Source organism: Cygnus atratus, chromosome 1, assembly GCF_013377495.2.
Source record: "Cygnus atratus isolate AKBS03 ecotype Queensland, Australia chromosome 1, CAtr_DNAZoo_HiC_assembly, whole genome shotgun sequence".
In the NCBI taxonomy this organism is placed as follows: domain Eukaryota; kingdom Metazoa; phylum Chordata; class Aves; order Anseriformes; family Anatidae; genus Cygnus; species Cygnus atratus.
In genome coordinates this window covers 190,660,864-190,732,952 of record NC_066362.1, presented here as the reverse complement: position 1 = coordinate 190,732,952, position 72,089 = coordinate 190,660,864, and the positions used below count along the sequence as shown (strand labels likewise).

Sequence of the window (72,089 nt, the reverse complement as noted above, 5' to 3'; positions counted from 1 at the left end):
ACAAGTCCTTCTAATCTATCAAAACTTTTTGTACATATGCAAGCTTGAAAAAAACAAAATGGTAGAATTTAGAAAGGCAGATGCACGACATTTCATGCTTATGCCAGTTCACATTTGCTCCTGACTATACAGTTTCTCACTGTTTTTCTCTATTCTCTAATTCCTAAGAGATGTTTTTTCTATGGCTAATATATCTCATGTCATTTCCCAGAGGTTGTGTCACTGTAATTTTCAGTCTCTACACATGGCAAAGACATCTGTGAGAATTTTAAACACCCACCCTGAAATTGCAATATTAACTTAGGCAAAATTTCCTTTTGAATAAATGTGAACGTCCCTTTTTGAAAAAAAGCCAGAGGCCTGTAGCTGTAAGCACAGAAAGAACTCAAATTGCTTTAGAAATAATGAAGTAAGAGCAAGTGTTTTTCAGCACACTGTGTACTAGGTTGCAATCTGATCATTACATCCACTCAGTCCCCTCGTAACACAGAATATTCTATTATTTCACAAATAATCAGGTGGTCTTATTCTGAACAGCATGATTTCTCCTCGATACAGTTGAACTGTTTCAAAACGAACTGTGTGATTTTCTCTTGTTTCTCTCTACAGCAAAGCAGTATCCCAATTTGACACTTAGGGATGTCACAAGTTAAACTCAATCGAAAGATGCAAGAATAGGCATTGACTAAATACATCTCGCCTTTACCTCCAAATAAGCACACAAAAATCTGCTTCATATAGACGCATTTTACAGGTTTCTAGGACCTCAACTAAACAAGAAGACGCTCCCATTACCGTACCTCAATGTTTTATTACCAAAAAACACAGATCTTCAGCAATCTGACTTTTCTGACAATAGCTAATTGAAACAAGAAGCTGAAGTAATAGGTGTTAGAGAAACACAGAGCAGATTCCACACCATCTGAAATCCCTTGCACAGTTCCTTGTCCTTTACTTTGGACATTTTTCCCCATTATGGACTGCATTTCTGTCTTTAGGGGGTTGACAGGTAATACATATTTTCAGCGTGTGCCAATGGTAACATTTATTTCATTAAAACACAGTGCACATGCCACACTGGCAACAAATTGACAGTATCAAAACTAATTCCAAAAATAATAATTACACTTTTCCACACTGTCAACACAGAGATTGCTAGCAACATCCCCAGTCTCAAATACTTACTCAATCCACTCCTGAACTTGATTTCTATTTAAAAGTATCCTCTTCTAGGAAATATCTGAGTGACTGTATAAGCCTTGTATTGCTAAGGAGCTACCAAAATAAGTTTGTAGTGAAGACAGACATGAAGTGACTATCAGACCAGAGAACTCTCTACCAAGAATCTCAGATTCACATTTCAAAAACAGCATCAAGTGTCTTTTAACAAAGGCAGAGTGTCTGAGTTCAGCCTTCTCACACATTTATATAGTTGGAATAAGTTGCCTGTTCAGTGCTTTACAGATTAATATTTACTTTCTTGGGCTATTTCTATACCAGTGGGATTTATGATTCCTCCAGCAATCGCTTCATTCTTATCTGAATGAAGCATAATTGCATACGATGATGGCAGAGTGTGTTTTTTTAATTTACTGCCTTACATTTTGGATCCTTCTTAAACCTTGTATGGCCTAATGCTCCCCTCCAGGTTAATGCCTGAAGAGGATTCTCTTAGAATCATAGAATCACAGGATTCTGGGTTGGAAGGGACCTTAAAGGTTATCTAATTTCAACTTCGCTGACATGGGCAGGGACACCTTCCACTAGAATTTGTACGCAATATACACAGTACTCTTGTACACAATATATACAGTAGTACTGCTAAAGCTTGTAAGTCCTGCCAAAATGCACTTTGTCTTCCACGTTCCTATTGGAACTTCCACATTCTGCTTCTCTTTCAGGTAAGCATCCAGCACAGTTTCCAGCAGCAGAGTGGCTTCCTTGCCAGGTTAGGACAAAGTTAATATTCTTTGGAAAATTCAGTACAAATTAGCAGATCATTATCAGAACACTTCAAAGAAAATTAATTCTTTCAGGTCCTGCTGTAAGTGGACATCATTGTCAGTGGCTTCTAAAACTGGAAAGAACTCTAGAGAATATTTGGGACAGCACAACCCTCCATGCTCACAGAAAACTTGAAAACCTACTAAACATATCATGTCTGTGTTAGATTTCAGCACCTGTGGCCTCCCAGTCATTAGGCCAGGTTGAAAGGTGTCTACCATCATCTTAAAAAGCATATTAATCTCTACTTGGATATTAATGAGGTTGTAGAGGTCTGATGTATAATTCCAGTTCATGCCTCCAAGGTAAATGTATGTGAAGCAGTTCAGTCATCCAGAAGAGATGATTAAGGTTGCTGACTAATTATATGTGCCTGACACCCATCGAACAAGCCCCATTCCCTATGCTTTATTAATGAATGCACTATCGGAAAATCCATGATCAATGTTCTTATTATGCAAAGGTCACAGACTGCATTAGTATTTGCAATACAGCAGTTTTTCTATAGGTTGTGCAAGTCAGTCACTTGTCAGATATGCAGCCATATAAAGTGCCCATAATCTTTCTCACATTCACCCTCACCTAGGCTCAGAGCATAATCTCTCAGAAGTCAAGAGTTTCATAAGCACCAAGAAGGCAGTTTTATCCATATTGCTCGTATCTCCTCCATGACACCCATTTTCTACAAAATATCTGCCTACAGGGATCTTCTGAAAAGAAGAACAGTTGAAAGTATCTAGGTCCCAGCATGTCTCAGTAAGTTTCTACATTTTTTTTTCCAGGATAAGAATTTTGTCTGCCACTAATTTCTGTGTCAGTGTTGTTCCCAAAGCAGCAGAAACTCTACTCAGAAGACAAATGGGGAAGAAAAACACAACAGTTTTTTTCTTATACAGTTAACAATCCTTACAGAATTCTGAGGTCAAAGGATGTTGACATTCAGATCTTGATAATGAACATGACATTTTCACAGCTACATTATCTTCTCCAAATGTCAGAACAGAGTACTCCAGTCACAACACATTACTGCAAAACAATCAGGGCACTCAGAGGGATCTGATGTTCCATTCTCTCACACCAGCTTTATATCTGTTTGACTTCACTTATATTAATGAAAATGTTAAAAAAAAAAAAAAGGAACATAGTGGAGGATTGGACTCAGTAATGATTTCTGAATTTCTGTGGGGAACATTTCCGTCTGTAAGATGTCTCGGGTATTGTAAGAGTTGTAAAGATGATTATAATTTAGGAAGAAATCAACTCAGCCATTCTCTAATATTTTAGACAGTACAATGTCTGGAGCTTTTTTTCTGATCTAAACCAAAACTGACATTTTCTCTGGTGTTTGGTATCTCTGCAAATGACCCTGAAAATTTGAACTAGACTTGCAGAAAGACATTTGCAAATCGGTAAGCAGAAACTGAAAAGAGCAAGCAGAAAAGAAAGAACCAAACCCACAAACAGTAGAGCATGTCCTTCAGGACAACCACCCCAAAAATTTAGCCTTTTTGGTCAGAATGCTTGGGAGAAAATATGAGATGGATATGGGCACATAAATAGTTAGAGGAGCTATAGTGCTGAAACCATCTACCGTATCACCTTTTGCTGCATATACAAAACATCTTAGTGAAGCTAAAACAATCTCTGGCTCCTTATCTCTATTTATTTGTCTGGCACATCAAATTACTAGATTCAGAACTTGTAGTATGAAAAGAAGGAATAATAAGGAAGCACTTAATTTTTAGATCTCTACTTTATGCACCCCATACTCTCATAATATTTTTCCTTTGAGTACCTTTTCAAAGGTATAGTTAAATAAATACATATGCACGTAAATACATAAATAGCTTTGATAACTTGTGTTTGCAACCTTGAGTTAAAAAAAAAAAAAGTATAATTTGGAAAATGAGAAAGTACCTTAGAAAGCAGAGAAAATGACAACGGTATGATAGCAGAACCAGCTGAATGCAAGCTCAGAGTGATTTAATTCTAGATGAGAGCAAAAATGCAACCTTACAGTGCATTAACAGACGCTTTCAGTAAAAGTGGTGAACTGGTAATTATTCTGTACATAGTTTTTTGTCCAGTCCTCATGTCACACTGACAAGGGTTCAGAATGCAGTTAAAACAATAGTTGCATATCCAGAAAGAGCTTTGTTACCAAGGAATTAAAAGCTTTGTCTATGCAGTTTATCTAATGCAAGGTGAACAGAGCTTGATCAGTCTCTAGATATCTACACAGAAGAGGAATTTCTAAAAGCAGATGGATCATTGCTAGCAGAGGAAAGACATTATGAGATTCAACATGTAGATATGGACACTGGAGACTGTCCTAAAAGTAGGTGGAAGCAGCTAATAGTGAATTTAACAACTTGCTTATAAATGTGATGAGTTTTCTCCAATTTACAGTCTTTAAAGCAAAACTAGATCAAGGTTCTAAAGGCTATTAACAATCATGGCAGTTAACAGTTAACACAAAAGATAGTGAAGAATAGTAATAGTGATTTTTCATGACCAGTATCTTTACTTCAGTCCATGTTTACACATGGACATCATAACTACTAACAACATTTACAAGATACAGATATTATTGCAAGAACTTTCAAAACCAAAGTATTACGGTTAAATGTGTTGACTTATTTGGGACAGTCTGACTTCCAGTTGACTCCTCTCCCCAGGTCACTGGTTTGGCATCATTTAAAGAAGATCACACACTACATTTTTTTTTCGCATATGCAACTGTTTAAAAGTGTTTTCTTTGTTGTTGTTAACTACTAGCAATAGAATATAAGAAATCACACTATATAGAGAGAACAGGAAGATGGCCATCTGCAGATGAATCAAAGGAGGAAATAGAAAGAGGAAGAAATTGCAAGCAAGTTAATTCTGGTTTGATGCAGCACCTTGCCTATCCAATGGCTGGACACAGACCAGCAGGATGCACAAATACCACAGTTCAGGCAGACTGGCAGACCGAGATCTAGCCTTCAGAAAAGCATGAACTGTGGGCAGTAGCTTCTCCTTGCTTCCTTAAATAAAGTGCATTTCTCTTGTACAGTGAGCCTGATCTGTTCAAATCACTCCTGTGTGGAACAAACAGTAGTTCTGATAAATTATGCTTTACATTAGTATATCAAGGTGTAAGCATCACTTGTTCTTTATCATGTGTAATATCATAATCTTTGATATAAAAATTACTTTCTTTGAAAAGATTAAGTTATTTATATCTGTGATTCAATATAGTAATGAACACGGAAATAATAATTCAAAGAGACCAATAACTATAATATTTATTTAAAGGCTTTAATAAATCATATCTTAACATAGCAGCCATTTGCTGAGGCATTTGGATCACTGGTAGGTGTGTTACCTCATACATTTCTAGCATGCTCTTTAGAAACCCCTTCTTCATCACTCGTTAGTAAAAAGAGACAGAAATATACAATGTCCTCCAAGTGAAGTTTTTTAAGTATTTTAGATGATGAAGTAAATAATTCTGTATAAAGATTTTGTTTTTTGTTGTTTTTTTTTTCCTCAATCATTTCTTTTCCCACACTTTTCTTCACTCTCATTATTTTTAAAATATCCATTCCAGCACTGTCTCTCACACCAAATGGCAAAATTGCAGATCCAGTGTTGTGTTTGACCACTGCTCAATCAACAGTGAGATCTTGCTAACAAGTACATACATCATTGCTTAGCTTTGTGTACTAGTGCATGTATTCAGCAAATTTTACGTGTTACACTGTCTTGGTCTTGGATGTGGACACTCAATCAACTGATTACCAAATTTATCAGTTTGGTAAAAGACTTCGTTCTAAATTCTCAGTGTATGGAGAACACATTAGAAAATTTAACTCTTAAGATCTCTAGAGTACTGAGACCACAGACAGCAGCCCACTGAAAATGGTGTCATAAGATATCAAAATATGGACTTGAATCCAGTCATCTTCCACCTGGTGGAGACGGCTATAGTTAAACTGCTAGAGACAAATCCCCTGCTAGCTTATAAAGACTCAAATTTGCATCACTAGCACTAGTCCAGGAATGATCTGCTCCCAGTGGATTGTCTTCTGCACAGCCTTGAGCTGACAATATTTTGTATATCTTTGTGCACTACACACTTTCCTGAAGGGCAGTTGTTAGCTCCTGAGTGGTTGGTTGGTAGCCTCTGGCAGACCCAACGTTCTGAGAACTTTTTCATCTTGAAACGATAAAAAGTAAGATATTCCATTTGTAATTAATTTATTTATGCTGCTATAGTTATTACTTGATGTTGCCTGCCTGACATTACATTATTTACTTTTCTTGCAGAACCTTTTCTGTCTCAGAGCTGTATTCGTTTTTTATCATGACTAAAACAGTTTCACATGAGCTACATGAGTTGACAAAAGATATTACAGAGAATAAAATACAGGAAATCTCTTAGCAGAACAAGCAAAATTAATCCAAAACTTTTTTTTTTAGGGGGGTGGGGAGGCAATAACAAGGTCATTCCCTTACCCAGTCCATCACTGCGTGCTTGACATTGCCATGTAAAGGTATTTTTCTTCTTCCCACTTCTTTAGTGGAATATTCATGTTAAAAACTAGGTTGGATTGGATTGGATTGGATTGGATTAGATTAGATTAGATTTTGCTAGCATTTGATATATGTGAGAGAATGCATTTATGAAAGTCCATCTCCTTGTGTGTTGGTTCCCCCTCCTGCAATGAGCTGTGAGTGCTCAAAGCACTCTGCCACAGAGACATAACAGAGTTTAAACCAGCTCCCAGAGGAAAGGCTATCAAAAGAGTAATCATTCAAAAGCCTCTGACTTGCTTCTCCACAGAGACATTGTGGAATGCCTTCTTTACACAGCTTTTTAAAATCAAGCTCTTGGAGAAAAATAAAAAAAGAGAAAAAAAAAAGAAAAAGAAAAAAGGAAAGAAAGAAAGTAGGTTAGTTCTCAGTGCTGATCCCTCCTAACTTATTCTACCTCCCAGTTAGCCTAAAAACTTTTGTCTTCACGAGGGTCTTCACCAGGGCCTTGTGCACATTAGTATTCTTAGGGAATGTGCTTCACCTTTCTGAACTACGAGAGTATAGCAAGTAGCCCCTAGCAAGCTCTGATGTGGGTGCTTACATGATTTCTGACCTGTGCATGCTCTCCCCTCCCTCCCAGGACAGCAGGCAAGCCTTCGTGCTCAGTGCCAGCAGCAGAGCTCCCAAGGGGAAGGCTGCCACAGTGGAGATGCTGAAGGATGCTTTCTGACCTCCATATGGATCCAGCAGTATAGTTATTCCAGACCTACCATGTTCCTTGTGAAGGAAAGTTCCTTCTGCTTGATCTCCATAACACATGGGAAAGCCATGCTCCCTGTGCACCCTTCATCTTTCTAACTTACAACTCAGCAGACTCATGAAGGGCCAAGGGAAGCATAAAGAGGAGAAGTAACTCTGTTAATGCTCTGTTGCTCAGCAAGACATCAGGTTACCACCTCCGTGTCTGGTTTTGTCTGTTGTATATGTACCTCACCACTTTGTCAATGCAATGCAGGGAAACCTTTCCTCAGGAAACATTCCTAATCCCAGTTCCTTCGATTTTGTGGTTTACACTAGTTAAACCTTCTCCATAGTTGCCCTACGCACAAAAGGCCTTTGGCCTTTCTTACCATTGGCTTCAAAGAGCAGAATTAGCAGGTCTGCATGTAACAAGAAGGGAGGTGAAGCAGGTCTAGTATCACACCTGCTGCACAACCTGTGGCACCATAAACAGCCAGCTGAGGTGGTAACGTGGGGACAGATGGAGAAAGCTACAATTTCATACAGAGTAAACAGGCCTGCACTACTCAGGCCCATGAGATCTGCGGCTATAGAACTGTGCCCAAGCCAAAGGCCAAGTGAGCAGATTTAACTTCCACAGCCAGCCATGCACCTCCCACATCATGAATCAGACTCATCCAGAGTCCAGCCTTTCCAGCATCATTTCTCTGTCTTGCTCTATTTCACACCTTTGTTTCTTAATTTTCTAAAGCTTTTATAAATTCAGGTAATTTCAAAATTGCCTGAAAAGAACTGGAGTATTTCCTAATTCATTAAAACAAAACAGTGCTGAAGAAATGTTTGTCCCAAAATGTTCTTTGAAAAATAAGTTAAGATTCATATTTTAAGTAGTCCAACACTGTAATGTTCTGTACTAGGCAAGAAAAAAGCAAGAAATAAAGTTCATAATGGTATCTTATTTTAAAAAAGAAATATGGATGGCATCCAATATAACTCAAGTTAATCCTCAACCAGGTTTTCTCTTACACATAAAAACAATCTTTACTTCAACTGGATCAGGACCAGTTACAAAGCTTTGTTATTTTTGGTAATGGTAGCAGTAACCATAGCAGTGAAAAAATAGCTTTAGTAATTTAAATGGTATTTCAAGCATTTTTAAAAACAAAAGTTATTTATTACATTATTGAAAATTCATTAGTCATTCATTTTGTACTGTTTGGGGAAAATTTTACAGGATTGTAATTGAGTGTATGACTTAGTGTTGTCAAGCTATAAAAAAATATTTTAATATTACTCTTTATATTGTATTGTGTCAAATTCATATGAATTTTCAGAAAGACTTTTCAATGTGCTCGATACATTTACATAATCATAGAAACGTATCATAAAGATCTCTAGAAATCCATCTATCACCTTTTTTAACATGTTCGTCTCTCCCATGGTCACAGAGACCCTTACAAACAAGAGACAAGTTCATCCAACAACATCTACCTAAGTACACAGCTGTAAGTCCCCCTTTGATGGACTATCTGCCTTAAAGCACATAAAAGGCATCTGGAATCAAAACTACCTAATCAAGAACCAATCATAATACTGGCTCGGGTGGGGTAGGCACTGAAGTGAAAATACTTGTGTTAGTGCTTGAGAGTTGGGTCATGTACAAAAATAAGAGAGAAGCCTTTCAAGGACAGGAAAGGGAAAGAAACCTTAAGTAGCCAGGCAGTTGGACCTGATGATCATTGGAGGTCCTTTCCAATCAAACTATTCTACATTGCTACCCTGGCCTGCATCAGAAGGAGCTGAGAGACAAAGTGAACAAAACACAATACAGCCTAAATAAAATAAATAAATAAAATACAGCCTAAAGTGGACCAGATTTTCTTAGTGAATTGCAAATGTAAAAAGGCACTGAATATATCATAAGGACATAGGTGTTCAGATACCACAGAAAATCACCTTCACCCTCTGATCCGTATGCAACCTTCCTACTGATATCAATGTCTAAGAGCTTTGTGCTTTGGGTAATTCACTGTCCTGATGTTATAGTCCTGGCTGCAATAACTATGTTACGCCTAATAGAATTCTGGAATTCATCACCACAACATGCCAGAGAGATTCTATGCATAAATAGGTTTAAAATAATTAAACAGATTTAAGGAGAGAAGATCTATCAATAACTATTAAACATGATTAATATTTAACTTACTCACTGCAGAAGCTAGAAGGACAAACCAGGGGAAGAAGCAATCTGTACCCATACTGTTTCTCTATGCACCCACTGTTTACCACTGCTTGATAGAATCCCAGATTCATTGAAGTTGAAAGGGACCTCTGGAGATCATCTACTCTAACAGCCCTGCTCAAAGCAGAGTCACCTAGTACAGGTTGTTCACAGCCATGTTCAGTCAGGTTCTGAATATCTTCAAGGAGAAAGACTTCACCACCTCTCTGGGCAACTTGTTCCAGTGTTTGACCACCTTCCCCATAAGAAAGCTTTTTCTTATGTTCAAACAGAATTCCCTTTTACTCCATTTGTGCCCATTGCCTCTTGTCCTGTCACTGGATACCACTGAGGAGTCTCTGGCTCCATCCTCTTTACACACTCTTACTTACATGCACTGATAAGGACCCCTGACTCTTCTCATCTCCAGGATAAATAGTTCCAGCTCTCTAAACCTCTCCTCGCTATGGAAGATGCTTCGAGCCCTTAATCACCTTCATGCCCTTTCATTGGACTTGCTCCAGTATGTCTACCACTCCCTTGTACTCCCTTCTTCGTCTTCCCAGCTTGTCTCTCACATTCATTGCAGCTATCCTACCACACTGCTGTGATCACGGTGTGTCTGTAGCCCTACAGCTGCACGCAAACCTGTAACTCCTGCTGTTCGCTCCCAACGCTGCACGCACTAGCATACAGGCACTTCAGAAAGGTACTTGATGATGCTATCTAGCGCCTCAGTTCAATCTTTGGTCTGATCTTATAAGGCCACTCTAATAAACCGGTGTTTTTCTGAGTTTTTACCTTTTCAGCATCAATATTATAGGTAATAACCATAAATTCATGGGCAATAGGTAGAGAAGGAACATTAAAAGGTCATCTGATATAACACCTAACAGTAAGGCAGAGTCAAAAATTGTTCCCAAGAGTTGTTTGCCTAATACATGCTTACGGTCCCCGGTAATTTTCAAATATCAGTAATTTCCCTAAGTGCAAAGTTCCCAGAAGGAACCTCTGTTCTTTTTTCAGTGAACATATAGTACAGCCTGCAGACATTTTCCTTTTTGATACGTGTTATATACTTCGAGGCATCCCATCTCACCCGTTATTCACATACCTGGACAAGCCCCATTCCTTCAATTTTCTTTTCATTGGCTGTGCTCTCCTGTTCCCTGACAAACCCATCTGCTTTCCTTGGGACTCTCTCCGACCAGTCCACTTTTTTCTTGGCATGCTTCCCCAAAATTGGTGTAATAGAGCAGTCAAGCCTGACAAACAGAAAAAGTATGATAACTATTTTTCAGATGATACTTGTCTTGTTCACAAAAGCATATCATTATGGACTCACATTTAGTTCGTGACTTCTGAAGTATATAATTTCAAAATCCTTTCATAGAATACATACAGGCTCAGTTTACATCTTGGCTGAGGACTCCACGATACAATGTCTGATGTAAGAAAGTGGCACTTAATGGTCTTGGGACAAAACCTTCTCTCCTAACAACAGCTGAAAAAGGCTGCCACTACAGACAACAGGTGCAATAGCAGTCACAGAGGAGAACAGTAAAGGCAAGTGAAGATATGCTGCTTCTATTCAGCAAAGCATTTGTCTTTCCCAGAAGCCTATAACACAGTTAAGTGCCCCACTCAGATGACTCCTTGCTTTTCTTTGAAGGGTATCAAACTGCATCACCTTGCATGAACGTATAGTAGCTATTAACTTCTATGTTACTATTGAAGACAAAGCATGCAAGAGCCACTATATTTGGTTTACATGGCAAGGTTCTGGTAGCGGGGGACTGCAGGGGTGGCCTCTGTGAGCAGAGCCCAGGAGCTGCCCCAGGTCAGATCAGAGCCAGCTCCAGATGGCTCCAAAGCTGGCCAAAGCCGAGCCATGAGCAACACTGGTTGGGGCCTCTGGGAGAGCACATTGAAGAAAGGGAAAATCTGCTGTGCTACAGCAGCTGGGAGAGAGGGGTGAGGGCTGAGAGAGAAGCAGCCCTGCAGCCCCCAAGGTGAGTGCAGCAGGAGGGCAGGAGGTGCTCCAGGCACGCAGCACAAGTTCCCCTGCAGCCCGTGGAGGAGCCCCCGGTGGAGCAGGTGGATGTGGCCTGGAGGAGGCTGCGGCCCATGGAGAGCCCCCGCAGGAGCAGGCCCCGGGCCGGAGCTGCAGCCCGTGGAGAGGAGCCCACGCAGGAGCAGGGGGTCTGGGGGGAGCTGCCGCCCGTGGGGGACCCGTGCTGGAGCAGTTTGCTCCTGGGGGATGGACCCCGTGGTACGGAGCCGTGTGGGAGCAGTTCGTGAAGAGCTGCAGCCTGTGGGCAGCCCCCGCAGGCTCAGTTCGGGAAGGACGGCATCCCGTGGGAGGGACCCCACGGGGAGCAGGGGCAGGGAGGGACCGTCAAGGAGCGGCGGAGACGAAGCGTCAGGGACTGACCGCAGCCCCCATTCCCCGTTCACCTGCGCTGCTCGGGGGGACGAGGTAGGAGAGGGTGGATGTGGAGAAGGTGGTTTTAGTTTGCTTTTGTTTTCTCACTGCTTTAGTCTACTAGTAATAGGCAATAAATTATTTGAATCTCCCTATGTTGAGCTTGTTTTGCCCATGACAATAATCACTGAGTGATCTCCTTGTCCCTATCTCAACCCTTGAGCCCTTCTCATCAATTTTTCTTCCCCTTTCCCTTTGAGGAGGAGGAGTGAGAGAGTGGTTGTGGCGGAGTTCAGGTGCCCAGCTGGGTAAAACCACCACAGCCACTCCTGTGAAATAAAAGCTCTATGTCTTCAATGTATTTGTTGCAAATTAGTGCAAATACGTAATTATGAATTAACTCTTTTTTTCGCATAACTCTGTACTGATGAGGCAGCTCCTCTGTTTCTTTGAAGGACAAAATTAGTTCAGTGTCATTCTACTTTGTACCAAACTTCCATTAATTCAGGCTAAGATCAGTGTGAAACACAGACCTTGCATCACTCATTCAATAGTACGCAGAGCTCACACAGCTTCCCAAGAGGGAGAGGCCTGGGGAACACCTTTACCACAACAACAGGTTCACACAGAAGATCCACTGAAGTGACACACTCCTTCCTTCAAGGGTTTCAAGCACAAGAGCTGACAGAAAACAAGGCTGTAACAACTTCTCTTGAACTTTGTTTAAAAAGGTCTTCAAGTTTCTTTGTTTTTTTCTTGAGTAGAGCCAGCTTACGAGATCACAGGGCAAGCTAAATATTTAAAAATACAGAAACCAGTAAACTTCCATATGACCCATCAAAAGCTTATGTTCCCATGCATATATGGGCATAGGAATTGTTTTGTGAAAGTGCTAGTGCCTTGTGGAAATATGGCACTTCTGAAAATCAGAAATATCTAAACCATTTTTAACATAGTAGATTAATTACATTAAATGAGGTCATCTTGCAGTTTAATGATTATTTTCACTTCCTCCTTTGATGCAGTGTATAACTCAACCGTTCCTTCTGGGCAGAAGTTCAAACCAGTATTAGCGTTGTAGTCAGAGCAAGGATAAAAGAAATAAGTAAAGGGGCAATAAAAGCTGCATTTGGATTCTGACGGGAATTATGAATATTACAGACACCATATTATTCAAGCTTAGAACCTGGAGCCTGGAACGTGGAACTGAGTAGCTCTCTTCCTCCTCATAATAATTATGCAGGTGTTTGAGGTACCATGTTTACAAATCCAGGTGATCTCGGAGGGAAATCCTTCTATGAAACTAGGTTTTCTGGTCCCTCTAGATTACTCTTCCCAATATCTGCTATTACAGATTGCCAAAGTCTTATTAGTTATTGCCAGCCACCTGCAGATTTCTGTTGTGGAGAGAAAAAAAATGTAATTTTAAAGTATTACAGTTGATACTTTATCCTAGGGAAAGAATAGAGCAATATCCATCAGCCTTTAAATCCCTTTGTTTACTGTACCACTAGACTTTGTGTAATGTTGTTTTTCTTCCTGAAATACATCTGCCAGTGATATGAAATGATCACAATGTAATATCCTAAATGTTTTCATCATGTGTAATTATTTATTTTCATGCCATTCTGAAATCCTAGGCAGATTGCCGACTTGATGATCATGTTTTCCCCTGCAAAACACTTAATAGTCAAAGACAAAAGCCTTAAAAGGATCAGAAATAGAAATGTTTATGTAACCTGCCACTTGAATCATCAGAAAGTAAATGCTGTATTTTATTAGAAAAACACAAACAAGCTTTTCTTATCAACGGCTTTTTATTTATTGTTTGCCTTAAACCTTTATCAACTAATTATAGCAATAACTACAAACAGAAAATAAATAATAAAATAAAATAAAATAAAATAAGGAAAAGCCAAGCTGACTGCTCTCATTTGTATAATCTTGGAAAAAGGCTGTCATGTAATTTCAGTTAATATTATTAATCTAATTGAATGCTTCTAGAACTGCAGTTATATTAATTCAATTTACAGAAATTTGCAAATACATTTTACAGTGTAGGCTGTAGTTGTTAACCCGAATGAAGAGAAACCAGTAATGGAATCACAATCCCTTTTATTTGTGAAAAAAAAAAGTTTCAGTAAATTTTTACTCCTGATCAACCATATCTGAAGCCTGCCACCAGGGTGGATAAAAATGTGACTTTGGGAGCATGGGGATGGTCTCTAATGCAGCAGCATGAAAAATGCACTTTTAGTTGCTAAAAGAAAGACACACTAACAAGTGTGTTCTCTGTGGTCAGATTTTTTTGTACTGTTTGGGTTGAATTAACTTGACCTCAAAAAGTCAGTTGCTGGGTGAGAATAAAATGAAGCCTTCTCTTTTTTATTCCCTAGGGACTGAGATTTTGGGCACCATGGGCACTTCTGCACACTTCTTCAAACCTTCGCATGTAGTAAACAGTTACACTTTGGTCTTCCCTCAGTCAAGCAGCAAGCGTTAATAAATCCTAAATCTAGTACATGGCTAATGTGCACGGACAGAATGCCTGAGAATGTATACAGGTTGGACTGAAGAGAAAACTTTTTTAGGCGCATTAATAGACAGAACCATTTGGGTGGGATTCAGCTAAAGTTTGTAACGTAGATGTCGCTATCTCAGCTAGTCTCTGCAAGTTCCCATTATGGTCAACAGAGAAGGATAGGCAGTGTGACTCATCTGTTTTGCTTTAAACATCTCCTTGAGAAGTCAAAGACCAGTATTCTAAAAATGCCTGTTCCTCTTCATTAATTACAAGAGGATGGTCCAATGAATCATGTCCACATTGCAAACGTCTAGGAATCCATGTGCTTATAAACATGACAGACATGATCACAAGTAGCAGAGAGACGGTAATCTGCTCTTCGCTGGTCCTATGTCATTCTTGTCAGTTTATTTACAAGTAGGGCTTGTAAATGTTTTCAAAACATTTCTTGTGATGTCACTGTGAATCTTCCAGGAGGAATCTGATGAAGCCATGCTGTTGTTTTGCCATCTTCACTTCTTCCCAGCCTGAGGTATAATGCAGAGCGACATAGTTTAACTGGATTATCTATAAAAGTTGGTACTCCTTTTGAAGCCAAACCTTTTCATATTACTACAGGGAACCCAGAAAATACAATGTTCTTACTGGCCTCAAGTCTTAACAAAATTTACAAGGTCTTACCAGTTCTAAGAAGAGCTTCTACTGCTATGTTAACAGAAAACAATAAACAAGGTAAATAAAACCAGGTAAAATTTTCAACAGAGTACTTTGGGCAGGGATTAATACATTTTTTTATCAGATTTTCTCTCCTTAGTCTTTTCTTTCATATCTCCTTTCTTTCACTTTGGCAATAATCTTCCTTCAAGTCCACATCCAGAAACTGCTGAACCAACCTGTCCTACTTAATGAGATGCCGCAACTGAACAGTCCACACAGAACTCCATCTAGGAAGGATGGTTTTTAAGAGCTCTTGACTGAAAAAAAAAGTAAAAATAAAATAAATTTAAGTAAAATAAATAAATAAATAAAACCCATAAGCTTTCAAGCCAAACGTTTGGCTCTTTCTTGGATTCATTAGCAACTCCAGGATAAGAACAACTTGACTTGGGGTTCTAAACGTATCCAGAACTGTTGGTGACCTGTTTGGGAAGACTGAAAAAAACTGGCCAGGGATGAACTGATCAGCTTTGCCTGGAATGTGACTGAGCCCCTTTGTAAATACATGGAAATGTACTCAGAGGAATTTCTAGCATTTCTGATTTCCTGGTATTTTCCATTATTTTAATCAAGGCCTGCTTGAAAAGTTTGGATTTGCTTTTCTCTTTGTTCCAGCCACTTCTCTGTGCTCCAATCTGGCTGTGTATGTGGTTCAGTTTGGAAGAACAGGTTTTGTATTTTCCATTTAGAAATCCAGTGAGCCCTGGAATATATGTGATTTAGAGGGAAGAGCTTCCACATATTATTTCAGCCTGACAAGTGTGACTGTAGAAATGGAGAAAGCAACATGGAGAGAAAATCCAGCAAAGCCTTTCCTTCACACAAGACAGACACTGGAAAATCTTGAGGTTTTTGTCTCGTGATTAATGTATGTCATAAATTCTCATTAAATATTCTCTGGAATGGTACAAATCTGAGACACATGATAAGTATTCACAAACAAGCTCTTGTCTGAATTAAGGTGCCAGAATGCCTGTTATAGGAAGTGTAGGCCTGTTCTTTTAATTGCTCTTCAAAATTTCTCACTGCTCTCCATCAGACTACAGTGGAAGGATTGTATCTTCATGTAAAGGAAAGTTTTTCCCATTCTCAGCTCAAACAGTGTCATCGCTGCTAAAGTTAAGATATCAACGAAAATTTTAATTGGGATTTTTTCACTCAAAATGTATTTTACTCATGCTATCAAATAGATTATGTATAACTACTTAAACACTGTTATCATAAATGGATTTAAAACATACATCTAAAACTAATCACATATCTGAAATAAGCATGTATAGATTTTATGGTATGTATGCTGAATCATCTTGCCATGGTTGAATTTAGTTCTCCAGAAAGACAGGCACTGTATGCCATTATTACTCTACAATATTAAATTTTAATTATTAATTATTATATTATTTAATATTTTATTATTATTTATATTATTTTTATTTGATCCTCAGGGTTAGAATTGATTAGTATGGAAATAAAAGCAAAGATATACTGGTCCATACCAAAAGACAATTTGTTAAAGTGGCCTTATGTCTTGCTTTGGCCATAAATGGTTGGTTAGAGCACAAACATAAAAATGGGCAACGGTAGAATAATGCTTCTTTTAGTAGACTCTCTAGCTATCAGGACTTAGAGACTAAAAGAGCTATGACAGATTACGTCTGTATCATCCTTTCTAATAGTTCTTCTGGTCTAATTTGTGGACCATAAAATTGACTGATTGTATTTTAATACATTTATCCATCTGTAGGAACTAATTTTTATTGTTAACTTACGGATTGTTTTCAGAAGTACTTCTTCTTGCTTAATGTAAGTCTGTCACTTGATCATTTCATCACGTCCCTTCTGGTTCTTACGTTACTTAGAAGGAATGAGCAATCATGCCTTCTTACAAAAAACTATCATAGGTTCTGTTCCTTCAGCGACATCCATCCTAAGCTGCAGAGTTACAGCCCATGTAAGCTTTTCCCAATGGAAATCTCTGTATATTTCTAATCATTCACAGTGATCCTTATCTTTGCCTTCAACTGCAAAGAACAAGAGTATGTTCCTGCAAGTGGTTTGGAGTCATTTTTCCTTTTATGTTCCGTATTGCAATTATGAACCTCAATTTCATGCTCAGCATCATATGAATGTACTAAATAATAGTTTTCTTCACCAATCAAAGTTATTAACCATATATTTCAATTATTATTCCAGAAAAAAAAAACAAAGACAGCTACATGAAAGAGGAAGCAGCCACCAGTACCAGCCAAGGTAAATGAAAAGAATTTCTGTTCATGTTCTCTTCTTGTATTTCAAAAGTGAAACTTAAAATACAGATCTTTTTTTTTTTTTAGATTCAACAAAAGCTCTCGGTGTGTTAATTCCCATATGCTATATACACAGTAGCAACACTCAAACAGCAGATGTGCACCCAAAAAAAGAACAATACAACGATAATTTCTGGGAACAGTAGGTACAAGAGGCATACACTCATTGCTTTCTCTGGGTCCACAAACATAGCGTTCATTGTGTTTTTAATACACTTTATGTAGGGAGTGACAGATGTAAAATTAAAATGCTCTCAGTCCTGAGAATATGCCTCACTTGCCTAGCAGTCTTTTTAAATTCTCATTTTCCTTTTGTCACTGATTTCATTACTCTTTTTTTTTCCTTTACATATGAATAACACAAAAACCTTAAGACATTTACCTTCTAGTAAAACACATAAATACCTTTCCTAGCATAGGCAGAATTGATAGTAGGTACAATGCAAAGGATTGGAATGGGTGTGGAACAGGGAAGTAATCCTGTTCCAGTTAAGCAACATCACTTCTATTGGTAAAGCAACAGAATTTAGAACCAAACATATGTGATATTTCCCATGGGTATTACCACTCCTACTAACCATCCAACTCCTTTGTCTACAGTTTTGGACAAAACATCACAAAACAACCGAAATACACAAGGGGAGTTGATGACAGAATAACTAACTTGTTCGAGGTCATACAAGAAGTTACTGGAGGATTACTTTACTGAACTCTCATTTCATGAGTTTCAATATCCAAGCTCAAAACCATCAGACATGACTTTATTAACCATTGGTATAGTCCTTACCCTCCCTTCATCAATCCCCAATTTTCAATGCATTATGGAGAATCCTAACTAGTAAATCCTCTAAAGGCCTTATTAAGAAATCAACTATTTTATATGCGTTGGTTATAAAAGACAAGGAAGCTAGTGGTTTTGACTTCCAGAGAATTCCAGTAGGAGAGGCCAAAACTGAGCAGCCCACTGTGATGGCTGAGAGGCTTATTTATACATGTGGTAAATCATATTTTGAAAAATCTGCTATGAAGGGAGCCTCATTGCATATTTGCATCTTGAACTGCTGTAACTCTGTTTCTGTACAGATACTAAAAGAGTACTGCTGAGGCTTTCACTTTTATCTTGCATAGGTGTGATTCTTATAATCTTCTCACAATTTAGTCCTCTACAAAAGCAAATTCACACATGCATAAATACACAATTATATTTGTTGAAGAAATCGAGAATTAATTAATAATGCAAAAGCATTTGTCCAAGTGAATCCTCATTTCAGAATCTGAAAAATACAGGACAATTTTAACTTCAAGAATTTTTAATTTTCTGGTTGCTTCAAGAGATGAAAACATTTATCATCACGTGTTCAGATTGTTCTTAGAGATGTTCTTCCTATTAAGGAAAGGTTCCTTTTATGCTCTCACATTGATTTTACAATGGTCAGTCTCCCACAAATTAAAACAAATGAAAATTTGACACAGTTTCTGTTTGAAAACTAGGTATGTAAGAGAGTATACAGCACCGGCTCTAGCACCATTGACTATTGAAATAAGAACTACTAAAATCCAAAAGGGAAATAAGGGGAGCTGACAGATTTGATGTCACATGTAGTATCTGATAAGTCTCATCCCCAATGGATAGAGCTAAATGCACTGAGACTAACAGAATTTCAGCTTCTCCATGGTATTTGACCTACTCTCACATTTCAGGTCTTTCATCTAGCATCTCCTCTGATGTGCCTGCCCTCAGCCTTTGCAACATGAAAATCAAAATGTGGAAATGCCCAGAAACTGATTAAAAACAAAAGTGAGATTCACAAATTTATAATCACAGTTCCAGATCCTGAATGTGCCTTTACAGACAAACTAGCTAATGAAATGAAAATCAGGTACACTATACAAAAATCATAGCTTCCAGTTAAACGAGATATTTAAACATGAATACCTAACCTAGAGGTATGAATGGCCCTTTTAGCTTCAAAGATGCAAACTGATTGAAGAAAATTTTTCATAGTCCTAAAGTTAGGCATATGACAATATAGCTTACTTGATGAAGGTCATGGCAGAACCATGTGTCTCTAGGGTAATTCCATCTACAAAGGGGTATCAACTGTCTCTCTAAGAAGCCTGTTCCAGTGTCTGACAACCCTCACGGTAAAGAAATTTTTCCTAATGTCCAGTGTGGACCTCCCCTGGCACAGCTTTGTATCTCACATTCTTCCCAGTTCAACAAATAAAATCAGTATTACTATCCCAGTGAATGTTTGTTCTCTTAATCATAGGACCAGATCACTGCATTTATCTCAGCAACCATCATGATGTAAAATGCATAGATGTTGACTAGAAAGACCCTGAAGAAAAATAGAGAGAATAAATATTTTCTCTGCCCATTTCAGGTGAGTCATTCTGGCTACTCATAGCCTTAGCACACAAAGTTGCAGTGCAGGTCATGACCAAATGTCCCTCTTAGCATATTTTTCATTCATGATCTCTACTGATAGAAGAAGAGACCACACAGACATAACAGAGTGGTTATGTTTCTCTTAAGCCTTTGCCTCCAAGGCCTCTGATTTTGACTAGCTAATAATTTTCATCTTTGAAAAACAAACATGCTACAGTGTGGCATGTGGTTACAATATGCGTGTAACTACCCTGGATCCAGTTAGTTTGGACAGTAATACACAAAAGGACAACACTGCAAACTTCGCTGTGGACTGTAAACCAGACCATCTGGTTGCCCAGGTTACTATGTCTTCACTGTCTTACAAACAAGCTCTGTAAAACATGGCTGGAGTTGTTCCTCCATGAATGAGCAGATATATGGCAGTCAAAACTACATGCAGTCTTCTCAGCATGGTGCATTATAATATTTTCTGCAATATTATATTCCACAGACTATGGAAACACCATTAATATAGTCTCTCATCCCACTTGGTTTCTGGAAGCAGCTGCACAGAGCCATGCTCTGTTGTTTGGTGTTATTTTTTTCTTTCCTGGAGAGCTTCTAGTTGTTCTGGAATACACATGCATGTATGCAGTTGAAATATTTGTTTCCAAAAAGCGTTGCTTAGCATTCGTCAGTGTTGGGTTCACATTATTCAAATACTGCTATCCCTTAGGCTCTAGTAAAGTTTCCTGAAGGCTCCATGTACCTTTAGTATTTTTAGAGCTATATTTTAAAATCATATAAACGATAAAGGAGCAGCTTAAAGATACATTATATGACTGAGTAAAAACAAATTACAAGCCTACTCACCAGTATGTTCCTCTCAGCTATGTGTTTAGAACCTAAGAACGTACACATTTTATTCTGTACTAACTAAACAGGAATTTATATTCCAAAGATTTTGACTAAAAAGAATATTTCATGAAGAAGAATCTCAGATAAAAAATTTTACTGGGAAACCAAGTTTCTTTAAGATTTTAAAATCAAAGAGAAAACTTGGTTTGCCTAGAGACAGAATTTCATTTTCAGTGAGCGTAAAAGTGGCTGATCTATAACATGCATTTCAGAAAGATGTCAACATCTTTTAGACATCTACATATACATAAATATAATTGAAAAGCCCCCAGACAAAGCTCAGTGCCTACAAAAAGCCTTTAGTCAGACCTCACAGAATACAGCAGTCGCTCTCTGTGATACTCAGTTCTATATTATGGCCCAACTCTGTGTCTTGCTAAAAAATGCTGTGTTTCAGAAGTTGAAAGCTGAAGTCAGAAAAACGTCTTCTACTTGTTTAGGGAGTCTTTAGTTCCAGCTATCTTTTCTCTATTCATACTCCGTGGTCATAGTCTTTTCAATAAAAAGTCTTTTTAATAAAAGTAAATAAAATTGGGAATACGTGCTCAGCCTTGCTGGTGGCTGAATATGGAGATACAGAGCTGCAACAGCCTCACCTCTGCTGAGCTGCCGAAGTCTTAACCAAGCACAACGGGCAAAGCTAACTCGCAGTCCAACCTCTGGCTGCCACTTCCCTGCACAGCAAAGCAGCTGGAACAAAAAGGACGACAAAAAAGGACAGTGGCATGGTTGCACTAAAAAGCTTGAAAGATGAATTTTAAAGGATGAAAGCTTGCTTCAAATGTAGAAGGTGTGTTATAAAAATCACAGTAATACTTCTAGTCAAGATCTTTGATACCTATGAATTTTCATGTAATATTTTATCTATTAATATATCTGAAGACAGATTTGGCAAATTTCTTACAAGTTGCAAGACAGAACAAAAAAAATGTAATGAAAGCAGCGTAACTTCAGTACTGATGCAACACAAGTACCTCTGACCAAACTGTCCACCATTACATTTACAGATGGTTTGTTGGTTTTAACCATCAGGGTGGGTGAGAAAAAGGCACCTGGCACACTCCACAATTAAATTCATGAGTAGAAAACTAGATAAATAATGGCTGCTGAATTTAAGCAATGGATAACAGTTACTATGAGGAAATGCCCATGTAAGAACAGCCACTGACTGCATTGTTAAATGCAAGGATGTGTGCATGAATTGTGAAACACCTGAAGGTTATGCAACTGCAACATACGGATCCAGCTCACTGCACGGCTCCAGAAACACTAGTGGTGACACAGGGGAATGGTAAAAACATACCTGGGACCAGAAAAAGGCAAGACGCCCCTTTTCAGAAGCAGCATAGGTTTCAATCAACCATAACTAGTCATAAAAAGTCATTTTAGGCACAGTGATGAGAGCAACACATTAGCTGAAGATGAGTGAACATAAACTTTTACTAGAATGATAGTAGCCAGCTAATACTGTTGTAAAAAATTAACTACTAACAATGATAGAAGAAGATTCACAGAAGAAAATACTAAACAGCATTAGAGCAGAAATTATGCAAATTGGGTCATTTTATAAATCACTAATATGTACATACTGGCTAAGAAAATACCTGATGCTCTTGAAAAGCCGGATGGCTTTTGTAGTATAAATAACCTAAACCCGGGATACTTCAGAAAAATATTATGAGCCAGAAACTGTGGGTGAGGAGCTGAGAGCAAGTACAGTGCACTCCCTTGTGTACCAGTGTCTTTCTGTTAGACCACAATGTTTTGAGATTATTTGTCTAGCTTGTGTAAACCTTAGAAACTGGACAATTCAATTGTTAATCCTATGAAATCACTGATGAAATTATACTTCCAATAAACCTGCACATTCACTATCTACAAACATTGGTTTTGGCCCTTTCTAGTGTAACATAGAGGGTCCCCTTTCTTCTTTAAACACAAGTGCAGCCCCTCACACAACATTTAGGGGAAAAATGTTTTTCTACTTACCATGTAATCACATGGCTGTACTACAGAAAAAAAAATCCAACAATGATTACATACCAATTAACTCAGACATATTTGCAGAATTTGTCATTTAAATGACAAAAAAAAAAAAGAGTCTAAAGAGTCCATTTTTAGTGCATTTAATGGTTAAATTTTGAAAGCAGAAATTCTTTCTGAGAAAGGGGAAGAAAGAGAGGATGAGAAAAAAGGATGCATTTGAAGAAATAAAAACTGCTGCTACATGTTCCTGGCTGGGAAGATGATCTACAGAATATATATGCATTTTCAACCTACATTTGGCGATGATTTTTAAATATAACTATGCTGTTCACACCGAAGACAGTCTATTCAGTATTGTCTTCCCAGTACAGTATCCTTTCTGCTACAGACAAAGCTACAGAAGCGGCTGAGATCACACAAGTGAAAGGCAACAGGACCGGTGAGCCCACCCATGGTTAATCCATGCTGCCATCTCGTGGTTCCCAAATAGAAGCACTGACGTTTTACACCGAATTTTAACTACTATCTTGTAAAATCAAGAAACCATGGTAATGTTCTCTCAATAGCTAGTGGCACAGACAGAAAATGTTCATTCTTTTCTGTACATTTACTGTGGTCTTTTCTGAAATATTAAACCAAGTCGCCATTTTTGTGATCAGATTCTCGGAGTGGTATGAACCTAAAACTAAAGGGGTGCAGCTTATGTTCATCATATATATATTTTGACAAAGATACAAACAATATATGTATGATAGATAGAATAACATGTACGTATATATTTTATAATTCCTTGTAATTTGTGGGAGAGGTGTAGAGAATAATAAGCATAGCTGTATTTTTATGAGTTTCAGCTATCAGCAGAAAATAATAAAAATATACTAAATTTAATTAGCAGAAAAATCTTAACTATCGTGAGCATTTGTTGCTATTGTTCATTCATTTGTTAAATGCAACTAAAAATAAAAGCAAGGATGAGCTATCATCTCACCAAAGAGCTAATTAGGACTAATTAGGTTTCTCATCAAAGAGAAGGTTAGGCTACTTTCTAGACAATCTTAGACACTGCTGGTTTAAAATTGCATTTAGACCTTTACCTCAGATAATCTTTCCTATAAATTCCTTTTCTTGGCTACATTCAAAACAAGTCTGCCATCACCTACCCTACATTTTACACCTCAGTCATTATTCACTATGTCCTTAGGTAACATAAATACAGGTGACTTTTTTAAGCAGGAATTAGCTTAGAGTATGGAACAGAAGAACAAAATTTTGTGTGCATAAGCCTTTTGTCACCTTTGAAACAGAGGATGCAATTTTCAAAGCTAAATTGAAGCTGAGAAAACTCCTAAGATTTTTACTTCATTGAGATAATTGGTTGGACAATCCAAGGGAAAACACAACTGGTATTTACAATGCACGAGAAGGGGGATTAGAACCTGTGGGACAGAGAGGGCTAATTGTCATCTGTCAAACATGAATTAACTGAAGATGCAAAAATGATGAAGTGCCATGGAACCAGTATCTAAATCGAGTCTATGAATTTTGATGTCAAGGAGAAATATGAATTTCAGTTCTCATCCCTGTCTTTTGATAATATTTTGTAGAATCATTTGGAGATTGACTCTGAAAAACATTGGTAACAGGGAATTTGTGTAACGTGCAACTTCAGCCTGGTACATACTGATTTGCAGTCTCACAGACAGAGGACATGCTAGGGATGAGTATTTTAGGTGAGACACATCTGCCAGGTCTGTAGAATCTGTAGAGTTGACACTGGTTCAGCTGTGGTATGACAGTCATTGTAGTAGCTATGGAAATCCATCAGTGGCTGTCATTTGTTGTTCAGTCCTGATTACTGCCATTAAACATGCCAATCCATTAGAGCTCTTCTAATAGAGACTGGAGGCCTCATCAAAGTCTGCAATGTGGGTTGTGGGGCAATTTTGAAATGGACTTCTCTCAGTACTGGTTGTAATTGAGTTTCATAACACCATCCTGATAAGAATGGTAAATGGCAAGTGGGACTGCACAATCAGCAGGGGGTGGGTCTTTTTGTATTAAAGAAAGTTTGAACCTAATTTGTTCAATGGTGTCATCTACCTCCCTGGGAAGCATCCTCACTGGGCAAAGGCCCTTTTCAACTGAGCAGCACCATACTTTTCTTGACAGATCTGACAGTATCTGAGGGCCCATTTCTGCATCACAGCCTTTTTGATGTAATATGGGTGGGTTTGTTTTTGCAGTGATGCATCTTTATTTTTTATATTGCACTTTGCTATTTACAAAGGGTAGAAAAATCTGGATGAAAAGGTGGTGGCTACCTAACCAGGGTCAAAATCATTAAAAGAGTCCACTTTTTGAGTCTAGGTGTAGAAGATGCCATCTCCGAGTTAGAGATGCAGGACTGGTTAATGCAAGGACAACTAGGTTCCCTGGCCAGCTGATCTGGGGGAGCACACAGAAAATCCCAGGGTAGAACAGCAAGGCAGCGGTTTGTGATGTTGCTGGAGCTGTCCAGAAAGGGAATGTACTTGGAAATCTGTATTCAAAATTGAAATATAGACTGGTTTTGGTGTCTTTGTAGCAGGTGATAAATGTTAGCCTCGTGTATGCACTGTCTGCAGTTCAAATTTACTATAAACTGCTGGATCAGTCACTACTTGGAGGACCTAGACTTGAAGATCTTTTCACAAACATCCCTCCCAGCCTCCTAGAAGCCTTCAGCCTTACTAAATCTACAAGAAGCAAATTTTCTGTAGGCCAAACCACACCAAAGAGATGCAGACTGGACACGAGGCACTGCTATAAAATTTTACAAGTCTCTAAGAGAATTTTACACAAAGTTGAGTTTAATCAGGTCCTGGTTAACAAAGAGGGCTTCTGGGGGAAAGTGCTGAATCAGCTTAAGGATAACTCCTAGAAATTTCTGTTCTTCACAACCAAGTCATGCCACAGAGCACATTCAAGAGTAACTAAAGCATTCAAGTATGCCTGATTTTATTTTACTAAAAGCAGGTGAGGAGCTAGATTGGCTAATTTTGAACTTTACTGATCCTTTCTTCATGCCTTTTTTTTTCATTGAATTATTCTCAATTGTAATTACTCTCAATTGCACTCTCAATTGACTTTGCATGACCTTTTGAATTCTGCCTTATTATCTGAGTCAAAACCCCAACCTAACACTTATTTAGCACTTTTAAGGTGAAGGCCTTAAGGTAGAACCTAGATTTACTGTGCAAATGGTGCAAAGATTTGAATAACCTAGGGCTTGTTAGGACACCTGCCCCTTTGAAAGCTGGCTTGGTTCATGATTTAGCAATTAAAGCGCCTAAAAGTTGTGAGAGAACATCAGTGTGTTAAACTGTATTTTACTATAGGTGAATTAAACAGAAATATGGAATAAAGTAATCCCAAAGCATGAACTAACAGCTTCTAGCCAAGGAGACGCCGTTTTCAAAATCAGTCTCCGGTCCCGCAGCGCCTTTGGGACGCCATTTCGCCACAACCCCGCCGCCTCTCAGAACAGGAACATGGCGGCGGAGCCCGCCCGCCCGGGCCGCAGCAAGCACTGCCCTCCCCCTCCCGCCTCGCTGTGATTGGCTGCAAGGGGCAGGAGGGCGGACGGGGCGCTCGCTGATTGGCGGGGAGGGGAGCTATCTTGGCGCGCGAAGGGGAGCGCGTGGCAGTGTTTCCTCGGCGCTGCGAGGAAGCAGTGGTTGGTGCGTGGTGGCCTCGGGGCGTCCCAGTTATAAAGCGGGTGGGACGCCGCGGTCTGCAGGGCAGGCAGTCGCGTTGGGGCTGTGTCAGCAAGAAGGGGTCGTGAAACCGGTACTGGTAAGGGTTGGGGTGTATCGAGTGGGGTATCTGGGCAGCACAAGGCAGGCAGACCAGCCTTCTCTTAAATTCAAGATTTCTAAAGAAAAATATACGTTAAAAGAATTCCGCATCTCTTTATTTTCCTTTCAATCCTTACAAAGGGATGTAATCTACCATATTTGCTTAAGTGAAGAAATGTACACGTTGAAGTAACCTTGTCACTTCTTTTTTTCCTTCTAATGTCAGGGACACAATGAGTAGAAAGAAGGACTCGGTGGATGGCAGTAGTGAAGAGCTTACAAGAAGAAAACTGAAAGCTATAAGGCATGTAAATACTGAGCTTACTCCAGTGACTTACATGTTTTTTTCAGTTTTGTCTCTGTAATTATTAGGAAGTAACATTGAGAAGCATATAAGTAATGTTTGTATCATGCAGTGTTGCAAATGAGTATTTTTACAGATTCGCATATGAAGATGTGCAGTGATGGCATGCATAAAGCTTTAGAATTTAAATAAAGGTCGAATTCAGAATTTCAGAATTTTTAGAATTTTAGAATAAACTTTAGAATTTAGGAAAGGTTTCAAGGAAAGACTTTTCAAAAGCTTCTTGGGATGTTCCTAAATACTGGGTTATTAGGCTACCAATATCTTGTATTGATCTGGTTATTTCACAAGTAAATAAGATACATTGATACATCCAACATACTTTCAGTTAAATAACTATATAAAACAACTGTGATTTAAACCCTTATATAGTTAGTTACTGGTGGTTCTAGTGACTTTGGAAACTGGTTCTGGTTGCTTAAAAACTCCAGTATCGCCTTTATGGGCAGTGAATTCAGTATCATGGAGCTAATGAATTGCTTTTAGTTAGAAGAAAATTATTCTGTGCATGTGTTCTATGTGTCATTAACTCAACCTTTTTTCTGCATAATGTCATTTGGTAAAAAGCAGGTGAGCTAAGTTTTAAGAGCTAGGAGTGAGAATTCATGTTTGGTTGATGTCCCTAAAGATTTTTAACCTTTGCTTTTATTTCTGAAGGCAGTGTCTTAAGATACTAGAAGAGGACTTAACAGAACAAAGTCACAGAAGAAGTGATTTGTGTGATACATTAAACGATATGGGTGTGAAAGGTAAGATTTTTGGTTCTTGACTTCTATTGCTAGCAATTTTGTGTTGTGCAATATTCACTGTTTCAGGTGGTCTCCCAAAGACAAACAGGCTGCAAATCTGATTAATCTCTTTTTGCTTGGTTGTCTGTAAGATTTGTAAAATTTTGAGTATCTAGGATGTATGGAGGCTTTATGAAAACTGTTTTTTCCTGTAATATAGCTACACATTTTGAATGTGTTTTCGTTGCCTTTTTGCCTTCCCTTTCACGGGGTTTTCTTGTCCCTCATGTAGCAGCAGTATAACATACATATCATGCAGATAATGCCCTAAATCATTAAAGGTAAGCTTTTTTTGGTAATTCTTTATAAACTTTCATATCTATATATCTGGACTTAGAGCTTTTGAAGTATGTCATCGTAAAGGTCAGTGTTCAAATTCCTGTTGACTTAATGTCTTTGTAGAAAACTACTGTAGTGATCATGTATTCCTGTTTGTGTCACTAGTTATATGTTCCAGTTTAAACACTCATAGTCAAGTATTTACCTGTTCTTTTGTAGAGATCAGTGATGGGGTGAAGGATGAAGAGACTGATTTTTCTGGTTCCTCTTCTACAGAAGTAGGTTGATGTAAAGCTTTCTGTTCTGAAATCACTGCAATGCTCTGAAATAGTGATATTACAGGATCTTACACATTTTCGTGAGAAGTGGCTTAAGTAAGCCTGGCTCCAGTCAGAGAAATGTGTGCCCTTTGTAGACTTGAATCCTGCCAGCAAGTCTTTGCTAGCACTTCCCGTGGTGCAGTATTGCTATGAAGTGCTCATCTGTTGTCCAAAGTCTGGTTTTAGAAAAGTTTGTTTTACAATTATTGTCCCATGCTGCCAACTCCATTCTAGCTTCTCATCTGCATGTAAATGTGCAAAAAAGAACTGGTGCAAATGTTTTAAGTCTCCCCATCAGTTCCCAAATAAAGAGAAGATTTCTTTAAAAAAAAAAAGTTTCCCTTTGAACAGTACCATGCGCCTTACAAATGTTTTTCAGTTTTAACACTTAAAAAAATAAATGCTCTGCTTGTGAATGCTTTCTGTGTTAAAACATCCTAATGCCAATAGAGTTTAATGACTTGACTTAATTACTGGGAGGATTTATTTCAGTAAAATTTTTGAAAAATAAATCAAGGTCACTGTTGCAGTATGCTGGAAGCACGTACTAGTTTTGCGTAACAGTGGGGAAAAGTACTAAGAGCAAACAGGAAATTGCCATTTCATTTACTAGAAACACTACTGCAAGGATATAATGACTACAAACTTCAGCTTGGAATCTGTTTTCTTGCACAACTGGTTGCTCAATCAACAGCGCTTGCTTTGGAGCTTGGCTTCCTTGGAATATGTGGGGTGGGAGGTGGCTTGCTGAAGGTGAGAAGAGGCTTGTAGGCTGTTTACAGTGGGAGTTCAATTTCACCCTGTATTTGAACTTGTTCTACTTTTCCCTCTGAGTTCAGACCAAAATGGATGTTAAACTTGGATTGAGTGGTAGCAGCTCAGAAGACCTAGCAAGGTAAACCTTCAAAACCCAACTTTTTAATGTGGTTAGATGCCACACTGGGGTGGGGATTGACTAAGAAATTCTGAAAATATTTCTCCAGCTGACTTTTTTTGCTTTTATTTTTTAATGTGACTTAAACTTTACTAATGTGTTCTCAGGATGGCTGCCTGGTGCAGCTGAAACAACTTAATTGAGGGCATCAGACAAGCACTGAGGGCTTCCTGTGTTTCTAAAATCTAAATACAAGTAATATTTCATTAAAAGGGAGAAACAGATTTGGTTTGGCTTGAAATTCTTGGAACTGAAGGTTTTAAATGCTGTTCATGGTAAGTCTGATAAGGGGTCAGAGAAACACCCTGTTGTAGGAAGGACTGCCTCACTAAAGTGCATCTTCAGCCCCTCCTGGCACTATTGCACCTTCTGCTTAGGTATCCAATTACTAGAACTATTAAGATTAGATGCTGGCAAAGTTCCTTGGTATCGTCATACTTAAATTACATAGCCTAGGTAGCTAAGTAAGTGTGAACTTGAAGGAAGTCCTAAAGAGGGTGCGTTCCCCTTACGGCTGTTGCCATGGAGAGTCATCTTCATTATAAATAAGAATAGGCCCAGGTAATTCTTAGGATTTTGTTAGATGAGTGTAAGGGATGTATGGGAATTAATCTTTTGAGAGAGGTGCAGGTAAGATGTGTCAAAACTTGACCAAAATAAGATAAAACTTAAGATTTTGTGTATGGGTGTCAGCCTGTGCAGCAGGGTTTGCCAAGTCTTCTCACAGTCCATCAAACAGGAAATGGAGTGTAGAAGAAACAATGCTGCTTCCTCGCTGCAGTTAAGTTGTCTTTTTGGAGGCTGTTTTTGTGAGGGTCTTGGCAGCTGTTTACCAGTACATACACTTCGCAGGAGAGCTGGATTGTGTGATCAGACAACAGAAGTTAAGAGCCTTCCTATATTGTTTAGGTATAATCTGCCTTGTATTAGAAGAACTTCAACAGCCTAATACCTGATGGGATAGCTAAAAAAATATATGGGCAACAAAAGTGAATTCTGGAATATTAATAGGTATGCATTTAAGTTCCATCAAGGGTGAAAATCACTACTGCCTTGTAAGCTTTTGTTCCTGCCTTTTTTGTAAGATAAAATAGATGCTACAGTTGAATTTTAAGGTGATGCTGCTAGGAAGGAACCTTAACCAAAAAATCAGGTATGTCTAGAATGTGACCATGTAAATTGAACTGTTTTAAGAATAGTTGTGCACATGTGTTTAATGACAAATCTTGAAATATTCAAATTGTGTATTAAAATATTTCAGGGAAGTTCGTTTTTATTTGATGTGAGTAGGCTTTTCCTTAAAGTTCTGTTTGCAGGCCCTCCAGTTCCAACACGGAAGAGAAAAATGTTCAGTGCCTGATTTCCTCAAATAGTGGGCTGAATTGTAAACCAGGTGTAGCTCCATCAGCAGACACGGTGTGTTAATGTTGAATTTCTTTATATTGTCACTTTTTTGTAAGCATAGTTAATACTGCACTTACAAAAACACACAAACCTGCAACCTTAACTATTGAGTGCTATTGTTCCATCCTGTCATGGGTTTGATGTACAACTATGGTGTTAACAAAATAATTTGACTGAAGTTCATTCATTTTATTTAAAAATGAATGCTGTTCACACCAAACCAGGTTGTAGCTGAGGAAGACTGTGTTCAGCTGGCTGTGCTATTAGGTATTTTGAACTTAATTTAAAAAAAGGCTTCACAGTATTTGACTCTGGGGCTTTCTTTTCAAATAGAAGACAATTGCAGGGCATCCTTAAAGCAGTCTAGTGGTTTATCAAGGCAACATGATGGGACAAATGGATATCTGAAAACATTCTGTTAGGTTTTCTAACATGATCTTCCTGAAAGAGGTTTGTGAAGTTCCAGGCAAAAAATAAGCTAACTTGTTGCGTATTTTAAAGTGACAAAAAGTGACAAAGAATGGAAATTAATGGTACATCCTCTGCCAGTCCCATGTTCTTGCATGGAGACTGTCCTGTATGGTTACCTTGAAAGTACCCTACTTAATTGCATATGCTAGTCTTGTTTCCTAATACAGTTTTTGTTACAGTGCCTGTTCAAGTTTGGAAGTGGTTCTTTTCTGAACATTTTCAGGAAAAGTATTAGAAGTAAACCTGAATCATGTTATCTTAAACTTCAATATATTATGTTAACAAAATAAATACTAAAGCAAATCATCTGGAGTCAACTTCAGAGTATATCAAGTTTGAGGTCATAAGCAGTCTTTTGATGGTAGTTGAACTTCTGTGAAAAGAAGTTGTCTGTTTGCAGAAGTTGAGAATGGTGTCCACATCATGAGTTCAAAGGACAGAAAAATAACTTCCACTGAGATCAGTCTAACCTTGATGAGCTGCTGCTTCCTTTTCTCTTTCCACTTTTTTCTCCAGAGTACTTTATTTGTGGCTGGTGATTTTGAAGTCTGGCAGGATCACTGAATCATTGATCATGTAGATCACTGAATGAGAATATCTATGTTTTGAAAGGATATTTATTGTCATTGACCATAATGATAACCATGAAGTAGATAGGGTTACATGTTGCTCCATGTCGTTTTAACCTGTATCTCCTTGTATCTTACCAAAATGGAGTGAGATTGGGTGGTGTAGGAACTTGTGACTTGGAGGTTAACTGTGCTAGGAATAGCTCTTGGAGGGTTTTCTGATCTTTATCTTCTCTTGAAGAGGAGACATTGATCTGAGGTGACCAGCTCCATTAGCAGTGTATCTCTTCCAGAGATGAAGGTAGCAACAAGCATCTTCAATAAACTCCAGATCATGCTGAGACAGCACTTTCATCCACCTGTAATTGTTTGATCAGAGACAGAACAGTTTCAGGTTTTCAAACTTGAGCTCTAACTCTTCTCTAGTTTGTATTTGTTCTCCTTAACTGATGAGGAACCCTTTAGAAATGGAAGGTATTGGCCAAAAGGCAACTTAACAGATGTCCAATGGAAATGGGTTTCCCAATAGTCACAGACTTCACCAGCACCAGCCCTGACTCTTTGAGGTGTCCTCAACTGATGATCAGTTAGCGAAATGCCAGCACTCTTAACCGGTAATCTTAACACGAGCTTTAGTAATACCAGTGGTGGAAGAACATACTTCTATGTTCTACTTGCTTCTATTTCAGTTCATACCAGAGTATTTCACTGTCTCTTGCATCAGCATTACACTGTGAGCTTATTATAGTTTCCTGCTGTTCTCATTTTTTTTCTGAAGTAAAATTCCTAGATGTAGCACTTCTCTCTAAGCTGCAATATTTCCTTTCTTCTGTCCTGCATGCTTTCTTTGCTTTTTATTTGGAACTTTGTCTTGGTTTTCCATCTTAATGCTTTCTTTGATTCTCTTATTTTTTTTTTGTGTATGCATGCAAATATCTTGTATGTATTTAGCAAAATACAATGCAGAATCAGTCAAATACTATGTAATGTAGTAGGCTTACCTGAATTAGGCTTACAAGCTACTTCATGCCCATTTGCAGCTGTAGAGCTAGTCAGAGCCATGCAAAGTTCACCAGGGTCACCTACCTCAAATCTGTGAAAATCAACTGAGTATAGCCTATGTTCTAGTCATTCAATCAACTTAATTTTCATTTCCCTAGGAAAACAAAACTCTGGAAGGCATTGATGAAGCTTTGTGGATAGGTATTTGTAATCTCAGCCACTTACAAGATGCAGACGAGGTGGGTGAAAATATATTGAAATTCTGAAATGTTATATGCTAGCCTTGATTAAAGCTTTCTGTCTTGAGTACTCAAACAAATGTACTGTTAAAGGCACTAAGAGCATGTTTAAACATGTCTTCTGTACTTCAGCTGTTTGGACTACTACTGTGAATATGTAGCACTAAACTGTGGACTGCGTGGAGTATCCGAACCTGTTCATAACTTGAAGTTACTAGGTCCATCTGTATATTAGGCATAACCATATATAAGCAGAACTTTGAGTACTGAGCTTGTGTTCCCTCAGACCAAGGTGAAATTTACACTTGCTTTTGCTCTGGCAGTTAAGTTAATTTTTTTTCTTGTGCTTCTTCTTGGATTTAAAGGTAGAAAAGAACAGGTGTTACTGAAATGCTTATATTTGCCTACCACTTCACATTCTGTATGTATTCTAAGATAAACAGGCATAGAGGTGTTCAGTGATCCAAAAGCTTAAAGTAAAATCACTGTGTGTGGTGTGGAGAGGTACTAAAACCTGTTTTCCATTCCCCCTCTAACTTGTTGCAGTGGCTGATCTGTCAGCTAAGCAAAATTATGTTAAGTACCTGCTTCAGATACTAACTGCATCTTGTAAAAGCCTTGCATTTCAGCAGCTCTAACAATTCATGCACTTACAACTGGGGTCTTCCAACAGCTTTTCAGCAAAGGCTGAGTATTGCCAAAGCAGTTGTGTTAATGAGATTTTTTTCTCCATAATATCTTCATTAGATGTAGCTATAGCAACAGAAAGCTGATGCTTAGGTGGAGGAAGAATCTTCCTTTTTTCTAGGTGCTCACAGTGAGTTTAAACAGTAGGAATCTTAGCTTGCTAACTACCTGTGTGCAGTGCTGTATTAGAATACCAGAAAGCAAGTGAGGCAGTGGGCCCAAGATCACAGGATGGCTGGGGTTGGCAGGGATCTCTGGAGGTCACCTGGTACTACCCCTGCCCAAGCGGGAACACCCAGAGCAGGCTGCCCAGGACCACGTCCAGGAGGCTTTTGGAGATCCCCAAGGAGGAGACCCCACAGCCTCTCTGGGCAGCCTGTGCCAGGGCTCCGTCACCTGCCCACCACAGAAGTGCTGCCTGGTGGTCAGGCAGAACTTGTGTTCTGGTTTCTGTTTCCTGCCTGTTGCATCTGAAGACTTCAGTGGCCATGAAGATCCAGATAGTGCAAACTGACTAGAAGTTAAAACAATTAATGACTTACAAGTATTCCTCCACTGTATTTACGTAATGATTCTCTAATTGGCCTGTTCTCCTTTGTACCAATCACAGCACACTTTCATGTTAATTCCTCATGCTGGAGTGTTCATCACTGTCTGACTGTTCGCTGGTTGTTCTGTTTTTTGAGCTTTAAAAAAGTGAGAATCGTGAATAAACATGTTTACTCTATACTGAATGGAATAGATGCTGAAATGCTTCGAATTGAAAGTGAAGCAGGAAGGAGACAAAGTTGCAGAAACTGCAGATAGAAAATTTGATGAGCTTGTAACTTCTCTCCTGTCAAGGTAATATTCTCACCTGTGCAATGGGAGCAATGGGCCAGTTCTTCAGATAAAATATTTCAGAATTTCTCATTACAGTACTTGATAATACCTGTATTTAATTTTATGCACTATTTCTGCTCTTTCATAGTGGTGTCTAGTTCTTGAAGCTAGCTTGTGTGGTTGGAAAACAGTAGTATGTTCAGCTTCTGCTTTAAAAGAAAATCTCAGAATAGCATTAATGACTTTTTTTTCTGAAATAGCTTGGGGGGTGGGGGTGATACTGCCATGAGGGGAATGACCAATTAGGGGAATGACCAGTTTAATGAGAATAACTTAAAAGAAAAAAGGCTTTCTGCAAATGTTCAAGTTGATAAAACCCCAAGGATCTTTTAAAGAATATGTCTTCAGATTTTTATACATTATATATACGTAGAGGAGTGCGTGTCTGTTGCAAAGCTTAGTACAGAACAGCCTCTGCAAGGGGTATCTGATCTTTTAATCCAACTGTTCAGTTCATCAGGTTTTTTAGGAGTTGGACTTGATGATCCTCGTCCCTTCCAACTCAGGAGATTCCGTGATTATCAGCTGGATGTGTACAGAGGTATCTGTAGGCTTCATTGGACATGTGTTTTTAAACAAAGTTCCTTCAAAGAAGAGGGCATGTGGCTGTGAACTCAGTGTTTTGCTTCCCCTGATTTTTATATTAGGTTTCTATGCTGTCTGCTCCTCGCTGTGAGGATAATGGTATTTCTGTGAAATGCATCCAGTTTGTATTGTGGTATAAGTGACAATCATACTTCATAGTCAAAGTTGGAATCAGCACTGCTGAGTGCTTACTAAATTCTGAAAAGTAATGTTTTTAATACAGGAAAAGGAAACTGTGTGCAGAATTAGTGAAGAGCATCAACAACTACAGTGCTGATGTTGCAAAAGCTAAGCAATTAATTGAAGAGAAGAAAAAACGCTTGATTGGTGCCATTAGGATAGCAAGGGAATTAAAAATTACACCTTCTGTAAGAACCTACTGCGATCTGGCTCAGGTAGTTACTGTGAAATTTTTGTGAAGAACAAATTCATATTTGTATTGAAAGCTTTCATGATCTGTTTTTTTGTTCGACTTGAATATTGAAATTTTTACAGTGGTGTACTCTACCAACCCACCTCTGCACATGCACTGCCAGTCTAAATTTGGCCTTGGTCGCAAATCAGGCTTGTGACTCCTTTGAAATGATAAAGGTGGGCCTGGTCTCAAAGAGCTTGCTGTTGGCAATGGCAAATGGAGGGGGATGACAGGAAACTAAGCCAGTACTGTTCAGTGAAGGGGCAGTGTTATCAAAATTTCAGACTCGAATCTTCCCATTGTAAAGTTCTCCAGCCTTCACACTGAATGAACTACGCCAGAGTTCAGTCCGTTCTCCTGATACGGGCCTCTGCTTCTATGCTTCTTCCCTGTCATAGCCTCTGCTTGTAGGAACATGATACCTGCTGTACTGTATCAGACCAAAGCTCCAGCCAGTGAGGTTTCCTTTATTTCAGCAGAGGAGAAGGTGCTTGAAGGAGAAGTGTAAGAACCTGGGCATTTAAAGGTTAAGGGTTTTTATTGTGTATCTGTATACATTTGTACTTTGTGTGTTTGCATATGCAGTGGCAGCTTGTTCCATGCTCTCATACCTCAAAATGAGGTGTGTATAGAATTGTTCCCTCTGTCATTTTGTCACTTGGCTGTTTGATTTGGAGTCTTTGTAGTCCTTGTGTTAAGAAAAATAATGAATAATCGGTCACCAGCCATTTTTGCAAGCAGTTTGATTTTTAAATTCAAGCTCGCTGCAGTCACTTGTTGCTTTCCATGTGAAGAAACCTGGTCTCTCCCATCGGACCCAGGAAGGGATTCTGATCCCTCCTTCATGTGTTGTTTGCTCAGTGTGAACTCTGGAGGCTGGCACCCACCACTGCCCTTCCATAGGCCCACCTTTTTGTTTAGAATTTACCTTCCCAGTGGCTGTTCATGTAAAAGGAAATTTCAACTCCTGCTTCTAGTCGCATGCTATGGCTACAAAATCCCAAACTGTTAAAAGTCTTAGCAGTGCAGGGAGACATAACTGACTATATAAGACTAACAGTTGGCTAGGCTCTTGGCTGTTAATGAGTAAACTCTTTGGTAGAATTAAAAATGTTACATTCAGACTGTCATATTATAGTTAATAGGCACCTGCATAATTCGCTCTGTATATTGCAGGCTAAGACTTCACTCCTTAATTTCAGGTTATTCATGATTTGAAGTTGCCAGTTGATGCTGAGCTCTCAAGAGTGAGTAGTTTAAAGGAAAAAACATCTCCAAGGTAAATGACTGGAGTGGGAGGTATATTGGCAGATAAATGGGTGCACTGGTTATTTTAATTACAAAAGCTGTCTGGTTAACAGTTAAGTGGCATTAATCAAGCTCCTTGGCTTATGTAGTTCTGAAACTGCTAGTTCAGGTGTGTACAAACATACTGCTGAAAGGGCATGATTGCCTTCATCTGAGCCATCAGGAGAAAGCACATAAAATTTGCTGCTATGTAAACAACCACATGCATTAAATATATTTCTGACAGACTTGTGCAACTTCTAAACATGCTCCCAACTAGGAAGTGGGGAAAACGTTGGTTTAATTCTTTTTTAAATGAAACAATTTCTTACGTTCAACAAGGACACCAGTATCTAAGTATCTTCTTGGGACACCAGTATCTAAGAAGAAACTCATGGTGGTAGGTTGTATAGATGTGGAAACTCGGTAAGTAATATAGGACCACTCTCTGCATGAGAAGTAGAGCAAGAGGCAGGAGAGTTTCTCCAAGTGTGAATCTGAAAATAAATGAGCAACCAAATAATCCATTCATAGAAGTGGAAGAGTGAAATTACAGTAGCTAATCAATCTCTTCTTTTACTGCTCTACATCATATGTGAATTTTGTGCTGAAAAACACAATGTATATCAAACCATCAGTGATACAGGTATTTGTAATGTTTCTTCTCTCGAGATTTCTCCTGAACACTGAAGAGATTACATCTTTTTTAAAGAATCTGGGGAAGATTGAATGGGGAGCATCAGGATAGTAAGTATTTTCTTAAGAGGGATAGGTACAGTAATTTAGCTTTTCTTAACAGTTAAATACTGGAGACTAAATTTTTAAAAAGTTCATGCTTATTATTTTTTCTGTAAAGAACCAAAACTGTTCTGTTAAATGCTTGCCAGCATTCCAGTTAATCCATTTCAGTTTTATTTGTTTTTCACTCAACTATATTCCCTAGTTTTTATGCTGTGTTTTTTCAGCTTTGGTGTTGATAGGTAATAGAAATGTTTATCATTTCAGCATATGAAAATTGGTTCATGAAAGTGTAAATCTCAAATTGATGAAAAATACTGAAGTTTATTGTATTTCAGCTTCATAATCTTAAATATTGAGCACGTATGCCAAAACAAGTGACATCAGATGAACTTGAACAAGAAAAAACTAACTTCTAAAGTGACAATTGCTTTCTTATTTGTCCTTTTCCTTTATTTTTTTCCTGTGGTCTTAGACAAAAACTTGAGAAATGGAATGGAGTTGTTGCGAAGGCTCTTCTGGTCAGCACTGGTTATCTTAAAAAGATCCACTGACTGTAACTACCAGTAGTAAGACATCTAGCATGTCTTTGTTTCTTAACATGGGTGTATATCACACTACTGAAGTTTTTCAAATACTTTGTGTTTATACCTATGCTGTCTGATCACTTAAGCAGGGACAACTCTTCTGTGTACTCAGCTGTGCCCAAGAATGTGTACCAGTTCTGTGCCAATTCTTTCTAGGTTTCAGAAATCCTGTTAACTGTTCTGCTGTCTTGGTATTGAAAAACTACGTAATACAGATTTATTTCAACCAGCCTTTATGAGATGTTTTCAGAACATAGTGATATTTTCTTAATAAAACCTCTGGTTTGACTTGTGTGCTTCTCTGAAAACAGACTGGATTAATGTGTCTCAAAATAAACCTTTTCTCAAATACAGTGAAGATAATGGACAGCATGCTTTTAGCCCTGGTGACAAAAAAGACATGTCAAGTTGTGATACTCAGCTCTCTGTAGACAATATGATTCCACCACCGTGCAGAGAAAGTAAAATAAAGGCTCAGGCAAATAAACCTGGTGTTCACAAAACAGTGAAAAATGTGCAAGTACAAGAATCACTTGCTGTGGTACCTCATCAGAACATTCCTGCTCTACCCAAGTGTCTGTCCAGCCCGGATGTCATCATAGAAGAAATAGTTGAAGATGACCTGGAAAGTAAGTTTTTTGAATACCTGATGCTTACAATGTTCAGATGTCAAGCATGTTATTCATCAATTGTGCTTGTAGTTAGCTCAGTGCAAGCTGTTTAGTGACTGATTACTGTATTTTACTTTATCTTCCTTTAAATTACTGTAGTACCTTTTTGTCTTTGTTCAGCTTGCCTTAGGGAAAACTTCCTCACAAGCTTTTTCAGACACAAATCATAACTTTTTACCTGCCTGGATGGTTAACTCTCTTAATCATTAGTCCCCTTCAGTGTTTGTCATTAGCTCCTGGAAGGTGCTGTTCTGGCAGTTCCCTGGGCTTTTGAATCTTTTGAAGGCATTGTCATACCTTAACTGGCAACAACAGTTAAGGTCTTTTGCTTGAGAGGTTTTGCCTGGACTGTGTCAGTAAGAGTACAGCTAACAGGTCCAGCCAGTGATGCTGCCCCTCTGGTAGGTGCTCAGCAAGGCTGAATCCGGAGTGCTGTGCCCAGTTCTGGACCCTGCAGTACTGAGAGTCAGTGACATACTGGAATGAGTCCTTCAAAGTCCTCCAAGCTAGAGTCCAGGAGGTGCTTAGTGGCAGGGCAGAAGGTATTAGGAATAACATGGAAATAAAACTTAGATCATAGGAGAAAATGACTATGGGGGGTGGACAGTGACTAGTGCAGCTGTAAGTAGATATGTTACTCTTCTCATTAGAGTGGGTACAAAAATAAGTTCAAGAGTTGTGAAAATCAAAGCTTCCCACTAAGTCTTCAGTTTATTAAAGTGGATAAAGCAACTTCAGAACCAACAATGGCTGGCTTTGAGAAGAGCTGAGGTACCAGAGTACTAGACAGATCCTGCAATACCTGTTTTGAAATAAAGGAGTAACCCAGGGAACTGGTAATTCACTTCTTACTCACAGAAGTCTGAAGAAATAACAAACTCTTCCAAGATCTTGGGTGAACAGCAGTCAGCACAGATGTTTTTGTGAGGGGGGAAAAGGTCCCATCAGACAGATTTCTGCCTGGAACAAGATAGAAAGGCTTCATTCCTACCTGGTGATGGATCTCACTCCTTTGGCACACCTGCTGTTGTGGTACTAACTGAAACTTAAGTGGGTTCAGAGCTGGTTGGGTACCCAGAGAGCATTTTCAAATGGTTTGCAGTTAAAGTGGGAGGGGCCTGAAGTTCTGTTGGGGGGGAACTTTTGATGATGGTATAGATTTGTGTCACATTTAGTAGCAATTAGACTTGTACTAATTTAGGGACTGAGAGTCTGCAGGCTGTTAGGATAGGGTCAGGATTAGGATTCTGAATGATCTCAGGGAGTGCTTTTGGAAAAAGAGATTGATAGTATTGAGTCATATTTCAGTTCTGCTCATAATTCAGTTGAGCAGAAAACATCGCAGGTGGAAAACAGTTATTCTGATGGCAGATCTTCAGGAAAATTGATAGTGTTTGTAGTGGATCAGTCCGTGATGGCTGGATGCCTTTTCATGGACTGAAAAGAACAAATGTGATTGTTTTCCGTCTCATGATAAGGATATTGTGTTTTTCTCACTGACAAAACAACCTTGTTGTTTTCCTAAGGACAGGGAAGGGTTTGTTCCTAGAGGCTACTCTAGTTAAGCCAGCTACATTTTGTATTTGGGTCTGGATGTTAACCTCCTAAGGCTTTTCTGAATTGTTTAGTACTGAATAATAGTGATTTCTTTGGTGCACTTTAGCACTTAATTGTAAATTTGAGCCTGTTTAACAGGTGTTGATAGTCTTTTCAGAAGTCTTCTGTGTGCTGTATGGGTGAAAGATCTGGCCTCTCTACAGGACCTGGACTTAAATAATCACCCAGTCTGAGCTGATGGCAACTTCTCTGTCCATAGGAATAATGTTAGCAAAGCTGAAAGAACATGACAGAAGTTGGGATAATGGAGATCTTCTTTATGTTATTGTTCAGTGTTATTGTTAATTCCTCCCATGTTTGTAAAGGAATATTAGTCTTAAGATTCTAGTATCTATTTCCTAAGAATAAAGGAGTTGCTGCCTGTGTTAGCAGGTTCAGTGCTCTCTGAAACTACAGAAAACATGAAGCTTGCTCTTCTGTATTCACACTGCCTTGAATTCAGGATAAATTTAGGCTGCCAGGAATCACAGGTGCTCCTGTCACTCAGCAGTAAGGATTTTAGCATGTGCCATCTACCTGTTGTTGCTCAAATGATGTCATTGAAATGATGTCATTGCAAGGGCAGATGAGGTGGTAGATGAAAACTTTTAGATCAGGTACCAAATAAGGGGCTGTAGATAAATGCAGCCATTCATGCTTCAGATAGAGTATGCCCAGAGGGTTCCTTCCAAAAGTACTCAAGGCACTTCTGTCACACTGCATGTAGGAGTGACAGGCTTCTCCCTGAGCTCAGTTTTAAGGTTTCTTCTCTAAGCAGTTAAGATGCAACAATAAATTCCTTCAGCTTGCAAGGAGATCTTGACCTACTTATGCGCACATTCAAAAGGCTAAGGTACATGGTAAGTTCATTTAAAGGCCATGTAAACTTCGAAAGGCTGTAACATCAAAAATTGGGAAAAACAGCCACCAGCAGTGACATGAGGCTACTGAGAGGAGATGAGTTAGGTGACATCACTGGCCTTCCAAGCTGCTTGTAACTGGGTAAAGTATCGTTCCTGGAGCTCTGTGCACATCTGTAGGAGCACCATATACCATTGCTGATTCTCAAGCCTTAGAACTGCCAGAGAATTTAAATGGCTGAGAGGATGCGTGCTTTGGTGTAAATGGATACTGTTGGAGTCTTCCAGGAGGAAATCTATGCATGTTCATCTCCTTTTTTGTAGAATAAATACGGATATTATCAATGCTGCAAAGGCAGAAAACCTAACCTCATGTAAAAGACAGATGCACTCTCACAGTGGAGTGTGCAGATGGCCAGTCAATCATGAGTTCTTGTTTCCTCTGCATTCTTGTCAACAAACTGGGATTCATCTGTAATTAACAAGGTTGACTTCAGCATGTTCTTTATCTTGTTACTCCACAAACATGTTTAGAAGACCCCTAGGTTTAATGATCTTCCTTGGAGAAGGTGGGGACAATATGTAGGAGTATTTGTGGTAGCCTATGGTGTGTTCAGGGTGGGGTAAACTACAGATCTTGGCCCAGCTGTCTAAAATAACATTCCAGAATGCTAGTGGACTTCACAAAACTGTCAGAACAAAATTTCTTCAAGGAGCAATGTAATCCAAGTAACATGTGTCTTCAGTTGTCTTAATGATAATTTTGTAACAGTGGATTTAGTGTGTGGACTGTCTGTTTATACAAAGCCCCTACATCTGTTTCAGTCACATCAGGTATGGAAATGGTTACACACAATTGTCACAAATTCACAGCTGGTCTGTGCCAACCCCAGAAGGGCTAGGACACAAAGTAGGGAATTCTAAGGTTAAATATTTATTCATATCCATTAAATGTCCGAGCCTTTCAGATGTATGGGTGCAATGAAGTGACCAATCATTAATTAATCCATACTACTGAGTTATTCACAATATTTGGCAAAGGTGCTTTTTACCTGCTAATCCAGGCATCCCTGGAGTCAGTTAAGTAATAGTTACTCTGATAACAGACTTTGGGAAGGGTTTCAAGGACAAGTTAGAGGGGCAGGGATGCTAGCATTACCGTTGTTGTCTTCCCCTCATGTCTACTTTTTGGCCATCCCAGTAGTAAAGCCCTTATGTGCAGGCCTGGGCTGTCCTTGCAGTGAGCTGGTGTCCTTCAGCTTGCATTCCCAGGCATGCATAACCCCAAAGTTCCCAGCAGAACTTGAATGATGACCATGTGATGCAAACCAATACTGTGTAGTAGAATGATGGGTACAAGCGTTAGTAAGTTTTTATCACTCTGCAGTGCCTTACTACACTATGCATAACCTCTGTGTTGTGCTTGCTGCTTTACTGCATATGCATGAATAGTCACCTAATCTAATTGATTAAACTTTTCTTCTAAAACAATAAACAGAGCTTCCCCGAGAACACCACAATGAACAGAGGAAGAAACTTTCCAAGAAGAAAACACATTCTGAACACAAAGCTGGTTAGTGATTTTTCCTTTCTGGTAAATGGTTTAACTTACAAGGAACCCATCCTCTAAGCAGTGGCACAAAGCACTGGAATCAGCTGCAGAGTTGGACACATCTACTAGTGTTCTAATTGAGATAAGGAGTGTGCTAGAAAGAGATTCTCATCTTGTCTAGTTAACATATACTTGTTCATGTGTAGGAGCAGTCCTGAGGCTCGTGAATTCCTTCCAGTTTGGATTAGTCTGGGAGGTGCTTATATAGATGATGTTAACAGCGCTAGCAGCTTTACTTGGCAGTAATGCTCCCTGATCAGCTCTCCTTGCCAAGTTGAAGACTAGAAGAAATGTCAGAAGTTGGTGTAATGACTTAATTGGAAGATATAATACACTAAGTCCCAAGCAACTTTCAGAAACTCGGTAGTGGCAGTGTCTCAGCACGTGGTAGATCCTTGATGTGGTGGCATCAGTGCATCCTGTGAACAATGGGACCAATTTATATACTGAACTATGGACTGTTGTCTTGTTCGCTCCCAGTGTACCTTCAGTATTCTAAATTAAGAGTGAACAGATAAATGTACAAAACAGTACTTTGAGGAAGCAAGTTACTTCATGCACAAATTCTGTAGGCACAGTTTGTGTAGTGCTTTGAACTGTTAATTGAGTGGGGAGAAAGTAAGTAGAGATCACAGTATTGGGGAAGAAAAGCTTCTTGATAGAGGAAGAAGCAGTAGAGGAAACTACATATTTTTGTGTTTCTTTCAGTCTTGGAATCGTAAAATATATTCCTGCCCCATCAAGTAACTTACCTCTCAAGTAACTTGTACGTTCACTGGCTACTTTGTAAGAGACTTGACACAGTAGTAGGGAATACAAGTAGTTTGAGTTCATAACTTCTGTGGAAGTACATCATAGAGAAATTCTGACACCCATCGTGAAGTTGAGCTGTAGAGTTCGCTGCCGCTTCATTACACTGCAGAGAATTCTGTGGAGAAACATCAAGTAATCATCAGTTATATCTGAGCCTTTCCAGGCTCTTGAGTTTGGGCCTCTGTCATGAATACACTATGAAAATCAGATCCCAGAGCTGAGGTGATCACAGAACTGTTTGCCATGATCAGTTTTGTTGGTAATATGCTAAAATAAGTGTTCTAGAGCTTTATGGATTATGGGAAGCACAATTTAAAGCTTTATCAGTGATCTAGTGAAGTAATGTAATACATGCTTTTCCTAGTCTACTTGGGACAAGCAAGAGACTCATGTAGTAACACTGAATTGCTGTACAAAAGCACTTAGGATTTCTGTTCTCAGAAGTTGGTATGTTAGGCTTTCCAGCTTACTTTCTAGAAGCCTTGTACTTCTCTGTTAATAGAGGGAATAAATGCTTTGAATTACCCCCGTAAATTCAGGAGACCACTTTATAAGTAGTGAGACAGCCTTCAGTTTTGCAGGGTGGCTTGAGGGAGGTAGTTCTTACTCATTAAAAAGAGCGGGCTTAATCAGGAGGCAAATCTGTAACTCACTCGAAACAAGTGCAAGCAGACTTTAATATTGAAAGCTGTCTGATGTAATGAGATGTGTTACCATGATTGCAACATAACTGTAATCACATGTCTAATAGTGTCTGCTGGAGTCACTTGGACAATGAATGATCTTTTTTTGTCTTCCTCAGGTTCAACAGAACTAGTGTTTGTAAGCCATGTTGTAAATCCATGCCACTTCTATATTCGTCGATACTCACAGAAGAAAGAATGTATTTTTTTGGAGGAGAAATTGAATAACTTCTGTTGTAGTAAAAGTTCCTATCTCTTGCCTTCAGATGTTTTGGAACTAGGTAAACCAGTTATTTCTAAATGCGTGAGGTAGCTTAAAACACCATCCTGTAGTATGTCGTCTTTAGCAAGGTCTTCTTTCTCTATTTGTTTTTTTTCTTTAGCATTCCTTTACCAAGGAAAGTATTTCTGTGTATTCTGGAATCTACAATTAAAACTGTTTTGTAAAGTAGACTTGTATTAAATCTTACAAATGAGAACTATGGAAACACAGAAAAAAAGTTTCTTCACTTCTTGACCTTAGCAAATTCAGTGTATAAACTAACAGCAGGAACACCTGGCTGTAAATGTTGATGCCTTCCAGTGTTAGGTGATGCTTGTTAACGTTAAGGTCCTTATTAGAATACTGATTGTAATGAACAGACTTGTTCTTTCATTACTTCAGTAAACTTGCTTTCTCTTATGCAAGCAGCATGCCACTTCTGTTAGATGGTTTTGTTTACAGTTCACTGGATAGAAACCATTCTGCAAATAAAATTAAAGACAAAACAAGAATACATGGCTAAGTAACTTAAAAATGTTCTGCGTTACATGTTGACAATGTTACTCATTTCTAGAAGGTGATCAGAAAAGTGATAAAAAGTATGTTACAATCCTGAATAGAGAGCAGAATCAAAAATTACCTTGGGATGTATTAGTGGTTTTATTATAGTGTTTTTTTCTAAATCTTAGAGATGAAAATTGAGCTTGGGGATGTTAGGCAGAAGTAGGGAACTTGTGAAATAGGTATGTTTTTGAATGTTTTGATGTTTGGGGGTAGACTTTCTTCATACAGGTTTTTTATGTGACTTTGGTAGAACTACTTGTAACTCGACTAGCCTTTAATGGCATTTCAGTAAAAGGTATAGAAGGCTTACCAGAAATGATTTCTCAATACAAGCCAACTGTCTCCTAGATGCACAGAACTTGTGTAAATGAATGAGGAGAGAACTTCTGGCAGGTATCAAGACAAGATTATTAATGTTTGTGTCTTCGTTTTAGCTGCACCGATCTTGATACCTTTGTGGAAGATGAACAAGAATAAAACGTTAGGCAGAACTATAATAATACAGTGCAAAATACCTCTTAATTCTTAATTTAGGCTTTTTATTTGCTTCCATGTAGGTGTTCAAATTTTTATTAAGAGTAAGGAAACTGGAATGTGGTGCCGTGGAACTATCACTAAACTAATCCCTGTAAAAAGTAAAAAAGAGAAACCTTCTGATCCAGTAAGATACAGAGTTTGTGATGTGGCAGTGATGGAAGTATTCCTGATTGATTTGGGGAGTTCGGAAGCTTTAGTTTTCTCAAGGTATGTTCACAAAGAGTTGTTCCCCTGCAGTAACCCTTTGAGTGTTGATACTTAAGAGGTTCTGTGTTAAGAAACAAATCCTCAGTCAGCAAATATGCTTCATACAGGTTGATAACCAGATACGCAAGTGACCCTAGTATCTGTAGGGAAAGCGAGAGGGTATGCAGGTACACAAATGTACAAATCCTCATGTGGTAGAATGTTTGATTTAGACTTCTACTGCAGAAAGGTAACGTGAGTCCTGAATGCTTAAAAATTAAAAAAAAAAAAAAACTCTGACATTATGCCAATCACTGCAGTAATGGCCTCTTTTAAGTTTGATTTTTGATTGTTCTGTGTGTTTGGTTTTTGTTTTTCCTTTTTATTTACTTTTTTTTGCATTGCTTTTAAGCTAGTGCTACTTTTTTTTCCTCCCTGGCAATAGGTATGATGGTGCTGAACGATCTGAACCTGCTCCTTTGCAAACTACTGAACCTGATGACATTTGCTTGTTTGTAAGGAAGCCAGATGAGAATATTGAGGCAGAACTTGCAGCTGTTCCTCCTTTAGCAGTCCAGTGTTCGTTGAAAGATATTGTTCCCAAAAATGCAGTAAGTAGAAGCTGTTTCTGCTACTTTAGGAGAATTTTATTCATTCTAAGATTTATATTAAATTTTAAAATATAGGTGCATCTATTAAAAGATGGCTTGCATTGATTTAGTTGGAAAGGAAACAAACTTACAGGAGCCTGCCTTTAAAAAGTCTTTGGGTTTACGCTCACATATTTCAAGTTCAAATCTCATTTTGACTCAGTTTTACACAGTTAAAATATTTATCAGTCTATCATAAAAGAAGATTACCTTGTGCTGTCCTGGATATGAACTAAACAATCTGTACTGTTAGGAAATACTGAATGCACTTCTGTTCAGGTGCATCCGTGCTCACTTCCTTGCTTCTGTCTTCTTTGACTCAGATATCTGCAGCACTTTTTTTTCTTTCTAACAGAGTGAAGGTTGGGGAGAGGAAGCAAAGACAAAATTTTTAGGAATGGTAAATAATAAAGTTGTTTTAATGACCATATTTAGAGAAGAGGATGGCATTCTCATTGTGGATTTGAAAAAACCTCCATATAATAAAATAAGCAATGACATGCCTGCATCTCTCAAGGATGCGTTAGTTTTTTTAGACTTGGCAAGGTAAGTGTCATCTGGTCTTTGCTCTTAGGACATAAATGATAATGGAATAATACTTAAAAAGTGAAGTTTATTGAGCAAGTTCTTTTTGCAGCGTTGGATGTGTTAACGTGTGATGTTCAGCAATACCTGTTGATGCCCTTTTTTGCCTTCACTAATAAACACCATGGCACGTTCATTTTCTCCAATCAGAACTTTAATTGGACAACAAACTTTATTTTAGAAAATGATCAAATCTAAATTTCTGTAGAAGTTTGAGAATAATGGTTTCTCCTTTTACCCCCATGTTATTGAGCGTCCCCCGCTGAGAGAAAAGCATGCCAACATCAGCCTTGTATTTTTGATTTGCCTGGGAGGCAGTGACAGCCAGGCTGGTCACAGTAGGGTGGGTATAAGGGGGAGCTTGACGTTGGCATTGGGACAGAAGGGGGTGCTTTGGAGGGACCAGCAAAAGAGGCAGGAGATAGAAAAGAACAGTGAGTGCTTTGGTGTTTAGTAGGAAATGAGAGTTCATACCGCTGCACGCAGGAAGGTGTTTGTTTATATATGAGCGTAACTAGTTGTGGTGATGAGTGGGAGATGACTTCTGCTGCATCTGCATTCCTCTGGTAATGTTTTTCCTCTCATAAGTGATGGAAAGGAGATCTAAAAATGTTTTGTCAGTGTAGTGGACTTACCTTTTTGGGGGGTAGAGAGGGGACAATTAAAATGTACGTTTCTGTTTCCCAAATAACAAAATACTTTTAGGGGACAGCTGGCATATATCTTATTACTGTGTTACATTTGTTGGAGGAGGAATTAGAATTGGCTGTGCAAACTGTGAGGAGGAAAGTTCAAGCTATTCATATGGATGTGGAACAAGTTATTTTTGAGAAGTTTTTTTGCATTTTTCATAGTAAAATTGATATAGAATCCAAGTCTTCCTTCTCAGTTAACTTTGACAAAAGTTATTCAAACTCTCTTTGTGCCTTAGGTTTAAGTCACATCTTCCTAATCACTTAGAAAACAATACAGTCTTGCAGTATAAGCCACCTAAGATACCAGAAGAAAAAGAAGTCTTTGTTGTAGTTTGTCACATAAATAGTCCGAGTGATTTCTATCTGCAATTGGTAAGTTTAGAAATGAGGTCTGTTTAAATAAAACTCTGTACAGATATTTTTATGTTGAGCTACTTGGAGTACACATCAAATGAGTTACAATTTCCATTATTTTCTGATGTTTCATGGTAATTTTAGGATTATAATAATAATAAATACAGTAATTATAGAATTCCTGGAATTAACATACTAGATTAGCTGTTAGAATTATAGATTAATTCTAATTAAATGCAGGAATTTCTGGAATGCCGTCAAATTTTTTGACGGTTTACTTACATGGTTAATTTCCATGTGGGTGTGTGGTGGTTTAGTGTTAAGAACAGTGACTGAGCAGGGCAATATTCAATAATCGTTAGGGTCTTTAATTCACTTGGCGTGTTCATAACTACTGTTCAGTATGGGGGGAAGGAGTAGAAAAGACACTGCCAGAAAAAATGTCCTTTAAAAGAACAAAAATACTGCAAAAAAGTTAAGAATTCTGATCTGTATATATTATAGAATGTTTTGTTGTTCTTAATTTAGGTAGATAGCCTGGATACTTTAGCTTTCCCAAAGAAAAATAAAGAGAGAGACAAACATCAGGATAGCAGAGACTTGCAAATTGTCTGCCCAGTTGAAGGCCAGCCCTGTATTGCAAAACACAAAGATGGGAATTGGTACAGAGCACAAATTACAGGTGAAATATTGGTTCTTTCGCTGTAATGCTAAGTAGCAAAATCAGATGTGCCGCTTGATCAGTCACCCGTTGGATGTGAATAATGAATAAAAAACCAACCGTTATATCTATTAGGCAGTCGTCCTAACAGCTAGGTTCATAAATTCAATACTGCTACTGCTTGCTGTATTTTTTCTTATTCTGTGTTTCATGTCACTTGTCAAAAAAGAAATGGTACCATTAATTTTTGGTATTGAAATTCTATTACATATTTTAATATTTCACATTACAGTTTGACCTACAGATTGGTCTATTATATCCAACCTCTGATTGTAATTAGCGTGGGGTAATAATTCCTGTAGTAATTGCCAAGGTATTGGAGGCAGAGGGAGACTCTAAGATGCCTTTCTGGGCAGTGGAGTGTATTTAATGTGCCTGGACGTGTACTTGCTTACGTGTCTACTTGGCATGTCATTAATATGCCAGCATCTCTTAAAATGATGAGATGTGTCAGGTTCAGAATGCTAAACTTAATTCAGGAATCGAAAAGAGCTGACTCTTACATTAAAAAAATAAATAAAATTCATTAGCTTGTACATTATGTGAAAAAGTGATATTTTTAATAGGGTGTAAATGTGGGCTTTGCTTTGAAGTTCTGATGCTTTAGCTTGGATTTGATACTCCTTTTTGTTTTTAATAACTTGAAGATTTTATCCCTGGGTTGTTTTTCTTGAAGGGCTGCCACATTCACAAGAAGTTATGGTCAAATACGTTGACTTTGGCAGCGTTGCTAATGTAACTCTTAAAGACATACGCAAAGCAGAAGATGAGATTTTCAGCTTTCCAGAAAAGGTAAGTTAGTTATTGCTCAAACTAACTACTGAAGATAAATGGAATGCGGATGGATGGAAGGGGAAATACAGAATTGTTAACATTATCAAGTAAATGAAATGTCAGTTAAGTTCTTTTGCAGATGGGTTTATGATGTGACACGTTAAATGTTTTTTGCACATAGATTGTAAACTTATTTTAGTGTGTTTTTTTAAGTTATTTCAGTTTCAATTGAAATCCAGTATTACCTTGGGTCAGGGTGTGTATGTAAGTGTGTATGTTTATTCAAATACTTTCTTCTACTCCATCATAGAAAGCATAATTAATTTTCACATAACATTTTCAAACAGTAATCTAATAGAACTGTATCTTTGTTATAAGGCATTTGAAGTTTGGTATTTTCTAAACTTTTCATCTTGTAGGAGTTCCCCTTTTTGGCAAGGAAAAAAATGGGTGGGAAAATATTTCTGTCTAATGAAAAGTGCACATAAGTTTAAAAAAACACTTCTGCTGTTCATCAGAGTTCTGGTTGTCAATCCTAATTTTTCTGAGCTTTAAAACTTGATGAGTTGATAGGCTTTTATAGCCTGTTCTAGGCAACAGAAGTAGTGACTTTTGGAACTAACGTTGGCAGACATCTTTTACAGAAAACAGGATTTAGCTGTTTATATTTTGAACAGATGTTTCTGGGAAGAGTTTCAGCAGAAATAATTCAGCTGTTCTATAATGACAGCAAAGGAGAGGAAACACTGTGAAAATGGCAAAATGCTTTTGCAGTTGCAGGAACTTTAAGAAATACTTCCTATCACTGTTAGGTTTAAGACAAGTAGTAGAAGGGTGCACAGGCCTGCATTTGCTTAGATGTTGTTATGGTTTCATATCTCTTCAATTAAAAAAAAATAAGGATTTAAAATTCTTTGAAACATGAATGAATGCAACACTGCAAAATGAAGGATTCAGAGGGTAGGAGTATCAGAAGTGAGGCTGCTTGTGCAGGTCTGTCCTGTTGCACGTAAGCACTGTTAACTCTTAATACATGATCACATATTGTATTGACCTAAGTGTGAATTGGTTGTTACGAGAGATTTGAATTAGGCTGTTACAGGAGAAGCCCGTTAATGCAGTTTGCACACATTCTAATGGACTTCGGTGCTGCAGAAATAGTGCCAAAACTGGAATGAGCAGTGTTAAAAGTAGCGTTGGTTTTGGCATCCACAGCCCTTCTCATCTAATAGTTATTTAACCTGTCAGTCAGTCTTATTTTCTTATTCCTGACTGCCTGTATCCTAAGAATATCTCCCAAACGTGCTTATTTCCATTACCTTTATTTCCTTTCTCTTTTTTTTCCCTGCTTGTGTTACTACTCTTTTGGTGCAATAAACAAGAAGGAAGAAATCGTAATAGTCACAGTTAATTAACTTAAAATTGAGCTATAGCATAGCCACCAGGTTTTGAAGTAAAGATGCTAAAGAAGAGTTCTTCTAAACAAAATGACTTAATCAGATTTCCTGTGTCTTTTTCTGTCATCATATAATACCTTTTCAAAATCTGGAAGGAGTTTTCTGACATAGGTTCTGTGGTATTCTGGTGTCTCTGTAAAATCCTTCAGATTTCTACGATGGTGTAGTCACGTTAAGTTTAAATGTTTTAAGTATGTGTCACTACATTAAGTTAAGCAAAACAGGATTAAAGTTTTCCTCTTCACCTCTCTATAAAAACCTTTGTTGTTCTCGGCAGCCAATTCTATGCCTAACCATGAAGGGAGACAAGGAGAAGTAAGCTCTATTTCAGCAAGACTGTTTCTGAGTTTGAGCTTCATGTCCGTCTGCAGGCTACAGGGTTGAGGGACCACATGGGTCTTAAGTCTGATCAAATGTTAGTAAAGTGGAACCAGAATCCAAGGTCATGCTGTCCTGCATGGGTGCAAAATCAAGGCGTTGTTTGTGATGGCAAATGGGTAATTTGAGTTGTTTTTCAGGCAATCAAGTGTAGGCTGGCTTACATTGAGCCTTACAAAGCAGCACATGAGTGGAACAGAGAAGCCACAAGAAGATTTGAAGAAATGACTGAAGATAAATTTATGGTGTGTTCAATTGTTGGTAAGTTATCACGAGCGTGATGGTTTCTGTTTAAGTATTATTAAATGAACTCATATATAGAAACATGTACTTTTATATCTTTGAAATGTTTATATCCATACTTGTGACAGGTATCCTGGAGTGAGCACATCCAGACACGAACTAACTGAAGGAGGTGTAAAAGACACAACCTCAGATGAAAGTTCTCTTACGTCTTTTCTTGTGGGCCACACTGGTGTAACAGGATTTAAATATCCTGGTTTATAAGATGAGCTTGTTTCCAAAATGCTAGTAACCCTCAACAATTCCTGACTTTACTGGTAGCTGTGAATGTGATCGCTGCTGCTCTAAAACATCCCCACCCCCAAAAACAAATTTTGATTAACATACGTATGCCTTAGTAGAACTTTTCTCAATACCATTTGTTGTTAATATGCAGGCAGCTATTTTTCAATACCCATAGAACAGTGGTTTGGAGCCTATCTAATACTTGAAATCACATGCAGCGGTTGGTTTCTTGTAATTAGTGTCTTTTGATTTTACAGATGTGTGCAGAGCTAAACCTCTCTATCTTGATGGCTCAGAATCAATTATTCTGTAAATCACATGTAATTTCACAAAATTTTGTTGCTTCATACCATTTGCTGTGTCTCCGGAAGAATAAGTGGTCTTTACTGTAATTGATTAATACTATGTTTGTTATTAATTCACAGAGGTTTTGAAGAACAACATTTTATCTGTTAAACTCTTTGACTCCCACGATCCTTATGGAAGAGACTCCAGTATTAACTGCCACCTGGTTAAAGAGGACCTTGCATCCTACATACCTGGGTATGTGTTCGCTCTGCATAACTCAAAGTCTTTGGAAATACTGTATTTGTGAAACAAAGCTGTTGGCTTTAGTATGTCACCTCAGTGGCTGGAAGTCACCACGTTTGTGATGAATTCATAACAAATCACATTCATCATGAAGTCCATTTAATTCTGCAGTTTGGCATAGTTGAATTCTCAGAGTAAACCTTGATAAACATTTGTTAAAATGTAATCATAGAATCACAGAGGTTGGAAAAGGCCTCCAAGATCATCTGGTCCAGCCATCCCCCTGCTACCAATGTCACCCACTAAACCATGTCCCTAAGCACCATAACGGGTTTAAAAGTTGCAGATGAAGTGTTTGTGTCCTACTCATAATGTGCTTAAGTGCTAATCTTCCCAAACTGGTTACTAACATTCCCATTCCTTTGTATTAAGAAAAGAAATACCCACCCTTACATGTCTGAAGTACACCTAAGGTGGTAACTCATCTCTTTGGAAGTTCTGCTACTAGAAGAGAAACTCTCAGGTAACCAACTACAACAGCAATAGACAGAAGAGTTGGGAAGAGATGAGGCTGAGGAGATAGTCCTGCTCCATTTAGTTTGTTCTTTTCTAAAAAAGATAATCCATGAGTGTATTCGTGAAAATCAATAATTATTCTTTGATAACTTCTGACTACTGATGAGAATAAAAAGATTGTTAAACAGCTTTTGTTTTGAAAATGGAATTCGAGTTCTGCTTTTTTCAAGAGGAAGCAAGTAATTGGATTTTCATCTCGTAGTTCAGAAATACAAATAAATCCTAAGAACACTATTATTGTACTGATGAAATTTTTAATAGCTTTTTGTAAAGTTCAGCAGCTTTATTTAAACCTGAATTGTTTTGTTGGGTTGCTTTGTTGTCACTAGGGTATTTTCTTTTGCTGTGGTTCAGCTATACTTAAAAGCCTGGCAGCAGCCTGCAAACAAATGGATATGTTACCTTAATATAAGATGCTGTATAACACTGGTAACTTGGGTAATCTGTTGGTTTTTAGCTATGTGTGGTGGGTTGGCCTCAGCCATACAGTTGTTTGCTCACTCACACCTCCTTATTTATACTGCAGGGAAAACAGAACCAGGAGCAAGAAAACTCCTAGCACAAAATAAAGCCAGGGAAAGCACTTACCAAGTGCTGTTACTGGCAAAACAGACTCAACTTGGGAAATTTAATTTAATTCATTATTGATTAACATAAATTGTGTTAGATTCAGGTATTGGGAAACAGAAGACAAACATAATTCTTGTCTTCCCCCTTTAATCTTCATTCCCAATCTCACTTCAATTCAAACACCTCCCTCCTTCTTTAACTTGCCACTCCAGACACCTCTCCTGCCCTTTGGTATTGCAGGTTACACTCGGTCCCTTCATGAGGTTGGGTTCAGGACAGTGATTTCTTTCTCTGCTCCTCCCTTCTTGCTCTCCTCTTTGTGTGCTCCAGTGTGGGTCCTTCCTGGGCTGCAGTCCCTTTGGGAGCGTGGCTGTCCCACCTTGGAGCACCTTCGCTTCTGACCTTGGTGTTCCCTGTGTTTGTTTTTCCCTCTTCTGTTCCTTCTCTCTCTGGGGTTTTCTGCTCTTTGTTACATACCCTCTCTCAGAGACACCACCAGCTTTGATGTTGGACTCAGCCATGTCCAGCATTGTGTCTGTTGCAGACACAGCTGGGACTGACTGTGTCCAGCACAGTGCAGCGTTTGGCCCCTCCTCACAGAGGCCACTCCTGCAGGTGTTCCCCTCTACTACCAACCCCTTAACTTTCATACTCAATATACCATGCCTTTTAGTTGGAATGATCTTTCCTTTAGTGGAGGGTGGCAAAGGGATTGTTCTGTGTTTTTTCGGAGGGTTTTAGTTTACTTTGTTGTACAGTGTGGCTCTAGCCCTCCATAGATCATTTGTCACACTTTTCTCCCTGAATTTTGCGTTTGTGAAGGCAGATGTCTGCAACGAGGCGAGAGACTGGAGATTAATTTAAACCTATTGTTAGAACATCCAGAATCACATCTGTCATATGCTTACTCTGTTTAATGCTGTTCAGGAACACCCACGTCAGCTCTAAATGAGCATGAGAACGTAAGCAGGAGAGCACAGTGCTCTAGTGAAGCTTACTTGCTGAGAAGCAATATTAATTAGACCTACCAAACATCAGTAACCTTACTCTTAAATTGAGTTAAGTACATAAAGAAGTTAAAGAAGAAACCTTGAACTCTGAAGTTCGTTCCAAACTGATGGTTTTTCTGATAGCTCTACAGAAATAATGCTATACTGGAGTTACTAGAGAGGGGCTTCTAGGGCATGTAACATGTTTCTAACTGGGAGGTGCTCGCCATAGCAGACTGCCTATGTGTGGAGTCCATTTGATTGTTCAGACTCGTTGTACACGAGGCAGGCATATTCAGGAATTGTGTTCATTTCTTTCCTGGTTCAATAAGCTAGCTGTTTACCCAGCAGTTTCCAAATAACTGCATCAGGAAGGTTTGCATAAATTCTGTAGCAGGATGTTGTGAATGACTCGGTAGCTAAACGGTAAGGAATATTATCTCCAATAAAGTAGTTTCATTCCTGTGAATGAAAAGATAGGTGGTAGATCTCTGAAAACCTGGAAGTTTCTCTTTGGAGGCCCAGAAATGGCAAGCAGTTAAACTCAAGGTTGCTGTTTCCTTCAGTCTGTGGTATTTTCAAGCAGCCAGTTCTTCTACATTGACAGATGATTTTCCAAGCTGTAGGCTGGGCTGTTCCCCAAATGGATTGGTGTGTACCAGCCAAGGCTTGATTGCTTTTGGGCTTTATTCTATCCAGTTCACGCTATTAAAAGAAGTTTTTGTCAGGGTATTTACATGACCACACTTCATTGAGTACTCTAATTAGGCAAGATGTTGCGTTGTATCCTCAGGGAATGCTAGAAAGGTAAATGTTTCACAGGCTTAATATTTCTTTACTTCTGAAATGAATATGTACACATCTGAATGTTGCAAGTTTCACTCAGAGGTAACATTACTAATATCATGCTTCTGGAAAGCAATTCGGTATCTTTTATCCAGACATAAGCATTAATGTTTTGCAGTTCGTTTTATATCAGGCTTGCTTCTCTTCTGGCAGCCTGTGTTGTATAGTGCTTTCATCTGACAGTAAAATCTGTGAGGATACTTCCTGAAGGAACATTAAAACAAAGTTACTATCATGAGTGTTCAAGTATTTAGAAATGCTTTTGCTTTTTGTTGTTGTTTTTTCTGGTTTTCTAAGTTATTCCTTGTTCTTACCTCATTGTGTTGAACTGTAACCATTGAGTTCCTCTTGATTGTTGAAAATGTGTTTGGTATTTGGATCCTGATTATTTCACGTTCTTTACAGGTACGTTGAAAGTACTTCTGTAAGGCCCAATGAAATATGGGATGTTCCTGTAGAAGAAACTGCTGAAAACTTGAAAGATTTAAATCCTATAAACACGAGACCACTGGAGGAAGAATGGGATTTCAGATCGCTTTCTAAGAAAGAGCTGCAAGTGAGAATTAGCCATGTGGTGTCTCCCAGTAAAATCTTCATACAATGGCTGTCATCGGAAAGTATACTGAAAAGGTACTAACATGCAAGTTTTCCAGAGAGACGTTTATGTTACAAATGGATGAAGTATAGTTAGAGCAAACTGCTTAGGGTTGCATTTAGCAGTGGGTACTCAAAATGTTTTTGATTTGTCTCGCTTTCAGAAAAGTACAGGAACAAACCATAGATATGCACTAAGTTGTGATTCATTAAACATTTGTGATTCCAAATTAAGTAAGTGATCTAACTCCTAGTTCAAATCACACTTCATGTACTAAGTACACGATCCAGAAAGATTTCTGCTTTTTCTTCTCCCCATTCCTTTGTTAGAGATCTTAATAGCAGTATCTTTAAGTCTCATAACTTCAGTCAAATTATTTCTTTCTCTCTGATTCTAATACACTGTTACAAGAGCTTGAAAGCAATTTCTAAATAATATATCAACCTTTCTTGGGTACCTAGAAGCAGACTACTTGGGTAATAGTACCTACTGCTTGCAGATGGTTAAATGAATGTCAATGCTTAGTGCATGTACCTTGTTCACTGCCTCTTGCTTCTCCTTCCTTTCTCCTTTTACCTCCTTGCATCTACCTACCTAGAGTCCCACTAAATTAGTCATGGTGCTAAATGAGTGCCACATGCCAAAGCTGTAAAGAGAAAATAGTCCATTTTTCAAATAGTGCCATACAGAAGGTCCATAATGTCTCAGATAAATTCATCTGTTCAAGAAAATACTGTTCAAGAATTTTAATTGGATTGCATCTGTTCTTACAGCCTCGTTTCATGTATTTCTAATGTGCCATAAAGTAAAACTAACATTGTGTCTGTTAAACAAATTCTAAAATTGTTAGTGTATGCTAGTTAACCAGTAATTGACTAAATAATATCCTATACTCATCCGATTAAAATTTTACCACTAGGAAAGTGTGTTGTTCAATGTTAGTTTACAGGAGAAGATGGCTGCCTTCTACAAAGAATCGCAGCCACAGTCAGTGAAGTGGGAGTGTAATATGCACTGTGCTGTGTATGTACACGATTTGAAACAGTGGCAAAGAGGTCAGATAAGCAGAATTGTCTCTGAAACAACTGCAGAGGTAAGCTCCCATCATAAGAGGGTTCATTCTTATATTTTTTAAGTTTATAATCATGCATTGATAAAATAATCTCAGACTTACGCTGCTTCTGTGCTAATATTTTCTCATACGGCTTTTTGCTTTTGTCAAGCATTTAAAGTTGCATTGTACATTGCTACAGAGAAGATTACTGCCTCATAAAGCTCAAATGCATTTAGCAGGGAACCTGGTAGTTGAAAAAGGCTCCTGAGGTTGATTTTGTGTATGCTTACACTGCACTTGACAGCACAGCACAGATTCCCCAGCTTGCAGCCCAGCAGTTTAGCTCAGATTCCAGAAGCAGTACAAACCTGTGGGGCACGTTAAGTCAAACCTAATGATCCTTGCTTGAAAGATGGGGCCAGTTGAACCGAGTGCCACACGCAGGAGCACATCTAGTCATGCTCTTCCTTGAACCCTACGCTGATGATGAAGCACTGTGCCACGGAGGTGTCACTTCTCACACGGTCCTGCTTCAAAGGTGCATCTTGTTGCACTCCTGAAGAAAAATACTGGAGGAGGCATTGCATGAATAGATGACTGCTTCCTTCAGAAGCCTGGCTTTGTAGTAATGTAGATTATCCAGGGCTGGTTTACAGCTGGTTCTCTCCAGCATTACCCCATTATGCCCTGGAGACTTGTTAGTAGGAAGGAAAAGCAGGACTTCCTATACTTGTTTTGAATCATCTGCTTTCTGAGGCTGAGCCCTCAAAAAGCTATTTTGCCCTGTCAGTTGGAAATGCTGGAATTTGATATCACAATTGTTTAAAAATTATAATTCAATAGATAGCAATTATTTATTGTTTTATTAATTACATGAAATGTTACAGAGGCGTAAAGGGCCAGTCAGCCTTTATGAGAGGGAGCTGCTGGAAAACACGGTGCTTTGCCTGAGGATGTAAGATGAGCCAGCTGAGAGTTTATGGGTTAGGATTAGAGGGCAAACAAATGTGGGTGATACAGTGGATGTCTGCTACAGATCACCTGATCTGGAAGAAGCAGAAGACTTACTAGGACAACTGGAAAAAGCCTCATGTTCTCAGGCTCAGGTCCTCGTGGGTTATATCTGCTGGAAGGGCAACACAGTAAAGCAGAAGCAATTCTGGAGTTTTCTGGAATGCATTGATGGTAATTTTCTGACACAGGTGATTGAGGAGCTGGCATGGGGAGGTAGTTTGCTGAAACTGATGTTTATGAACAAGGAAAAACTGCTCGGGGATGTGGAGATAGTGGACACCCATGGCTGCAGTGACCAGAAGGTGGTAGAATTCAGGATGCTCAGAGGAAGAAGCAGGGCAGGATCACAGCCTGGGACTTAAGGAGAGCCAACTTGGGCTTCCTTCAGGAATCTGCTTGAATGAATCCAATAGGATACGGTTTCAGAGGGATGATAGGTCCAAGAGTTACTTTGAAGGATCATCTCCAAGCTCAAGATGGATCTATCCCACATGCAAGAAGTCAAGCAAAGGCAGCAGGAAGCCTGCATCATGATCATGGAGCTCCTGACAAAACACGTGACAAACCATGGGAAGGAAGGATAGAAGAGGTGGAAGCAGAAGGCGGGAGCAGATGATGCAGAGCAGTATGGAGATGGTGTTTGGTCATGTTAGGACAAGGTCAGGAAAGCCAAAGCCTACCTGGAGTTGAATGTGGGGAGGGATGTGAAAGACTGCAAGAAAGGTTTCTACACGCATAATGGCAGTAAAAGAAATAGAGGAAATGTGGACCTTCTGCTGAACGGGGTGGGAGGCATGGTGCAAAGGACACGGAAACAGCCAAAGTACTTGATGCCTTTTTCACCTTAGTCTCCCCTAGTAGGGTGCACCTTCAGGAATTCTGGGCCCAGTAAGAAAGTTTGGAGCAAGGAAGACATCAGTGAAGGAGGATCGGGTATGGGGAACCCTTAAATAAGGGGGACGTACACAAGTCACTGGCATCTGATGGGGTGCACCCATGAGTGGTGAAGGAGGGAGCTGACCAATATGTGAGGCTTCTCTCTACAGTCTCTGAAAGGTCATGGTGATCCGGGGGTGTTCCTGGGTCCTGGAAGAAAGCAAATGCCACTCTGATCTTGAGGAAGGATAAGGAGACGGATCTGAGGAACTACAGTCTGATCAGCCTCACTTTGCTTGGTGGAATGGTGATAGAGAAAATCTTTAAAATTGTTTTCAAAACATACAAAGAGCAGGATGTATCTTGCTCTTGTACTTAGAAGAGCAAGAAGGGAGAAGTTAGCATGGATTTCAAGGGGGAAATTGTACTTGACAAACATACTTGCGCTGAGATGATTAGCTCAGCGGTAAGAGGGGAGCAGGGACCTTGTCTTGACTTCAGCAAGGTATGCGGTGTTTATAGGTTTAGAAATTTAAATGCACTGACATAGGTGAGGCAAAACAAATTACCTTAAGCAAGTAACAGTCTCTGTAAAGTTTACATATGAAAACGTGTGTTTTGTCCTGTCAGTACTCTGATGGCCACTTGTGTTGTGAGAAGGCCACTGATCTTTGTGTGTCCTTCCTTGATAATTTCACGCTATTACAAATCTTGGTAATGTTAGGTTACATTTTCTTTCACCTGTTCAGGCATGCTTGGAGTTATCATTTGTTACAGGTAATGCTAAGAGAGGTTTTTGTTTTGTTTCTTGTTTGTAACAGGTAATACTCTACGATTCTGGAGCTGAAAAAATAGTGGATATCAGCTGTCTAAGAAAACTTGAGGAAAACATGAAGAGAATTAGGACATTAGCAATTGAATGCTCCTTAGTAGACATAAGGTAGCCTTTCCCGTATGTTGAAGCAGCAGTATTAGAAACCTGATAATGACATAGCTCAATATTTTCCTGTATTAATGGTGATGACCTAAGATACGGATATGGTTTGCTCTTTGGATAAAAAAGAGTGAGAGCTGTCACTTCTTTTGCAAAGGTTTTGTTGTGTTTTTTTGTGGTGTTTTTTTGTTGTTGATTCGTTTCTTGTTTTTGTTTGTTTTCAAAGAGCTAGGCTACATACCAGTACAACAATCTGTGATACACAACTAAAGTTTTGAGGGATAAATTATGCAAAACACTAGATAGATAAAGTGGGGTTTCTTTATTTCACTGAATGGTTTTTGCCTTGACTGAAAATTTGAGGTGTATCAGATCTCATGAAAATGTAAAGGATTTTTTGTAGAGACAGTAGAAGAGAGAATTGGCATATTCCTCCCTGCATTTGTGTACTTTTGTCTATACTGTGCAGAAGAACATACTTGTAATACTCTTTCCATAAATGAATATAAAGGCTCAGTTTGCAGGTGAAGTCTGGATTTTTCGTGGTTCTTTGAAGATAGGTGTCATACTTCTAGATCTGATCATTCTCCTCAGTTTAAAACTTTAGGGCTTATATTTATGAATTCTTCCTGTACTACAGAGTGAGAGACAAATAACCGTTTCTTTTTACTGTTGACTGTAATGCAGATTGTGGGTTTTTTTCCCCTGACAGTGCAGGCAGTTTCAAAACATATCAAAACCTCAGTAAAGGGTGTGATTTCTATTGTACTAAAGGAGATAATCATTTTTGTTAGTCCAACAGGTGGAAGCACGCAGTGGACAGCAACAGTGTGCGACTGTATATCCTATTACCTGACCGGGGCACAAGCAAAAATAATCATACAGGTTTGTAATCAAAACATTTTTGTCATATTTTTAAAATCTCTATCAAGTTGTATGTTAGCTTATTTTTTTCTGGATATTCACACTCTTCAGAGAGTCCTGAAAGTAATTTACTTCGTTCACTGTTTGTTGGTAAGTTAAAAGAGGGGGTTCTGCTGCAGGAGAAAAGAATTACTTGTTAATTCTATCAAGTAAAACAGATAAGGGAAGAAGCAAGGTTGTGTTGTTACTTCTTCTGATGTCGCGTTTAGAGCAGTTGGTAAAATGATGGGAACTGTGATATGGAGTAAGTAAATGTTGTATGTTCTGATGGGAGCATCAGTTGTTAAGTCTGATTTGCAGTCTGATGAACTAAAAACTGTGCCAGTAGTTCAGTGAAAATGCCTATAACGATGCTTTAAAGCTCTCCTAACTTCTTGCAGGAAAGTGACACGGCTTGTGCGTTGCCTGTGAAAATTTTTTGCAAGGATGAAGCAGGACAATTAATTGATATTTCAGAACACCTTATTAAAAAGGGTTTGGTCTTTAGAAATACAAGGTTTGGATACTTCTTTTATATTCTTTCAGACTTGATCTACATTGTGGTAAACGAATAAGTAAAACAAAACTGGATTATGTTCTACAGTGTATGTAGCAACAAAACACCATCTTAAGTGAAGTTTCTTGAGTAATCTATATTTTCCCATTCCACATTTTAGTTCTTTAAGTTGGTTGGTGAGCTATTTAACAGCGTGTAAAGAAGCATTTTCCATCTTGCGTATTTTTTTTAATTCCATTATTTTATTTCACGCTTCCAAGTTCTTTACCAGTTAATGTGTTGATGTGTTTTGATTGAATCTGCTAGAACTCTCAAAGCTGCTGTGGCTTGTGCAGTCCCCAAGAAACATCCTGACGTATGTTTAGAAGAAGAGAACCCGCAACTGAACGGTTGTAATTCAGAAACTGCATGCATAAGAAGCAGCGCTGCTCAAGAGAAAGATGGGGATGTTTCAGAGAACGAACAGAAGCCATGTAAAATGTACAAGTCGCTGGTTCATTTGGAAATGCATGAAATATATAAAGCCCCCATCATACCTGAAGCAAAAATTTTTCAAGCTATTGTGAGTTGCATTGGACATGATGGAACTATTTATATGATACCAAAATCATTCGGTAAGATTGCAGGCAAGAAAATGCATTTATCCTATGAATCTGATCACATTGGTACATCAGAATGTACCAGATAAGTGTTTTTCTGACATGTTCTGAATCAGAATGTTGTTACACAAGATTCCTGTTTGGCAGTGCTGCTCTTGGGATGTGATGAGGACTTCAGCTTGGCAGTGAGGGCTCTGCTCACCTGTGTAGTGGTTGCACTGCTTTCAGGCAAGGAAAAAAAAAAAGATGCCCGCAAGATGGCGCCACAAGAGACTGGAATCCAGAGTCACTGATGGCCTCACTGCTGGAAAAGCAGCTTCTGTTTAACTGGTCATGTTTGCATATAGTAGACATTGAACATATCTATTGTATCAGTATTGGAAAACATTTTTTGGAGCAGTATGTGTATTTTATGTTTAAACATCTCTTGATGGAACATGTTGTCTTTTAGTGATCAAAATAATTTGTGGTAAGAGAGTAACAGACTTTGAATTTCATGCCACACAACTGTTGCGGGTTTTTTTGTTTTTTTGTCTTTTCCAGAAAGTAAACTAAACGAATTGATGAGTGAAATACAAAGTAACTTCAAATGCCTTGGTCTTCTGGAACCCTATTGTTGGAAAAAAGGAGAAGCTTGTGTTATAAGAGGGTCAGATACCCTTTGGTATCGAGGTAAAGTTGTAGAACTCGGTGGTGGTACCCTCCAGGTAAGTTGGATTGGATGTTGTCTCGTGTGTGAATGTTTGCACATATATGGAAAACATACAGATAAATAGATGATTTGACTCTCTAAAATGTATAACTCCTATTTTTGTTCAGCTCATACTGCTGCTCATTTTGCTTTAAGTTGTGATCACTTTGCTGATCTTACCTTTGTTTTAAGATGAATTCTGTCTGCTTATTTCAGTTGTCATAATTTTCCCATAGTATTCCTGTTGATGATAAATGTTCTTAAGTAAAAAGCTGTCTTTGATCCCTTGATTACCTGTAGGTAATCCCGTTTTGTTCTTTGCTTTTTTATGATCATAAGCAGAATGCCTTGAAAATACTTTTGCTTTAGCTTCCACCTACCCAACAAGTAGTGGTTGTCAGTGAATTCTTTCAGTTGCTGTGGTATAGAGCTCCTTTTTCCAATTAGCAGTTATTAGTAATGAGTATTATCAAATCTTCTGAGTCTGTCTGCTTTTTGATTGTAGATCTGCAAGTCTGACAAGTTCCTAGCTCAGCGGTTTTTATTTCAGTTTTAAACTACTGTAGCTTACTGCGTAAGAGGTAGATCTCTTGAAAGACAAATTTAATGTCATAACGGTTCTTCAGTCTTTTCCTTAATTTGTGCTTTGTCATATCATGTATGTATCAACAAACTTTCTTCTTCCTCTGGAAAAATTATGCTATAAATAAGCCCTTTGCTTTTTGACCTTAAAGGCAGGAATTATTTTAGCAAAACCTTTTTGTGTAGGTACAGTACATCGACCATGGTTGTATAGAGAAGGTCCCTCAGTGTCACCTGTATCCAACTACGTTGTATACTGATACTCCTCCATTTTGCATACCATGTCAGCTCTACAAGACAGTACCAGTGAGTAATGCTAACTTTTGAAGACTTTTTAGGTGTTTACTCAGTTGATGATACTGCTCGGTCATACAAAGATTGAGAGTAGTTGCTGGTGTTTTTGCTTGTCTCTGAGAACTCAGGGAATATAGCTGATACGGATCACTTCAGCAAGGCAGTCTTCTATCAGAAAATAACATTGCTTTATGAAATGATCATGCTTCAAAAGCAGCCGTCATTGGAATGAAATCCTTGAGTCGGGAGACCACAGTGGCTGGCAGGATGATACTCTGAAGCGGTGGCTTGTTTTTACGATAGCAGCCACAAGGAGCAAGTCCTGAGTTTCTTACTGCAGAATGGCCAGAAAATTGTAAATCCTTGAGTCAATTTGTTATTCAAATTTGAATGGTGCATTTAGTAAGTGTGAATTACTGAAATGGCTAGCTTACCTTTACGCTTTTTTAAAGAAAACTTTGTTATCGCTAGAAGCAGTTGAGATAGATGAAGAAGGAGAGGTTTAAGGGGAAAGTTAGGCCTATGGGTTGGCAGGCAAATGGACATTGCAAAGTATTTAAAGTACCCCCTATCTTTGTTCTCAGTTATCTTCAAGTTTAATTCTGTATCTTTTGGTTGTGTTTCATGTAATATGCACATCTATGTGATAATTTATACATAGTACAGGTTAGACTTGGCAAGCAGCATCTCTTTCTAAGCAACTTCAAGGTCTGAAAATTGCTGGTCAGCATTGTTACACAAGAATTTGTAGTGCACCAAATAGCAGATAGCATATAAACTGTTCTAGACAACTCAGACTAATTATCTGTGCTTTCAAAGAAGTTGCTAAATAAGACACATTTTCATCTCTTTTAAGAAATATAGTGTTATTTATAAGAATAATAGTATTATTTATGAGCACCTCACTCTTTAGGGGTTTCTTGCTTTTTGCCAAATAGATTGGAAATTTTTGGCAGCAGGATGCAGTGCACATCCTTCAAGAACTACTTACAAACGAAGAGGTGGAAATACATGTTCAGGTAGCTTTGTTTATTCATAGATGTGGACTGATGCTTACCTTTTTTTTACTTTTTTTTTTAACTTGTATTATGACTATTAGATGAAGGAATGTAGCAAAAAATTCATTTCTTAGATAAAACATTTTATCCTCAGTCTTTATGTCCTCCAATAGGGAAGAATTGAAAGCTAAAGTTATTTCTCCAGTGACTTCAGGCCTTAAATTTATCCGTTGGAGGTATTAACACTTTTTTTTGCTGATGTTTGTATTCTGTCAACAACCTACCTACCAACATTGTAAATTTTTCTAAATGCAATTTTAAGTGATGAACATTGGACATAATTTGGACATAATCCGGAAGTTGGACTCAATGATCCTAATGGGGTCCCTTCCAACTCAGGATATTCTGTGATTCTATGATAATTGAATGTGGACATGCTTAAATTAATATATTAACATTATAGGGAAGCAAATACCTATTGTCTGGAAAAAAAAAATGTAATTTCAAATAATTTCTACTGGTAAATTGTGGAGGGAAAGGGTTTACTGTTAAGTGAGCAAACCTGGGATAATGTTTCAGTGTTAAACTGGTTAGTTGGTGCTGCCATTCCAGAGACAGATGCAGTCATGTTCCAGTTCGTGCCATAATTGGTGTTAAGAAATCCTTACTGGTTTTGTATCTTGAAGGGAATGAGTGTGGTGTCATTAGGAGCAGCAGGTTAGAATTTCCTGGTCAATACTTACAAAACATCAGTTGTGCTATTACTGTTGTAATCTTACTCTGCCTTGTGTAAGTAGGAGCTACCAGACAACCCATGGGGCAAGCTGTCCATCAGCCTGTATTTCGATGGAATGTCACTTTCCTCCTTCATGGCCTACCAGCAGTACTGTGTCGCTAAAGATTGTCAGGACGTACCAAAGCAGGTGAGATTTGGGGCTTTTGCTGTTGTTACTCACAAGAGTACCCAGTTTTTGTTGTGACCTTTGGTTGATTGCTATTTTTAACATTGCAAAACTGTACAGAAATATAAACTGTATTAAGGTCAAGTACACTGCTCCTGAGCATAACAACTGTAGGTGTGATTTTGTCAGGGTATTCATCTGACTGTATTTTTTCTGAAGCAGCGACTCATGCTGGAAAGAAAACAATTCTGCAGTACAATGTGTACTGCTGTCACTGCTCATTTAAGTCTTAGTGTGTGTGCCACTATGCTTGTGATACAATTCGCAGAATTTGTGTGTATTAGGACTGAGTAACCATGGAAAACCTAGTTATAAATTAGTCTCTTGTAGCACTTCCATAGTCAGCACATGACACAAGCTGCATACAGATCTTGAAATTAAATGGTAACTTTAAAATCGAGATTTGACAGACTATCACTTCAGTCTTCCTCATCCTGAAAGTGTCTTCAGGTGTCTCTCACTGCTGGGTGGGTTCTTGTAGGCTGTTCATAAACAAAGCTTTGTGGTAGAATTGGCTGCAGTGCAGCCTACCCTTTAATTACTTTAGATTACATTCTTCACGCTGAAAAAGCACTTGAGTTGCCTTAAGTATACAGTATTATGTGATGTATAAATTCTGTATTTTAAAAAACACATGTTTTCTGCTATGCCTTTCTAGATATAATAAAGGCTGTAAGCCATTTTTAGTTTTTTAAAGAATATACCACAAAGGTAAAAGGATGGGAGACGACAACTTGGAGCAAATGACTCAAAGTTGTCGTGGTAGAATATGTGCATAGTATCAGTAGTTTAAGTTGGACTCCCTATACCAAAGTATGATAGATCTAGCTGCAGCCAAAAATAAGAAAAGACAGTTAATGTTACAAGTAAGAGTGAATGCAGTTTGTTCTTTCAAAGACATCACAGTCACAGGATGTTTGAGCTCGGAAGGGCCCTCTGGAGGCACCTGGTCCAACTCCTGCTCAAGCAGGGACACCCAGAGCAGGCTGCCCATGTGGAGTGCTCAGGTGGGAACAAACTGAAGTGTAAGCTGAATCTTAAGAGCCAGATGTAGTCATGTTGCCTGACAGTGTTAATGATTTTTTTAATTTATTTTTATATATGTTTATCAAGGACATGCTGCTACTAGATAATTCCTTTGACCAGAAATGACAAAAAAGCCAGTTTCCATTTTATTACAAAATATGATGCTTAACTAAAGTCTGTCTTGGTCTAGGAGCTGCTTGAAGGAAACGTTCATGTTTTGCCTTCATACACGCTGCCACCACTGCCTGTTCCAGGAGATATCTTTCCTGTCAGAGTTACCCATTTTGTGTCCCCTAAGGAGGTGAGTTTTGAAAACATATATTGCAGACAAAATGCTGCAGTCCCATCATGCTAATGATCACAGCTAACAAGTTTAGATAATAGACAAATAGGTTGCAAAATGCTACTTATGTATTGGTATAGGTGGTCAAGTAATGCAGCTATCTGAATGTGAACTCACTTGAAATACTCACGGAGGGGGCAGGTGGATAGTGAAATAAATACTGCCTGTTGCCCTAAAAAAAAACAGGAATTGCAGGGTTTGTAGTATGGTACTTATTCATCTTGTATAATAAGGAAGTGGATCATTGAATATTAACTTAGCAGAACACTAAGGATTTCTATTCTTTATTCCCAAAAATTAAATTACTGGGATGTTGTTTAATAATGTGAACGTTTTCTGGCTGTTACAGTCATTTGGCTGTCTCCGGTCGATGACTGATCATTGATTTTTGTGCATACCCACACAGCTGCCCTGTGCAGTCTCCCAGGCAAAATGGCAAATGTAATACTGATCAATCAAAAAAAGATTCCTGTGTGGACTTCGAATACTGGATGAAACAGGAAAACAAAGCAGTGAGAAGATGATTGTGTTTAAAAAAAAAAAAAATCATGTTTTCTGAGTGTGTTGAGTTGCTTGTACTGTTTGGGTAAATCTGTAAGTAACAGGTTTTAAAGTACAGAAGCAGTTGCTTTAAGTTCAGTATTACGGTTTGGTTACAAGTTCAGTACACTAATTTACTTATACGCATCTTCCCCAGAAAATGGATATTCTACGTAGACAATTGTTTTGACTAAATACAGGATGAAAGTGTTAGGATACGTTAGAAAAGGGCTTTTCTTGGATACTCTTCATGTTTCTCCTGTAAGAGGGGAAGCAGATAACCAACATGTATTTGGTTCATTTTTTGTAAATTATTTGAATTCGTGTTTTTGATCATGGTATATGATCACAGACACCAGACCCTGCTCTGGGCTCATATATTTAAGTACCAGCTGCATGATGGAGTTGTGGCTTGATTATATATCCGTGTACAAATAAGAAAATGAAAATTAATTTTCTTCCTGGCTGGTGAATCATAATGCTGAATTCACAAATACTAATAGCCTACTCATTAATTACTAGGACTATCTGTAGAGTATCAGTGTTATGCGATGTCCCTGTTTAAAAAACATTTTAAGTGGTCTAAAATCTGAATGACTTCTATGTGTATTGGTTAAAGTTTAATTTTTTTGAACCTACAGAATTATAGTGCTGACTCAGTTACAAATCAAGGTGAATGGAATGTCTTTGTATAGCAAATAAAATGCAGTTTTAGAACTTCTTTCAGTAATTTTGAAATTAATCTGGTTTGTCATTATGAAGTGAGATCACTTACCCCAAGTAGTAGAGGGAGGAATCCTAATGAGGAACAGCTGTGAAATCTTACATGGGTATGTTCTCTAGTATGTGCATTCCTTTCCTTCTTACTTTTTAATATTGAAATGTGGTGTTAATAAATGGTTACTCTTCTACTTTGGGGTGGAAATGCATAACTACAAAGTTATTTGTAAGTTGAGGAAAGAAGAAAGGGGAGAGAGGTAAGTGCTGAAACCATTCTAGGATGGGGAATAAGTAGTATTCTAATAATCCTCGATTACTGGTGGAATTTGAAGGTTATGCAAAGCCTACAAAAATGTAATATGGGAGCCTTTTCTTTGGATAGGTATATATTTGTCTTAATCCTTCTGAGAATGTTACCAAGCTGTCTGCCACAGAGGGAGATGCTAGCTGCAACCTGGACAGCCTCAACGAAGCCCTGAAATGGTACAATAAAAACGTGGATTCTCTTCCTCTTCTGACAAACTTCAGAACAGGTATGTTAGTATTAGTTTATCTTCCCCCTGTTGTTCCATGTGGATAAACAAAAGCCTGAAATTCTTTACAAAGAATCAAAATAATTCTGTTTCTTACGGATATTTAAATAAGTCTTCCAGAGAGTAAGAAACAAATGTGCATGGTGATAATATGATACACTTACAATCATGTGTTCTTCTTTGCATGAAATTGAGACTGTGTTACTGTTTTTCAGTGGGATGATGAAGATAACTCAAATTTCTGTTGTGTGTTGATGAATAGCATTTAGATTGCATATGGCAATAATAAAATTCTTCCCTGAAGCTATGGCTGTGGAAGTCTTTCTATTAAATATTCAAAATACATTAAGATCTGTACCGAAAATGTAGAGTTGAAAATGATTTGAACCCTAGAGAGTGTCACTTCACTTTAATTCTGAATTTCTCAGTTTAGGCAAAAGACATACTTCAGTTCTCCTGTCCACAGTTACAGGGCCTAAAATAATAAAGTGCATTCATCTAGAACTTAGTGAAGAAATCAGTTAGTGCTAGTTCTTGATTCTAGCAACTGCTAAAATTCTGGTTTTAGGCAGTATCTGCCTTCTATGTTCCAGACAGACTCTGTTCTCTTAAAAGCTGATCTGTTCGCTAACTGAAGTGTACAGGAGTGTCAAAGTGGAAATCTCCAACATTAAGCAGTTTGGCTGCTTTTAACTTGACCAAAATTACATCCTAGTGATGGTGAATTAAAGTTCAGAGAGAATATTATGAATTAGAGGAGGAATAAAATCGCAGTTAACAAAGCAAAATTGATGACATTCTACTAGTTTGTATGGCACTGAGTGTATTTTGGGGTTTTTGTTTTTACAGAAATGCCTTGCCTTGTAGAATACAAAGATGGTTTGTGGTATAGAGCGAAGCTCCTCTCTGTTGAAGAATTCAACCCTGTTAAGATCCTGATTCAATTCGTTGACTATGGCAATTTTTTAGTTGTTCCAACAAGCAAGTAAATAATCAGAAAAAAAATGCATGTAAAATGTGGATGTGTGCGTGTGTGTATATACATTTATATCATAAGTATGTATAAGTGTGTGTATTTTCACAAATGTATTACCTACATATATATAGCTATAGATACACAATATGTAATAGTTCAGCATTAGATTTCAGTTGGAGAGAAAAGTTAGTTGGCTGGTTACGTAATTTGCCTGCAGAGCACTAGGGTGTGCACCTGCTTCTGTCTCCGGGGCAGTTACAAGAAGCCCGTTACTATAATGCCAGGTTTCTCCATCATTGGGTTACTTAACTTCACAACCTGTGAGGTAGGCCTGGGTTCATAATCTGCTTTTGCACCCAAGAAGCTTATACTTGGAGGGCTCAGTCCCTGGTTTGTGTGCAAATAAATCCTCTGATTCTTTGCAGCTCAGCCTGTGTAGAAGACAGCTGGGAAATAAGATAAGGAAGTGACTGAACAAAGCACACCCCACACTGCTTATGGGGAAGCTGGAAGTTCAGATCCCTCTTCTGCCTGGTGCTGGGCTGCTAGGAACTACTCCTCAAGCACCAGTGCACACGCATAGATGTCACAGACACTAGGCTTTCATGGTCCCCTAAGCTTCTCTGAATTATTTCTCTTGAAGCACTTGCACTTTATATAAATAAAAGTCACACTGACTTGCTCTTGAGCTCAGTGGAGCAGCTACAGATTGACTTAATGTGAGGCAAAATGTGGATTTGAACAGATTTCCTGCTTCCTGGGCTTTTAGGGTCTTAGGAGATACACTTGAGGGTTGTGCTTCCTTATTCCTTTATTTCTGGGATGGAAAGAGTGAGGTGAATGGGGAGATAATAATAACAAAACCAAGGTACTACATCAAATAGTTGGACTAGGACATTTGAGTGAAGCAGTTTGGACCACAAAGGCCTGTCATCGTCCAGATGGCACCAGCTTTAGAGGCTGCATTGTGTCCCCTGGTTTTCTTGGAAGTTTTGCTCTTCTGTTCCTTACTCCAGTCTGTGTTGGGCACCTGAGACTCCTCCATGGGCGCTGTAATGGGGAGCCAGCATGCCTGGTGTATGATACTGGCCTGCTTCCTGATAGTTAGGATGCCAAAGTCTTTTGGAGAGCCCAGCCCTGTGTGGTGAATTGTTCAGTGTGACACCAGCAGGCTATTGTAGAGCAGGGCCCCTGAACCCGTTTCCACACCTTAAAACTATCCCATGAACCGTTAAGCTCTCTTTCTGTTTTCAGTGACAGTTTTGCTTTACAGGTAGATTCTTGCAGGCAAACACTTTGTTTTTGTTGCAGGTTGCGCCACATACCTCATCACCTGCTGCAGTATCCCATTCAGGCAGTGCGAGCTCTGCTGGCTGGATTTAAACCTCCGTTAAGTGATACAAACGCAAAAAGAATTCCTTATTGTCCAGAGTGGAGCGTGGAGGCATTATGGGCTATGATGGACTGCACTGAAGGAAAACAGCTCTCTGCTTCTGTACTTGTGAGAAACAGCAGTTTTTTCTTCATTCTTGCTCAGCCTAAAATTCTTTCTGGCAATCTTAGTATAATTTGAGTGCTTGTTCTACTGTGGACCCTCATAATTTACAATCTTGAACCATTTACCATGAAGGAACTGCTGCTGAAGTGAAAAAATCACGTGGCTCTTTCCTTACATTTGCAATCAGAAAAATTGCTGAGCATTCCTGGTTTGGGGAAAAAAAATGTTACTTTAGTTTCCTTTACAGAAATACTCTTTCTGTATTCACAGTTCCATTTGGCAGTGAAGTATAGCCAGCAAAGTCATTTCTACTATTGGTTGGTCTGTGAGATTTAAACAGATTGTCATGCTTCTGAAAACTATTAACTTTAATTTTCAGGCTTCTTCACCAGAGGTCACCATTTTCTTGTATGAAGATGACCAAAAACTAGTTCATATGAAACTGGTTGAGATGGGACTTGCAGATTTGGATGAGTGACATGTGAGTACACTGAATACAAACTACAAATTCATACCATCACGAAGGGGCATTGTTTCAAAAGTTTTAAGCCAGGGTCTCAATTGCTAACTGATTGACCGCAAACAGAATTAGATTTAAAAAAAAAAAAAATGCTTCTGTCCAGACTTCCACTCTCCTAATTAAGTAAAAGTTGTTTAAAAATGGAATTTAGTTACACATTACTGAAGCGCACACAGTTTTAAGAACCAACAGGTACTGAAACTTGGGAGTGTTAAGGCAGTAATAACAGGAGGAGCATTTGCTGCTAGTCATTGAAGAAGGTAACTTGTAGATGAGTGGCAGTGTACTCTATCCAAACAATGATAGTAATAAATTACTTCCTTCATTTTCAGCATTTGTTCTCAACGTC

General features: G+C 38.5%; 1 protein-coding gene across 1 annotated transcript; it reads left to right on the top strand.

Moving 5' to 3' along the window:
• The first annotated feature begins 26,809 nt into the window (after positions 1-26,809).
• Positions 26,810-71,698, top strand: RNF17 (ring finger protein 17). Its single transcript, XM_050713616.1, has 36 exons — positions 26,810-26,880; positions 27,598-27,689; positions 28,227-28,285; positions 29,167-29,222; positions 30,578-30,677; positions 32,866-32,946; positions 34,376-34,476; positions 35,324-35,495; positions 36,718-36,794; positions 37,475-37,549; positions 38,482-38,756; positions 42,753-42,827; positions 44,482-44,643; positions 45,746-45,932; positions 46,357-46,522; positions 46,917-47,107; positions 48,078-48,217; positions 48,728-48,877; positions 49,593-49,708; positions 51,666-51,786; positions 52,479-52,596; positions 55,971-56,195; positions 57,103-57,253; positions 59,926-60,044; positions 60,833-60,923; positions 61,343-61,458; positions 61,765-62,072; positions 62,601-62,764; positions 63,517-63,636; positions 64,563-64,643; positions 65,420-65,545; positions 66,801-66,911; positions 68,596-68,746; positions 69,596-69,731; positions 71,034-71,223; positions 71,600-71,698. The coding sequence occupies exons 1-36, from the start codon at positions 26,810-26,812 to the stop codon at positions 71,696-71,698; spliced, it is 4,773 nt and encodes a 1,590-aa protein (XP_050569573.1).
• Positions 71,699-72,089: the final 391 nt, after the last annotated feature.

Bases quoted from the DNA above. Each gene is read 5' to 3' on its own strand.
- RNF17 (XM_050713616.1), top strand. From the start codon at position 26,810: ATGAGTAGAAAGAAGGACTCGGTGGATGGCAGTAGTGAAGAGCTTACA. The intron at 36,795-37,474 runs GTAAATGACTGG...TCTTCTCTCGAG, and splicing joins AAGGAAAAAACATCTCCAAG to ATTTCTCCTGAACACTGAAG. The intron at 57,254-59,925 runs GTAAGCTCCCAT...TGTTTGTAACAG, and splicing joins TCTCTGAAACAACTGCAGAG to GTAATACTCTACGATTCTGG.